We start from the raw sequence: 72,089 nt of genomic DNA on the forward strand, positions 1-72,089 counted from the left end.
TCACCAAATTGAAACTAAAGACTGCACACAACAATCATCTCTTTTCTTTTGAAATGACTCCATAGATCCAGATTCTATAGTGTGTATTTATACACAACACTAAATACAGCTTCTCCCAGGTGTCATTTGCTTGTAACATTGAGTTATCCAGCACTGCCCCCTAAATATCGATGAAATACATCCTCCATGCGGAGCAAATAAGTTTAAGTAATACGTTTATATTTACCTTTCAGGGTAAAAACATGAAACCAGACCAGTATAAGTAGTGCAGTGACACCCAGTATGACAGGAATGAAGGAAAAGCCTTGTCTCCGTGAACCATTCAGAGGAATACCATATGGCCTGCGCACTGCAATAATGGAAACAGGCATTAGTGGCATTCACAGCAGTTTGGCCTTTTGGAGGGAAAGCTTCTTTGCACTGTACAATCCTTGTTTCAGAGAAATGTTCTCTTTTATATAAAAAGCTCCTCCAAAAAACAGTCCTAGTCTCCATATCAATGTGATGCATAACAGGACATCACCAAGGTGCCAACATTGGTCTTAAGCAGGTGGAGAGTGAAACACAATTGTTCATTTGATGAATATGAATAATACATTTGTGTTACTAAATAGAAAATGTAACTTTGATTCAAAATAACACTATATAAAACATCTGTAAATGAGAGTAACAACATTCACTAGTATTGCTACTGCAGTGGATCTCAAACCTTGAAGCACTGATTCCAAAAGTCTCTGTACTCCATTAATGTTGTGGTCAGATAAAGGTGTTAACAGTTTTCAAAGTTGACAGTGCTATTTGTACAATGCAGTACGATTGGATGAAACATTGAGATCTTGTGTGTTTAGGCAACGGCACTACCATTTGTGGTAAGACTGTGTAACAAATGCAAAAGAGCTCTGCAAAAAGTGAGATCCAAACCTCTATTCTCATCAAACTACTCATTCTAATTAACATCATTACCAGCTGAGCTGAAAACAAATTGGACCTTGGTCCATAGGCAATGACGTTCATTAAATTACAAAAAATAATAATTAAAACCAATTCTCTGAAATTAAACCAAGTGTCAGGGAGTGATATCACCGCTGAAACTTCCCTGTTACCCGCTAGCCTATTGGCTTTATGCTCGACTCACAAGCTACTACTTTCTGCTCTGCAACACTAGGGAATTGATATCATGAATCACTCAGTTTTCAAGTTATGAAAAATAATTACTCTGGCATCTAGATATAACGCTGTTTTATACAAATCCCCCAATGTGCATTATTTTAATGTCTCCACAGGAACAAAGTTGCTGATGTAAATGAAACAGGGGTGTGGCCCCAGCCCTAGTCCTGCCATCCCTGCTGTGAATTTCAAAACAGACTCAGTCAACGTGCTTCTTTCCGAGAGAAAGTACTGAGTTTTGTTCTAGAAATAAAGGCATGAAACACTTACTGTGCTGTGCATCTGCCATTGGTGACTGTTGGAAAATGTAGAGACAAACTGAATATCAGGAAGCACTAAAGATTGTAACTGTATTCATAGTAATGTCAGACTACACAATAAGATGCCCCATCACAACATCCTCAATGAGAGGTCAGGTATAGAGTCGAAGGCCCACAGAGATGACAACAGTGTATTATATCCAGACAGGAGACCCATACATGTTTACAGCATAGAAGCTGTACTGACTCAGAGGAATGAGTGAATATTCAGGAAATGACTTCTATATTGGGAAAAGTACAATGAAATATAACAGATTTTCTTCATATTAACCACTGGCTTTAATGTACCTGTTAAAGGGCACAGTGGAATTGTACATATCACTGCTTGGCAGATGCTCTTATCCAACTTACATAGGCTACAATTTTAATGTTATTCATTTATACAGCAGGACATTTGCTGAGCCAGTTCTGGGTATCATCTCACACCACGGAATGTAACCGTCACCCTTTGGGTTACACCACACTGCTGCCCATTGAAGTATTGCTATATGATGAATGGATGAGCATTCAGCTTTTCTCAAAATATGCAACACACTTACTATGATTAGATGCTTAGAGTGCATCATTTCAGTTTGCATGGTTTAAAGAGAATAAAACATTAACAAACATGCACTTTACAAGTTAATATTAAGATGTTTTTAATAAAACAAGCCTAGCCATGGAGATAAATGTAAGTCTGGACATTAACATTTTGGTAATATCATCACATGTTTATCATCCATCATTTTCTCTGGACAAAGTGTGCAGCATATTCATGAACAGAAATGACTAAATTAATCTATGACAAAAAAGTAAAGTTAATCACATGTACAAATAAGTAAATGCACATTTGTAATAATTTGTTTACCAATAAAACAAATTGCAATTCCATTCTGAAGGAATGATAACTACAAAGTTTCCTCAGCTTTTTCAAGTAGCTTCAAATAACTGATTGGATATTGTGGCCTAACCATCTCATCCTCGGTGGCTACAAGCAACTTATCTGCTTTTTACTTACGCCTGCGCTACAAATCAGTGGTAATTATAACAAGACAGTTTTGAGCACTTCAGAACCTTAAGCACATATTTCCCCTTTTAATATATTTAATACAGTCAAATTGTTACTTCAAGCGTAATTTCGGAGAAGAAGGAGCAACACATTTCTAATGTGCAAGGTATATGGCAAAAGCCTCTGAAAGGATACTGTGTACTTCTCACACTTCTTTCACTCTCTGCTCTGTCTCACTAAAGATCAAAAGGTTTGTTCTGTGTTCTTGCTCTGCAGACAGAGTGGTGGTGCTGGTGACTGAGTCTCTAATGCAGGTTTTCACCCACCTCCATAGATTTTCATCTTTGCCCGGACTTATCTCTTACCTCTCTATAAGGGTGGACCACCTCCCCATTTCTGAACAGTGGTGCGAACCTCCTTCTGTCCTGTGGGTACCGCCAACTTTCTACAGGACTAAGCAGGAGATTAAGTCTGGAAAGAGAGAATCCTAATCATCAGCAAAATCAGGTCAAAGTGCCTCTGAATTCATTCAATGTGAAATCAAAAGAATTCCAGGGCATAGATTCGTTTCTAATGTTCCCCACTGCACTGGATTCTAAGCACAAAAGTGGCCACAGCTCTGCTTAAGAGTAAACTTTGAATTACATGACAAAATGGGTCTGTGGTTTAACGTGGAGCAGTATCTCACTAACAGGCTTAGCACCCACATTATTGGAATGATTAATTGCCCACCAGTGAAACCCACAAGTCACAATCCTGATTACATTCAACAGTTTAGTCACTGTTTCCGCTTCTTCTGTATTTATTTCCCCCATTTACCGAAATGATCAATAAAAGAAGCGTGTGCGCGCACACACACACACACACACACACACACACACACACACACACACACACACACAGAATATATGCACGCACGCAGTGTGCACTGACTCTCACCTCCTGTGCGCTGGGCCTCTGGCTCTGTCAGTCATGTCTGCCTCAGAGGAGGTCGTCTCTTCAGTGACTAATTTCAGAGGCAGGGAGGTCATTGATAGTACAACAGCAACATAAACATAGTACATTTCAAAATTTAATAAGAGGATATGTACAGCACATAGTGACAGACAAAACAGCATATACTGTAATAATACAGCATTATGGCATGAGGGTGTATCATGAATATTGGCATGGCAGGGGGGTGTTGTTAGGCACAAGGCAGGGGGTCCAATTAGATTAGATTTTATAAAATGGATCCATGGCTGGCTGAACAGAAGGTTAGCCATGTTGCTGCATAAGGTAGATAGAGAAACAGTATTTTGTATTTTTATCAGTTGTATTGATTACATGAAACATCATACTGCCAATTAAAATACTTACCAAACTTCTTACAATATATTCATAACATTATCTAACAGTGCTGCTGGAAGAAGTATCAAAAAAGCTGACTTTTGAGACATTTCTGCGTATTCTACGTGAATGCTAGAGAGTATCAAATGCTTGCCTACTACAAAAACTCTACTTCTCTTTATTTTGGATATTTTTTTGGATCAAATTTATTATTTTATTATTTTGGATATTTGGGTATATTGCACATTTTCATTTAAAATAAATGTTAGTGAAGTAAGAGTCCTTGAAGTCTCTTTTTTGCAACAGAACGTGATCGTTGAACGTGCCGGCACGGTTGCCTTTTAGTTGGTTATTTTCGATTTTTTTTTTTTTTGTTTTGTTTTGTCTTTGCATTTGGGTTGAGCCCCTGGAGTCGCGACCCGGGCGGATTTTGGAGACCATTTTGTGTGGTTAATTTCCTTTGCTTTTGGGTGTTCGTGGATGAGAGGTTTGTGTGTGTTTTTAGGCGGCTCCACGGAAAAGCGGCGAGTCCTTGAGGGAGAAGGGAAACGCTGAACGGTTCCGGGACGCAGCCGGGACCGAAGAGAGCCCTCACACCGCGAAAGTGCGTGTGCGGTAGATGGTTCCCCGGTTGAGAGGGAAGCGACACCGCGAACCGGCGATTGTGTGCGTGAGTCCCCGGCACGAGGAATAGAGGGAGGACGGGTCCGGGAAGGGGAGGACAGGAGGGGATATCAGGGCGGGGGAAGAAGAACAGCTGCGGGCGGGAACGAAATTGCGTTTCATGATTTTTTTTTAATTTATTTTATTTATTTATTTATTTTTTTGTAAAATAAAGCGTGGTGTTCCTGCTCGCTTTGTCCTGGTGTTGTGGCGGGCGGGTCCCTTGGAGGAAACAAACCAGTTGTGGCGGGGCTGGACATACTGTCCACTCCCGACACCCGTGTGAGTATTATAACATTCCTGTAGTTTTGGAAAACTGGGAATTCCACTAAATTGTTTGCCACCCCACTTTGTAAGCTGCTAGGAGCATAACGCAATATCATGAAACGGTATATAGAGATACATAATCGTGAAGATGGTTCATGGCTTCAGTTGGAATCTCTCCTTCACTTAATACACTAGTATCTACAGAAAACATCCAAAACGAACTTTTAATTGCCTTGTCTGAACATCGAAGAGTAGGCTAGGCTAAGCTTCAATCATGTAGGGCCATGCTTTATGATGTACAGCACGCATGTAATGTGGGCATGTTTTTAAAAGCGGTGTCTTCTTGGAAACCTTTACAAGAGGAGGTTACCACACACACACACACAGTCCTGAATTTCAGCAACCTAAAAATATCAAACCGGGACCAACAAATGCTTATGCTACTGTATTCGTCCCTCCTGAATTGTGGATGTAGGCGTGTTGTGACTCATCTTCCCCAGAACGTTCAGTAGGCTAATAGGTGTGTCTACGATCTTAATTTCTTCCTCATTTTTACCGTTGTTTCGTTTTGGGTATTGGTCTACTTGACATGCAAAAATCTTCGCGCATGGCCACAGGCCAATTCAGTCTACCAGGAGTGATGTGAATTAATGCAATGATGTTAGATTCATAAAATAAGCTCACTCTTTACTGCCTTGTATTTGTCTATTTCACGCTTTTTGTTACAAGAACACAACCTCTAAACGGATGAAGTCATAACTCTTTCTGGAGCTCTTTCTTTGTAATCAATGACCCTTCATTCACCCGACAACTAACTTCATTCTAGCAGCTAACGCCGTCCGGAATTTTCATGTAACTTTCCTTTAAGATGCGACAGGTGCAGATGCGCGCGCACGCACTTATACAGACTCCCTTTCCCCTCTGTGTGTGTAGCCTATATAGTGTCACGGTAACATTGATATTCCTGTGTTTCAACAGCTCCAAAAATCATGACCAGCCTAACATAATTCTTTCTAAACTTTCTTGTGCCTGTTGCTACATATTAAGGCAATCGTGATTTCAGTCTGCTGCTCTATATAGGTTATGTAGTCATATGTGCATCTACAAACTTTATCGTTGTTAAACGTTTTATTATCGTTGCTTCGTTTCCGGAACTAGACTACAAATATTTTTGCACATCGACACAAGTCAATGTTGTCCAGCAAGAGTTTTGTGCAATAACGCAATGGTGGTCATTTCCTAAAACACCCCTACATTTTACTGTCTTGTATTTACCCATTTGTTCACTTCTCCGTCTGTGTTCCCTGTGTATACACACTGTAACAAACACTTAATGGATAAAGTCATTACTGATTCTTTAAACCACACCTGTGGACCATCACTTGACGACCGAATTGCCATGATTCGGATCAACAAAATGATACTAAAAAGGTAATAGGTGCTGCAGAAGACCATTTTACCCGGTACCTTGATATTTAATTCAGACTTGCCTGCCTGCAAAACTTAGAGAAATGCATTTAAGCTCCTGGTTAATTAGTTAACTGCTAGTGTGACTGTAAGCAACATAGAAAAGAATGTTTTTAGCAGTATATCAGCGTCTTACTCTATACGTTGTGAACGTCTGTGTTGCTCGACATCACGGCATTAGCTTGATCAAAGTTGTCCATTGCATGAAGGCAGTCGAACTTTACAGGTAAGACGGTGAAATAAATTGTAATCTGGCTTTATAGGAGCAAAATTTCTTCATTGATCTACCAACATCTTCCTTCTAAAAAGATATAATGACGTCTGAGTATTTCAGCAAACATTCTTTTACACGTCAAAATGAGCACTCACCTGCGCACAATCACGAACGCTCACAGACCTACGTTTCCGTGTGACAGTAATATTGAATGAGTTCCTGAATTTCAGCAGCCTAAAAATGTCAACCCGAGACCAATAAACTGCTTACTGTCTTCGTCCCTTCTGAAGTATGGATGTAGCCGTGTTGTGACTCCTCTTCCCCAGAACATTCAATAACAGGTGTGTCTACAATCTTCTTATTTTCTTCCTCATTTTTACCATTGTATTTGTCCATCCCTTAAACTTTGCATGACGTTGTTGCTTTTTTGTTACACAACACACAAACTAAACGGAGGAAGTCATAACTCTCTATATATATCAGATATATATTGTGTGTGTGTGTGATTATTTTAGCTAACGTTCATTTTTTTCACGGGGACACGAACAAAATATAATGCGCGCACACACCTGCGCAGTCACATACGCACACAGACATCATACGTTTCCGTGTAACAGTAACATTAAATTTATTCTTGAATTACAGTGTTGCTTACAAGAACACAAACTAGAAACGCATAGGTCTTTCTGTAAACTAATCTTGTGGATTCTCCTTTATAAAATCATATTTCAATGACTTCAGTCAAGAAACCTGGACCAAAATACGAAAGGAAGTCGTTAGGTGTTACGGCAGACTTTTTTTTACACCTTGAAACTGAATTCGGACCTTTACGCATCTCCTTGGACCGTAATGTAGAAATACGTTTTAAGATTCTGCTTAATTAGCTACCTTTTGGAATGTGTGTAATTAACACGAAAAGGGATGTTTCAGTTTTAGCAGGATATCGTTATCTTGTTTCAAATGTACAATACGGCTATTCTGTTCGAAAACATGTCATTAGCTCTATCATCCTTGTCAATTTTAGTGTCCGTCAAACCTGTTGACGATTTACAATAAATACTTCATCGGTTTACCTTGAATCTCTTTATCATCAAAATTCCTTCAGTCACCTGACCTTATCTTCAGTCTAACAGCCAATGACGGCCAAAGTTTTCAGGTAACTTTCAACGCTACATGTATGACTCCGCTTTACACACGTTCTGATGCAGTCGTTGATTACACCAATGCGAACGTAATTCGCATTTACCGACGGCGCAAATGTGTATACGTTTCCGTGTATGATATTGTAGTGAGCTGGGTCCTTTTGGAAAGGATGACCACTGCCCCCAACATGCCACACTGCCCCTGCCGAGGTGGTTTGCTGTCCCCAGCAACCGACAACAAAGTCCCGGATGTGCTGGGGGAGCGACCGCTGACGCGGAGCCCGCTTTGAAGGTCCCTCGGTGGCCTTCGGCGACGCGACAGGAGCTGATGGCTGGCTCTTGGACCCTGATTCCCCCCCAGATGGAGGCAAGGGTTGGTAGGGTGCGAGCCGGTCACGGTGGAGCACCGCCACCCTATTCCACTGGACCAGCCGGTACACAACATCCGAAAGTCTCTCCAGCACCATGCACGGACCGACCCACTGACTCATCAGTTTGGGGGAGAGACCTTTCTTCTTCTCTGGGCTGTACACCGACACCAGCGCCCCCAAAGTCCTCCCCTGCGCAGCGCAAGTAGTACGCCCGCTTCTGTTGAATCCCGGTGCTGTAGAGTGCACCTTTGGCCAGCTTGTGCACCTCCCGGAGCCGCTCCCGGAGGTTGTGGAGGTCCAATCCAGGCGCGCCCTCCACCTCGGGCTCGGGGGGCGGGCCAAACACCAGGTCCGTGGGTGGCCGGAGCTTGCGCCCAAACATGAGGGCCGCAGGGGTGCACCGGGTGCACTGCCAGTACGCCCACAGGACCAGGGGCAGGTAGAGGTCCCAGTCCTGCTGAGAGCAGCTAGTTAGGATGGTGAGCTGGGTAGCCAGGGTGTGGTTGAAGCGCTCAACCAGCCCGTTGCTCTCAGGATGGAGTGGCGTTGTCTGGGTCTTCTTGATCCCCAGCCGCCGACAGACCTCACCGAACACCTCAGCCTCGAAGTTCTGCCCCTGGTCGCTGTGCCGCTCCCCAGGCGCGGAGCGGCACAGCGACCCGGAGCTGTGCCGCTGTATCGGAGCCCCCGCCTGGTACTGGGAGTGCGGGGTCAGCCCCTTCTGTGCCGTGCAGGAGTCACACTGATGGACGTAGAGTTCTACGTCCTGCCGACACCCCAACCAGTAGAATCAGAACCACAGTCAGTGTAGGGTCTTGGCGACCCCAAAGTAGCCCGCCCCCGCCGAGCTGTGGACGAGCTGGAGGACCTTGGTGGTGAGGCACCTGGAGCTGGAGGATGTTGGGGCAGCCCTCGGGGGACTGCCAGCGGCCATGGAGGAGGCCGTCCCAGCTGGTGAGGCTGGACCACTGAGAGTAGAGGGCCTTGGTCTCGGGATCCAGTGCCAACACTGCCGCCCACACAGAAAGAAGAGTTGTCTTTTAATTTATTTCCTTGAAGAAGTCCTGTAGGCTTGCACTATGACTTCAGACCAGCTCTGCTTGAGTCTACCCTCTATTATATTACAGTAGGAAAACAACCTCAATTCCTGTGAGGAACCACTTCCACCTGCCCTCTACTGCATTAATGAAGAGAATATGTACAGTTCTACAAATCCCATTAAATTCTTGTGTTATATTAAAACTCTCTGGGATAGTCTTCACCGTCATGTCTCTGGGGAGATGGGATATGTTAATGGCTGAGTACAAGATGCACTGGCTTTACACATAGGCTGGTTGTCTAGGGTGCCACCACCACTAGCCAAACTCTGTTATTTATGTATTTTACCATTCTGATTATTTATTAAAAGAATGAAAAGAAAAAATGTGAAAAGAAATGACAAAAATAGAATGCCACTCAGATAGAATGCCACTCTGGTGAGTAGTTGAATGAGAAAAAAAACATGACGTGTGGGGTTCAGAGATTGTGAGCCTTGGGTGAAGTTACTGATCTTCAGCCTATAATGGTTACAGTTACATTTGGGTTTGGAAATTTGCTCCTAGATCCACATCTATGGCGACTACACTCTGAACCGACCCTGGAGCCGTGTGAGTTACAGTAAGCTGTACTTAATGCATGCACACAATAGCAGCGGATGAGAGAGACAGACAGCTGTGGAAAAACAGCACATGGACATGTGATTCCACACGGAAACTGGCTATTATACTACCATATGCAAAGCAAATGGGGAAGTGCATTCACCATAGGAAAATGAGACACGCAATGACCATAGCAAAATTAACCATGTACCTTTAGGAGGTGTCATGTTGAAGGTAAACTACTTTCCTGTTCGTGTCTTGCAACCTCAGATAAGTGTGAGGTACTGCACTGTCTGTTCGAAAACAATGCCTCGTGTACTAATGCCAAGTGGCAGGCCACCAGGCTACAGTCCTACAGTGGCTTTAAATTTTATTCATATAGGGTTCTGGCCGGCCAGTCCAGGTACACCCCCATTCTGCGGGAGAAGAGGGACCCCAAAAAATTTATCTTGGTGTGTTTGTTTTTGTGCCAGGCGAAGCATTTATCAGGGGACCATACCACGCTCCAGGACTTGCTGTTGCGCCCGAGACGAGCGTCCTCAGACCCTGTTTTCCTCTCGATGCCATTGTACGCTGCCCCCACCACAGCCTTCGTCCCACTCCATTCAACCTCCCAGTAACAGCAGCTCCCAAACAGGCCCTCTCTGCACAGCACTTGTGTCAGTGCCTCGAATCTGCCAGGGTGATCTGGATGTGCCTGCTCCTTTTTCAGCGTCGCACTCCTGTTCCCCCCAGAGACAGCTCTCTGTGCGCTGTGTTAGGGTCCAGCGTGAGCTCACAGGCATCTGCATACAACAGTGAATATAGAGGAGTTCCAATAGTAATTAGATAAGCTATCCTAATCATATAAATTTAATTTCTGTGTGTAATTTCTGTGTGTGTGTGTGCGTGCGTGTGTGTGAGGGGGTGCCGGACGTATGAAAATTTGATCCTTTTGACATCTAAAGAAAAATTCAGATTAGGTTAGCTAAAAAAGTCAGACAGTAAGACGATAATATTGTCAGGTGAGTGAAGACAATGTGTTACTACAAAGCAAGATAATCGTACACCTTATTGATCCCTCATGGGGAAATTCATCCTCTGCATGCCACCCATCCCACACACCGTGAGCAGTGAGCACGTGCACGCGTGCACAGACAGGAGCCAGGAGCCAGGAGCAGTGCGGCGCCCGGGGACAAACTCCAGTTCTTTTGTCAGTGCCTTGGTCAAGCGCACTGACAGGAGTATTAACCCTAACATGCATGTCTTTTTGATGGTGGGAGGAAACCGGAGCGCCCGGCGGAAACCCACACAGACACAGGAAGAACATGCAAACTCCACACAGAAAGGACCAGGGATGGCCGGGATTCGAACCCAGGACCTTCTTGCTGTGAGACAGCAGTGCTAACCACTGAGCCACCGTGCTGCCCAGGGTGGTAAAATGTAAATTGTAAATCGATAAAATGTTTGATGGACTCCATGGAAAGCATCAATGTGCAGAATAGACATTGACAAAATATGGAAAAAGATGGCAATATTGTTTTGCATGTTAAGTACACTCACAGCAACATGCAGCTTATTATTATTATTACGACTCAAAATTTTTCGCAATGTGCACAATACAGTAAGCAGTGTGTTAAGCTGGTAATGAGATCTTTGGGGCTTCTGAATTGCAGGTATATGTTTTATATTTCTGTGATACTGGTATTTACAGAATGTGTGTGTGTGTGTGTGCGTGTGTGTGTGTGTGTGCGTGTGTGCGTGTGAGTGTGTGAGTGTGCGTACTTTCTTTGTTTTGACGTCTAAAAGAAAATGAAAGTTAGTTTGCCACGGGCAACGATTTGACTTAAGTATAACACTTCAGAAAATGAAATTATAGGAATGATAAAAATGATGAAGGAAATGTTAATCAAAGGTTGTAGATGTTTTGACAGCATTACCCTTGCGCCTTACCATCTCCTAGTGCTGCCAATTGTTTCATGTTGTTAGGAGTGGGGCTTGAACCCACATGGACATGGGCCCATTGTATCTTAACCACTTCACCACTTGGCCTGGTATACATGTTCAGTGACAATACTATATGAGTTATGTTTATATTAACCTCATTGCATTCTTTTATTCGTGATCGGTGTAAATGTAAACCTTACATTGTTTTTAATTTAATTGGTTATCTCTGATATGCATTTCAAAATTATAGGGCGTAAACATATTAGTAGAATATGATCTGCACTTTGAAATTAATTGCCAATAAGTGAAAGCGAAACAAAACTCTCCAGGATCTCCATCAGCCAGGTCATCCTCTAAAACTGAGCAGCAAGGTAAGAAAGGCATTGATCAGAGCAGCAATGACCAATGCCCTTCTTCCTTTGCTCTTTATACAACAAGGCACGTGGAAGCCTCTCAGACAATGTGGAAAATAACATTTGGTCTGGTGAAAAAAATTTAGCTGTTTGGCTTTAATATCACTCTGACAACACTATGCCCATTGCGAAGTGTGATGGTGGCAGCATTATGTTGTGGGGTTGTTTTTCATCAGCAGGGACTGGAAGGCTTCTCAGAATCAAAGGAAGAAAGGATGGAGCAAAACCTAGGCAGATCCTTCAGGAAAAACCTTCAATACAAAGTGAGTGGCTTCAAAACAAAGTGAGTCAAAGTGAGGCAAAGTCCAGAGTTAAATTGAATAGAAAAATCTTTTGCAGGACCTCAACACAGCTCTACACAACAGTCCCCATGTTGGTTTTTTCAGTTTTCCATTTTTCATTCAATTTTCTTTTTCAATGAAAGAATTTTCCTCTATTAAAGTGTTGTATGCTTTGTGTATTGAATGAAATGAAATTCAAATGCATTAAACTTTCAGATTGTGACACAACAAAATGTGGTCAGACTTGTACAATTTATGATCAGTCGGTGAGCGTGTGCTGTCAGGGCACAGGCACTGACTCAAATGCAGACCAGACGTACTCAGGTTCCAAGTGGTTTTATTGAAGTCACAGGGCAGGTTCGTAGTGCTAGAACAGGCAGGGCCAAACGCCAGAAAGGCAGTCCGAGGCAGGGCAAACGAGGAACAGAGATCAAAAACAGGAACAGGGAGGGTCAAACTGGGCAGGCAGGCAGAACAGGTAACCAAAGCAGGGCGGCAGGCAGGGACAAAGTCGGAGGTCGGGCAAAAATCAGGACAGGAACAACACGATGAATAATCAGGCGGGTATGAAACAGACAAACTGGCAACAAGACAGAGATCAGGCGGGCGGGGACAGGGCAGAGAGCGGGGCAGGGCTGGAACACATGGGAACAGTAAACAAAAGCACATGGACCACATTGACGGACAGGGAGAACACCAAAACAACAGCTAAGGGGCCGGAGTACTGACAGTGTGCAGTCATAATGCATTAACTTAATATCATTCCCCAGGGTGACATGCAAGGAAATACCTTTTGACTGGGAGGAAAGGGAGGTGACATGATTCTAAATGAAACACAATAATCTCCTTCCATACAGCTATGGACATCACACCAGTCCAACATCCCACATTTGTAATTCTGTGTCCAATGGTAACACACACAGAATTATCAAATTATCAATCAAATTTTGCCAGCTATGTAAACCAGATAAATTAACAACCAGATAGATTAACAAGTTGACGATCTTCACATTTTTGTATATTCAGACCAGTTCTGAGCGGTACTATTATGCATTGGCACAACCACTTTTAATATTGACCATCAAAAATAATTAGGGCTGCTAGCATATGCAAATTGGCTTAAAAGTAATTTGCAAAGAAAAGAAAAAAGGAGGACAGCATATGATGCACAATAATTTGCAATAATTTGCTGAATACTGGGTCTTACTGAGTCTTGACCTCATTTTACCTTTTGTATTTATCTTTCACCAGTGTATCCATATTGGTCTGAGAATCAAACAACCTGTTTCCTATTTTGTCACCAGCACACAACGTAATATGGTATTGCCTAAACAGCGAGGAATAGACTATGAATTGAGCAGGGTGCAAAGGTGTGTTCATGTGTCACAAACTGTCTGTGTTGTTTTTCAGGAGTATCTGCATACGATATTCTCAGCTTGCCTGTTGGAAGGCTGTGTAAGGTTAGCCAGCTAGTTAATGTTAGCTGGGTAGCAATTTAGCTGCCTGTTTGAATAAAAACAGTTCACATACACTAGATTAACTAGCTAGAGTAGTGGTTGGCTAGTTAGTTACTTCATAGGCTGCTACGTAAAAGAAATTAAAATCAAAACACAGTTAATCTAGCTGACAAAATGGTGGCTTGCTACGATACTAGCTAACCAGCTCTCTTTGCAGCAAACAAAATGAACATACATGTATGATGATGACAACTTCACAAACGTTCGCTAGCTATTTAAAAGAATTGCACTGAGCGGTCTGCGCTGAGCCTGTATTGGCCATTTTGAGACCACAGACAACCAACCACTAATCCAACTCAAACCAGCTGGCTCGCCACTACAGTTATATTTACATTTAGTCATTTAACAGGCACTCTTATCCAGGCAACTTCCAGTGTGCATTTAACAACACATCATGACATGTGGCACATAACAAAGACATGTACTTTATTCAACATATAAGTGAAACACAATCTCTGTTATTATGAAAATCTACAAAAAAAAATTTTGAAAAGCTAAAAAGCTAGAAAAAAAATATATATATAAAATTACATGAAAAGGAGCGCACTAGGGTAGAGGAAATGAGGTAAAGATTGAAGAAGTGACTTCACTCTGACGGAATTTGTACTTACATTCGAGTACTCTGTACCTATTAAACATTTGGATATTATGAATCCGTTCACTTGTGTTTAAGATTAAGAATACTATGTTGCTAAGATGTAACCTTTAGGGGGCAGTAAAGAATTTACCCTAAACTGTACAGTTATATTACAGTTATTGGTTGTATTGAGATTGTGATTTCAGTTTCTTATATATTGTTGTTACTGTTTTCTAGAACCACATAACATAAAATTGCTACTGGAGTGTCGGCATTGATGAATAAATCTTCTGAACCTCTGAACATCCTTGACGACTCATCTCTAACCGGATGCCTGTGGTGATTCACCCTACCCAGAACCAGAAAGCTCCCTTTAATTCATAATAGTTTACACGCACCCATGGAAACCTGTAGAACAGAACCCCCGAACCCCCCATGAAAATGGCTTTTAAACGGAGCAAGGCCAAGTGAAGAGGGATTGTTGTATATCTTTATTATATTTGATTATGTTTTATTATTGTACGATTGAGCACACGCTTATTATCCTTTGTCTAAATATAAATTAAATTTAATGATTTAAATCAAACATTCTATTATTGATGGCCGTTATCAAAGCCAAATTCAATGTACACTGTTAGAAGAACAAGATCCTTGAGGAACTTTTTGAGGTTCTTCAATTTGAAATTGTGGAGGAACCTCTTAAGGTGCTTTGAGGAACCTTATTTTACTTGATGTAAAATATCTGCCTCCCTTGCTTATTTTTCTTTTCTTAGTTTTCGTGTAGCTGCTCCGATATCCAAATACAGTAGCCTAAAGATCCTCTAGGAATCTTAATTCAAATGGGTTCTTTGAGGAACCCCAAAAGTTCTTACAGGCACCTCTAAGAGCACTGAGGAACATCTGAGTTCTTGTAGGAGCTCCTAGGTTCTTCAAGGAACTACTCTTTTTCACAGTGTAGAAAGATAGGGCTGGCAGTAGCATCGCCGCAGCAGAAACACTGGTGGTGTGGACAAACACACGCATGCAAGCCGCAGCAGTTCAGCGATGTACCCGTCACGCACACGTGACGCAGCTGGTGTGGCCTTGGCCTTAGCAGAAATACTTTTTTCCAGCGATCATTTCCTTCCAGCCCGATAGCAAGTGTATAAAGTTTGAAATTTTGTTTGAAAGCTTTCCAGTTCTCATTGATGTTACCCGTCAACTTTAACTCGTCTGGTTGATGGACGGAATTCATATTTCCTTCTGTGATAAATGTTAACTAGGCAGCTTAACCAATGCCACCACCTTCGATAACCCGGTCTGGTCCGGAGCTAGAGGCTTCGAGCAATCACAAACAAATTGTACAATAAAAATACTCTTTTTTTTGTACGTCATAATTCATGCATAGGTCGGGGCAAAACAGTTGGCCTCTTAGTAGTAGTTAGTAATAATAGTAATAATAGTAATAATTAGTCCATTGCGCGAGTAACCTGGAGGCACCCCACACCCTCTCAATATCCCTACATGCAAAAGGGCTAGATTTCAAAGACTAGTATTAGCCTATAAGCCATTATAAGGCACACCAACATGACCCCACTACACACTATCACAAGGTCCATCAGCACACCCACACTAGAGACCCAATAGACCAGTGTTTCCCTCTCCTGGAGGACCCCTTGGCCTGCATGTTTTAGATCTCTCCCTGCTCCAACACAGCTGAATCAAATGATAAGTTTGTTATTAAGCAGCTTCAGGAGTTCGTAACGAGTTGAATCAGCTGTGTTGGAGCAGGGAGAGATCTAATCCCAGGTACAAATGTTAACCAATTATCCACTCCCAAAGAGGCAGGTTAACCTGCCGCCACACTTCTTTTGCCATATTTTCTCTTGGTACCATGTATTGATGAGGCTTACACACCAGCAACTGTTGTCAGAACACTCTTTACTTCTGGGCTGCATCGTCATACCACTTCCAGTCAGTGATGCCGGCAGCCGTAATCCTGTACGCACCGTGCATACATTTTTTTAATGATTTTGTTTGTTTTTTAAAATTTTATCTTGAAAATAAAATTGTGACAACAGCAGATCATGTCTTTGGATTCTTCTTTATTGAATAATGTGCTTGAGAATGAGATGCATTTTTTGGCTGTGTCCACCTTGTCCACTCATGTTACAACGCAAATGCTGTTGTAGTGAATATCGCCATATATCAGCACAAGGCCTCAGGCCGAGTACCAAAGATAATCACAGCCATGCTGATATTCAGTATAACAGCACGACATCCAGTGTGATGTTGCTTTTATACAACAGTTTTACAAATGATGTTGTTCATCAAGTAACGATAATTTGAGACAATTTTTTTGTCATTTATTCGGCTCCGCTGACACAAATAGTTCCTTCAGGATTACATTTACACGTGCTGTCAAGTAACACATGAACAGTTGCTTGACTGCAGGTTAGTTAGCTAGCTAGCTAGCTGCCTGCTTTTTATCATACACGAAAACGCTAGCTAGTTACTTTCTTTCATACCTAACAGCAGGCTCACCAGCTGTATATCCTACACGTAAAGGCAAAGAAGCCACTTTTAATCATAGCCCATAACAGGCTAGCGAGCTACGTTTTAGCATACATGGATAGGCTAGATATATACGGTAGGCTTGCTAGCTAGCTATTGTTTATCATACCCAACTGCAGGCTATCTAGGTTCTTGTTCATCATAATCAGAAACATATTCACATTTGCGGTGTCGGTAAATGCGAATTAAGTTCGCATTGGTGTAATCAACGATTGAATCAGTAAAGCGGAATGATATATGTATATTTAAAACTGCCAGTGCTGTCATACTGAATATCTTTCTCTCAGTCTCCAGCCTCTTTCTTTGTTCTTCCTCTCTGATTTTTCCCTCAGTCTCTCTTCATCTTTCTCTCCTCCTCCTCGCTGGTCTTTCTCTCAGCCTCTTGCGTCTTTCTCTCCTCTTCTTTACTGATCTCTCTCTCAGCCTGCATCCTCTTTCTCTCCTGCTTCCTTCTCCTCTCTTCCTCTCTGATCTCTCTCTCAGTCTCCTGCCTCCTTCTCTCGTCCTCCTCTCTGATCTCTCCCAGTCTCCTCCCTCTTTCTCTCCTCTTCCTCTCTGATTTTTCCCTCAGTCTCCAGCCTCTTTCTCTCTTCTTCCTCTGTGATCTTTCTCTCAGCCTCCAGCCTCTTTCTCCTCTCAGCCTGTCTGACTCTTCTCTCATTCTCCTGCCTCTTTCTTTCTCCTTCCCCTCTGATCTTTCCCTCACTCTCCTCACTCTTTCTCTCCTCTTCCTCTCTGATCTTTCCCTCAGTCTCCTCACTCTTTCTCTCCTCTTCCCTTCTGATCTTTCCCTCAGTCTCCAGCCTCTTTCCTTCTTCTTCCTCTCTGATTTTCCCCTCAGTCTCCAGCCTCTTTCTTTCTTTTTCCTCTCTGATTTTTCCCTCAGTCTCCTCACTATTTCTCTCCTCTTTCTCTCTGATCTTTCCCTCAGTCTCCTCACTCTTTCTCTCCTCTTCCTCTCTGATCTTTCCCTCAGTCTCCTGCCTCTTTCCTTCTTCTTCCTCTCTGATTTTTCCCTCAGTCTCCAGCCTCTTTCTCTCCTCTTCCTCTCTGATCTTTCCCTCAGTCTCCTCACTCTTTCTCTCCTCTTCCTCTCTGATCTTCCCCTCAGTCTCCTCACTCTTTCTCTCCTCTTCCTCTCTGATCTTTCCCTCAGTCTCCTCACTCTTTCTCTCCTCTTCCTCTCTGATCTTTCCCTCAGTCTCCTGCCTCTTTCCTTCTTCTTCCTCTCTGATCTTTCCCTCAGTCTCCTCACTCTTTCTCTCCTCTTCCTCTCTGATCTTTCCCTCAGTCTCCAGCCTCTTTCTCTCCTCTTCCTCTCTGATCTTTCCCTCAGTCTCCTCACTCTTTCTCTCCTCTTCCTCTCTGATCTTTCCCTCAGTCTCCTGCCTCTTTCCTTCTTCTTCCTCTCTGATCTCTCTCTCAGCCTCCCGCCTCTTTCTCTCTTCTTCTCTGATCTCTCTTCCAGCCTCCTGCCTCTTTCTCCTCTCAGCCTGTCTGACTCTTCTCTCATTCTCCTGCCTCTTTCTTTCTCCTTCCCCTCTGATCTTTCCCTCACTCTCCTCACTCTTTCTCTCCTCTTCCTCTCTGATCTTTCCCTCAGTCTCCTCACTCTTTCTCTCCTCTTCCTCTCTGATCTTTCCCTCAGTCTCCTGCCTCTTTCCTTCTTCTTCCTCTCTGATTTTTCCCTCAGTCTCCAGCCTCTTTCTCTCCTCTTCCTCTCTGATCTTTCCCTCAGTCTCCTCACTCTTTCTCTCCTCTTCCTCTCTGATCTTCCCCTCAGTCTCCTCACTCTTTCTCTCCTCTTCCTCTCTGATCTTTCCCTCAGTCTCCTCACTCTTTCTCTCCTCTTCCTCTCTGATCTTTCCCTCAGTCTCCTCACTCTTTCTCTCCTCTTCCTCTCTGATCTTTCCCTCAGTCTCCTCACTCTTTCTCTCCTCTTCCTCTCTGATCTTTCTCTCAGTCTCCAGCCTCTTTCTCTCCTCTTCCTCTCTGATCTTTCCCTCAGTCTCCTGCCTCTTTCCTTCTTCTTCCTCTCTGATCTTTCCCTCAGTCTCCTCACTCTTTCTCTCCTCTTCCTCTCTGATCTTTCCCTCAGTCTCCAGCCTCTTTCTCTCCTCTTCCTCTCTGATCTTTCCCTCAGTCTCCTCACTCTTTCTCTCCTCTTCCTCTCTGATCTTTCCCTCAGTCTCCTGCCTCTTTCCTTCTTCTTCCTCTCTGATCTCTCTCTCAGCCTCCCGCCTCTTTCTCTCCTCTTCTCTGATCTCTCTTCCAGCCTCCTGCCTCTTTCTCCTCTCAGCCTGTCTGACTCTTCTCTCATTCTCCTGCCTCTTTCTTTCTCCTTCCCCTCTGATCTTTCCCTCACTCTCCTCACTCTTTCTCTCCTCTTCCTCTCTGATCTTTCCCTCAGCCTTCTTCCTCTTTCTCTCCTTTTCCTCTCTGATATTTCCCTCAGTCTCCCCCCTCTTTCTCTCCTCTTCCTCTCTGATCTTTCCTTCAGTCTCCAACCACTTCCTCTCCTCTTCTTCTCTGATTTTTCTCTCAGCCTCCTCCCTCTTTCTCTCCTCTTCGTCTCTGATTTTTCTCTCACCCTCCTGCCTCTTTCTCTCTTCTTCCTCTTTGATTTTTCTCTCAGTCTCCTGCCTCCTTCTCTCCTCCTCATCTCTGATGTCTCTCTCAGCCTTCTGCCTCCTTCTCTCCTCCTCATCTCTGATGTCTCTCTCAGACTCCAGCCTCCTTCTCTCCTCTTTCTTCTGTATCACTTTGTAAGCAGATTTTGTTACCACTGCAAATATTATTACCCCTACTACCATAACTACTATTATCCTACGGCCACATGTCTGAGCCAAGTTGCTTATCTTGTTCCGGTGTCTCTCTCCTTCACTGATATTTCTCTCAGATTCTTCACTCTGTGTCTTCTCATTTGCTGTCATGATTTTCTCAGACTTCTTCCCCTGTCCCTCCTCCTCTCGTACCCCACTCTCTCCCCTCTGTGTCTCTTCCTGTTCTGTGATCTTTGTCTCAGACTTCGCACACTTGGTCTCAGACTCCTCCCACTTTCTCTTTTCCTCTTCTCTAATTATTCTCTCAGACTCCTCCCTTTTTTTTTGCTCTTCCTCTTTCACCATTTTCTGAACTGCTTCCCTCTTTTTCTCCTCCTCCTCTCTGATCTCTCTCTCAGACTCCTTCCTCTTTCTCTCCTCCTCCTCTCTGATCTCTGTCTCGGCCTCCTTCCTCTTTCTCTCCTCCTCCTCTCTGACCTCTGTCTCGGCCTCCTTCCTCTTTCTCTCCTCCTCCTCATTGAGCTTTCTCTCAGACTCCTTCCTCTTTCTCTCTTCTTCTTCTCTAATCATTCTCTCTGACTCCTTCCTCTTTCTCTCTTCTTCTTCTCTAATCATTCTCTCTGACTCCTTCTTTCTCTCTTCTTCTTCTCTAATCATTCTCTCTAACTCCTCCCTCTTTCTCTCCTCCATTTTTCTTATATTTATCTCAAACTCCTCCCTTTTTCTCTCCTCCTCGTCTCGTATTGTTCTCTCTAACTCCTCCCTTTTTCTCTCCTCCTCCTCTCGTATTATTCTCTCTGACTCCTCCCTCTTTCTCTCTTCCTCTTCTCTTATCTCTCTCTGAATCTTCTGGTTTATCAAACTGAAATAATAAAACTCTCCAGTCTTAAACAATAGCGCCTCTATCTTATCAATTAGTTGTATGACCTGATCGTGGTTGTCCCTATCCTTGTTATTAAAGACATGATATCCACCACCTACGTTATTGATGAGCTCCTGAAGCTCATTGCTATGTCTCAGAAACTCCCTCACTGGTTTATTCAGCTTATCTCCCCCTGTAAACAGCACAATAGTGTACTGTAAAGCTTCTTCTCCAAAATTCTCCTGGATCCACTTTGGAGTGTTTCTCTCTTCCTCTGTGAATGTCCCCAGTCGGATCACTAGCAGGAATATGTGATTGCTGCTCTCTGCCATTTCCCGTTTGATTTGCTCGTTGGAGATGGATGTGTCAAAGATCCCTGGGGTGTCAATCACAGTAACATTTCTCCCTACCACTATTCCACTATGTTTCTCACACTTCACGGTTACAGGCAAAGGGGAAATTTCCTCTTTAAACACCTCTCTCCCCAGGATGGTGTTTCCTGTTGCACTCTTCCCTGCTCCAGTCTTACCCACCAGCACAATCCTCAGCTTATGAGGCATACATCTCACTTCTGACTCTGTGGAATAACACAGCAATTATAATTTAGTGTTAGGCATTATATCACCAGATTGAGATTTATGATGTCTAAAGACTGCATACAACAATCTTTTCTTTTGAAATGACTCCATAGATCCAGATTCTATAGTATGTATTTACATAGAACACTAAATACAGCTTCTCCCAGTTGTCACTTGCTTGTAACATTGAGTTATTCAGCATTGCCCCCTAAATGTTGTTGAAATACATCCTCCAAGAAAATAAATTAAGTAATAAGTTTATATTTACCTTTCAGGGTAAAAACATCAATCCAGACCAGTATAAATAGTGCAGTGACACCCAGTATGACAGGAATGAAGGAAAAGCCTTGTTTCCGTGAACCATTCAGAGGAATACCATATGGCCTGCGCACTGCAATAATGGAAACAGGTGTTAGTGGCATTCACAGCAGTTCAGCCTTTTTGAGGAGAATGCTTCTTTGCACTGTACAATCCTTGTTTCAGAGAAATGTTTTCTTTTATATAAAAAGCTCCTCCAAAAAACAGTCCTCGTCTCCATATCAATGTGATGCATAACAGGACATCACCAAGATGCCAACATTGGTCTTAAGCAGGTGGAGAGGGAAACACAATTGTTCATTTGATGAATATGAATAATACATTTGTGTTACTAAATAGAAAATGTAACTTTTTTTCAAAATAACACCATATAAAACATCTGTAAATAAGAGTAACAACATTCACTAGTATTGCTACTGCAGTGGTGTCATGACTGCGGCGTCTTAGCCGGTTGTTTTCTTTTCCCTGTCCATGTGCTTTTGTTTTCCTTGTGTTCCCATCACCTCATCAGCCTAGCCCTATATCTCCCTGCTTGTCTCTGTCTTGTTTGCCAGTTCGTCTCAGTTTGCTGTTTCGCTACTCGCCGTCTGTTCTGGTTTGTCTGTTGGTTCCTTTGCTTTTCCTGTTTATTCTTGACTTGGATTTCTGGACCTGATTTGTGGAATGTTTGCTGCGTTTTTCTGGTTTTGGACTTTGCCTGTTTTTCCTGACTTCGTTCCTCATTTTTGCCCTGTGGTTTTGGTCGCCGTGTCTGCCCGGTTTTTGACTCTGCCTGCCCTGACTTCGTTTTGTGGATTACCCGTTTGGATTATTAAACCTGTTTTTGGCATCCATCTCCTCTGTCTGCGCTTGAGTCCCTGCCTGAGTTCTGACAAGTGGATCTCAAACCTTGAAGCACTGATTCCAAAAGCCTCTGTACTCCATTACTGTTGTGGGCAGATAAAGGTTTTGACAGCTTTCAAAGTTGACAGTGCTATTTGTACACTGCTATACAACTGGATGAAACATTGAGATCTTGTGTGTTTAGGCAACGGCACTACCATTTGTGGTAAGACTACGTAACAAATGCAAAAGAGCTCTGCAACAAGTGAGATCCAAACCTCTATTCTCATCAAACTACTCATTCTAATTAACATCATTACCAGCTGAGCTGAAAACAAATTGGACCTTGGTCCATAGGCAATGACGTTAGTTAAATTACAAAAAATAATTAAAACCAATTCTCTAAAATTAAACCAAGTCTCAGGGAGTGATATCACCGCTGAAACTTCCTTGTTACCCGCTAGCCTATTGGCTTTATGCTCGACTCACAAGCTACTACTTTCTGCTCTGCAACACTAGGGAATTGATATCATGAATCACTGTTTTCAAGTTATGAAAAAAAATGACTTTGGCATCTAGACATAACGCTGTTTTATACAAATCCCCCAATGTGCATTATTTTAATGTCTCCACAGGAACAAAGTTGCTGATGTAAATGAAACAGGGGTGTGGCCCCAGGCCTAGTCCTGCCATCCCTGCTGTGAATTTCAAAACACTCAGTCAACGTGCTTCTTTCCAAGAGAAAGTACTGAGTTTTGTTCTAGAAATAAAGGCATGAAACACTTACTTGTTTTCAGTTTCAGATTATCTTGGTTCAGGGGCTGTGCAGCTGCCATTGGTGACTGTTGGAAAATGTAGAGACAAACTGAATATCAGGAAGCACTAAAGATTGTAACTGTATTCATAGTAATGTCAGACTACACAATAAGATGCCCCATCACAACATCCTCAATGAGAGGTCAGGTATAGAGTCGAAGGCCCACAGAGATGACAACAGTGTATTATATCCAGACAGGAGACCCATACATGTTTACAGCACAGAAGCTGTACTGACTTAGAGGAATGAGTGAATATTCAGGAAATGACTTCTATATTGGGATTCCATTGGAATGGGAACAGTACAATGAAATATAACAGTTTTTCTCCATATTAACCACTGGCTTTAATGTAGCCTACCTGTTAAAGGGGACAGTGGAACTGCTCGGCAGATGCTCTTATCCAGAGCAACTTACATAGGTTACAGTTTTTACGTTATTCATTTATACAGCAGGATATTTGCTCAGCCAGTTCTGAGTACCATCTCACACCACAGAATGAAACCATCAACCTTTGGGTTACACCACACTGCTGCTCATTGAAGTATTGCTATATGATGAATGGATGAGCATTCAGCTTTTCTCAAAGTATGCAACACACTTACTATGATTAGATGCTTAGAGTGCATCATTTCAGTTTGCATGGTTTAAAGAGAATAAAACATTAACAAACATGCACTTTACAAAGTTAATGTTGAGATGTTTTTAATAAAACAAGCCGAGCCATGGAGATAACTGTAAACCTGGACATTAACATTTTGGTAATATCATCACATGTTTATCATCCATCATTTTCTCTGGACACAGTGTGCAGCCTTTTCATGAATAGAAATGACTAAATTAGTCTATGACAAAAAAAGTTAATCACATGTACAAATCAGTAAATACACATCTGCAATAATTTGTTTACCAATAAAACAAATTGCAATTCCATTCTGAAGGAATGATAACTCCAAGGTTTCCTCAGCTTTTTCAAGTAGCTTCAAATAACTGATTGGATATTGTGGCCTAACCATCTCATCCACGGTGGCTACAAGCAACTTATCTGCTTTTCAATTACGCCTGCGCTACAAATCAGTGGTAATTATAACAAGACAGTTTTGAGCACTTCAGAACCTGAAGCGCACATTTCCCCTTTTAATATATTTCATGCAGTCAAATTGTTACTTCAAGCATAATTTTGGAGAAGAAGGAGCAACACATTTCTCATTAGCAAGGTATATGGCAAAAGCCTCTGAAAGGATACTGTGTACTTCTCACACTTCTTTCACTCTCTGCTCTGTCTCACTAAAGATCAAAAGGTTTGTTCTGTGTTCTTGCTCTGCAGACAGAGTGGTGGTGCTGGTGACTGAGTCTCTGATGCAGGTTTTCACCCACTTCCATAGATTTTCATCTTTGCCCGGACTTATCTCTTACCTCTCTATAAGGGTGGACCACCTCCCCATTTTTGGACAGTGGTGCGAACCTCCTTCTGTCCCGTGGGTACCGCCAACTTTCTACAGGACTAAGCAGGAGATTAAGTCTGGAAAGAGAGAATCCTAATCATCAGCAAAATCAGGTCAAAGTGCCTCTGGATTCATTCAATGTGAAATCAAAAGAATTCTAGGGCATTGTTTTAGATTCGTTTGTAATGTTCCCCACTGCACTGGATTCTGAACACACTGCACAGTTGCACACAGCATGCCAGTCACTCAGGAGAAAAAGTGGCCACAGCTCTGGTGAAGAATCAACTTTGAATTACACGACAATATGGGCCTATAGTAAACAGAAAAAGCCATGATTGCTCTTCTGAAAAGCAAATAATCCAACAAAGACAAATTTTGAGGACCCCCCCCCCAAGGATATGAGCAACATGTATTTAAGTCCCAAAGGATTAATGTACTTTACAAATAATTATTTGTCTGTTTTCATGCCACTTCTATGCTGACATTTCCTGTCTTTTCTGCCAGCTGACACACAAGTCTCTGTGCGCATCTCAGCTTGCGTGAAGGAAACGTCACAGCGGATGGTGGACCACCGGCTAAAGCTTAACCTGGTGCTTTACATCCCCTCCAGGTCATCTCTGTTTTCAAGACCTCTCCCTCAGCCTAGACTCTGCAAGATTTTTCACCAATAGCACTGCTAGTGTCAAAAGCCTTGGGGTAATGCTTGATAACCAACTGTCCTTCTCCTCTCAGGCTGCAGCAGTGAGTCAGGCATGCAGATTCTTTCTGTACAACATCTGAAGCATCTGCCCCTGTGTATTCTATGCAGCTGCTAGTTCAGTCCCTGGTAGTCTGATGCACAGACTTCTGTAAGTCCCTCTTTGCTTGTCTTCCTGCCGGTGCCATCAAACCCCTACAACTGATACAGAATGCAGCTGCACGACTGTCTACAACCTGCCTGAATGTAGTCAAGTCACACCCCTCCTCAGCTCACTTCACTAGCTTTCAATTATTGCTAGCATCAAGTTCAAAACCTTGTTGCTACCATACAGGACAGTGAACGGGACAGCCCCCTCATACTTACAGTCCGTCCTCAAAGCATATGTACCGCCCAGATCACTATGCTCTGCCACCATAGGTCAACTAACTGTCCCATCTTAATGGGGTCACTCCTTTCAGACATGACACCTGTCTGTACTGGTCCCACAGTGGTAATGGATTTAGTGACGGCAATGTATGATTGTGTGTAATGGCTTGTCTTAGTTTTTAGGCTGTCTAGTCAGGTTAGCACATGGTAACTTCTGGTAGGGCTTGAATGGTGTTCTGCTCACACTCACTGGTTTGGGAGCATTGCTAAGCTGGTCTGACATTATTGCTTATTCAGCATGGAATTCTTGTGCTGGAAGTCCCTCTAGATAAGATCATCTGCTAAATAAATGTAATATTATGTAATATCAACAAAATTGTGATAAACAAGAACCTCAGAACTAGGTCACTGAGTCTAAAAAGGCATGGTTACCAAATTAGAATGTGCACTGACTCTCACCTCATGCTCTCAGGGCTTGTGGTTCCATAAATTTTTCCTTCTCCAAAGGAAGTCCCCCCATCCTGAAGCTTAACAAAGAGACTCATTTCAGAGGCAGCACTGGAGAGGAAAATGGGAAGGACCTTGGGAGTTTGGACAGTAGACCTGTAAATGTGGGGGTAATGGACAGCACAGTGATTAAACCCTGTTTTCTTTCAACAACACACCAGCTAATAAATGCACACAAACTATAAATGTTCAAATATGTTTTAAACAAGCTTGGCTGTGTCAGGACTTTCTCCAGACAGCGGTAATTGACGCGCTGTACTCCCTGGGAGAGCGAGGGGGCTCGGGCGTTTCGGGTTTGTGACGGGATTCGCCGCCTGGTGCGTGCTCCGCACCTCTTGCCTATCTGGTTAAGGGGACGCCAGGACTATTTAGGCAGGTGAGTGGGAGCAGCACGAGAGAGACGCTGGGAGGCCGAGTGCGTGGGGTTTTACTGTGGGGATTTTCCGTTGGTCATTTTTTTCCGTTGAACGTGCCGGCACTGTTACTTTTCAGTTGGTTATTTTCTTTTTGTTTTTTTTTTTTGCATTTGGGTTGAGCCCCGGGAGTCGCGTCCCGGGCGGAATTTTGAGACCATTTTGCGTGGTTAATTTCCTTTGCTTTTGGGTGTGCGTGGATGAGAGGTTTGTCTTTGTGTGTTTTTAGGCGGCTCCAGGGAAAAGCGGCGACTAGAAGAGTGAACGCGGCGAGTCCTTGAGGGAGAAGGGAAACGCTGAACGGTTCCGGGACGCAGCCGGGACCGAAGAGAGCCCTCACACCGCGAAAGTGCGTGTGCGAGAGATGGTTCCCCGGTTCAGAGGGAAGCGACACCGCGAACCGGCGATTGTGTGCGTGAGTCCCCGGAACGAGGTGGAGAGGGAGGAGGGCAGACCGGCTGTTGAACAGTTTCCCTCAAGGCTACCCCGCGGAGCTGGCACAAGCTGCTAGCGGGAAGACTACGTGGGTCGCCGCCGGAGCCGTCAGCCCGTCCAGAGGAGCAACGCGGAGGGCTTTGTCTTTTTGCGTTTCCTTTTATTTTGGGACGTAGGTGAGGCCCGGCACGGTGGAGTTGGAATCTCCCCTTTACTTAAGACACTAGTATCCACAGAACATCTAAAACGAACGTTTGTTTTAATTGGCTTGTCTGAACATCATGAGTAAACTTGTTCAATCTTGTAGGGCCTTGCTTTGATGTGCAGCACGCATGTAGTGTGGGCATGTTTTAAAAAGCGGTGTCATATTTTTTTGGAAACCTTTTACAAGAGGTTACCACACACGGTCCTGAATTTCAGCAACCTAAAAATATCAAACCGGGACCAACAAATGCTTACTGTATTTGTCCCTTCTGAATTATGGATGTAGTCGTGTTGAGACTCCTCTTCCCCAGAACGTTCAGTAGGCTAACGGGTGTCTACAATCTTAATTTCTTCCTCATTTTTACCATTGTTTCGTTTTGGGAATTGGTCTACTTGACATACAAATCTTCGCGCATGGCCACAGGCCAGTTTAGTAAACACTTTATTATCGTTGCTTCGTTTCCGGAACTAGACTACAAATGTTTTCGCACATCGACACAAGTCAATGTTGTCCAGCAAGAGTTTTGTGCAATAACGCAATGGTGGTCATTTCCTAAAACACCCCTACATTTTACTGTCATGTATTTACCCATTTGTTCACTTCTCCGTCTGTGTTCCCTGCGTATACACACTGTAACAAACACTTAATGGATAAAGTCATTACTGATTCTTTAAACCACACCTGTGGACCATCACTTGACGACCGAATTGCCATGATTTGGATCAACAAAAAGATACTAAAAAGGTAATAGGTGCTGCAGAAGACAATTTTTACCCGGTACCTTGATATTTAATTCAGACTTGCCTACCTGCTGTTCTGGATTGTCTTTGATCAGCGGGAGTTCGGGTTTAAAGCACGACCATTCAGGCAGTCGCGAGACGGACGGCTCGGGAAAGAAACGCTTTGCGCCGCAGGTTTTACATTTATATATTTGTTTCGGTTTCGTTTCTTTTCGTTTTGTTTCGTTTCGTTTAGTTTTCGTGGTTTTTTCCGGTCTGGATCTTGGTTATCGTTTTCGGCCGGGTTTTCTTTTCGGTTGGGGAATATTTTTGGTTAAGTTTGGTTTCGTTTCTTTTGTGTGTTGGGGAGAGATCCCGGGAGGCGATCTCTTTTTAATAGGTGCGGGAGTGAGGAGTGAGTGACGGCAGAGCGCTGCAGATCCGGACCGCTTCCAGAAGTGACGCCCGGGCCAGGCAAAGCAGTGGAAGCCGGCGGGAGGAGAAAAGCGAGGCTGGAGCGGCGGCACCCCAGGCTGGGCAGGAGGCGAATCGGGGCGGTGCCCCTGTGCAGTAAGGAACGTGACTGGCGGTGTTGCCACTTGTGTGTGTGCGCGATCCTGATTGCAGTCTGCCCAGCCTAGCAGAGCCGAGAGGGGTCTCGTTTCTGCCATCGGGGCCGGCGCTGGAGGCGAGTCTGTGGAGTCACCGTGTGGAGTGTGTGTGTGTGTGTGTGTGTGTGTGTGCACGGGGTAGTGTGGAGTGCGTGAGCCGTCCCTTTCAATTCCCTTTCAATAAAGCTTTTGTACCCGTAGTCCTACGTCCTGGTCGTATGTGGCGGGCGGATCTATTGGGTTACCTGAGTTGGGTGCCGGGGGCCAACGTTGGCGGTTGTGGCTCTCGGAACCCCCTGACATTGCTCGAAATCAGGGCATTAGCTTGATCAAAGCTGTCCATTGCATGAAGGCAGTCGAACTTTACAGTTAATATTTCACCATCTTACCTTTAATCTGGCGTTATAGGAGCAAAGTTTAAAAGGTATTCTAAAAAGATATAATGACGTCTGAGTATTTCAGCAAACATTCATTGTCTTTTACATGTCAAAACGAGCAAAATGTAATACGCGGGCTCACCTGCGCACAATCACGAACGCACACAGACTTACATTTCCGTGTGACAGTAATATTAAATGTGTTTCTGAATTTCAGCAGCCTAAAAATGTCAACCCGAGACCAATAAACTGCTTACTGTCTTCGTCCCCTCTGAAGTATGGTTGTAGCCGTGTTGTGACTCCTCTTCCCCAGAACATTCAATAATAGGTGTGTCTACAATCTTCCTCAATTTTCTTCCTCATTTTTACCATTGTTTCGTTTTGGGTATTGGTCAACTTGACATGCAAAAATATTCGCGCATGGCCACAGGCCAATTAAGTCTACCAGGAGTGAAGTGAATTAATGCAATGATGTTAATTTTATATAATAAGCTCACTCTTTACTGCCTTGTATTTGGCCATCTCTTAAGCTCTGCAGGCCGTTATTGCTTTTTTGTTACACAAGAACAAAAACTCTAAACGGATGAAGTCATAACTCTATCAGATATATATTTTGTGTGTGTGTGTGTGTGTGTGTGTGTGTGTGTGTGTGTGTGTGTGTGTGTGTGTGACTATTTTAGCTAACTTTCTTTTTCACGGCAACACGAACAAAATATTATGCGCGCGTGCACCTGCGCAGTCACATACGCACACAGACATCATACGTTTCCGTGTCACAGTAATATTAAATGTATTCTTGAATTACATTGTTGCTTACAAGAACAACACAAACTAGAAACGCATAAAGTCATAACTCTTTCTGTAAATTAACCTGGTGGATTCTCCTTTTAAAAATCGTATTTCAATGACTTCAGTCAACACACCTGGACCAAAACACGAAAGGAAGTCGTTAGGTGTTACGGCAGACTTTTTTTTCCTTGAAACTGAATTCGGTCCTTTACACATCTCCTAAGACCGTAATGTAGAAATACATTTTAAGATTCCGCTTTAAGATACAATTAGCTTCCTTCTGAAATGGGTGTAACTACCACGAAAAGGGATGTTTCAGTTTTAGCAGGATATCGTTATCTTGTTTCAAATGTACAACACGACTATTCTGTTCGAAAACATGTCATTAGCTTTATCATCCTTGTCAATTTTAGAGTCCATCAAACCTGTCGACGATTTACAATAAATACTTCATCGGGTTAACTTGAATCTCTTTATCATCAAAATTCCTTCAGTCACCCGACATTCTTCATTCTAACAGCCAACGACAGCTGAAGTTTTCAGGTAACTTTAATTTCCTGTTAGACTTTTTAGATGCGCGCATTCACGCACTAACCCACACACGTTTTCTCTCTCTCTCTGCCCCTGTATCTGTGTGTCTATGTATATCTAATTAATAACATGCTTTGTGATTAATCTAAATTAATCGCATACATCAATATTTGCCGTGAGAAGCATTTTATGTTCAAACTGTGCTTTATACAACAGTTAGTTTTGACCAAGTAATTTGATTGGACAAGAGGCATTCCATGAGTGCACATATTCAGTAGGCCTATAACAGCACTGGCACTTTTAACTATACATGATTCACTCCGCTTTTCCGCGTTTCCGTGTATGATATAAAAGAACCTAGTTAGCCTGAAGTTGAGTATGATAAATGCTTAAATGCACAGTGACGTATGGGGTCAAGGGGCATCATAGAGTGCGATTAATCTGCGTTAATTTTTTTGACGCGTTATTTTTTCCATAATTAATTAGACTAATCTAAATTAAAACGTTATTTTGACAACCCAAATTATATAAATTATATATAAATAAATTATATTATACGGGTCAGGGCTGTTGTCCCACTCTACCACTTCCACACGTTTTTTCACTCGGCAGCCGGGTGGATCACAGGTTCTCTTTATTTGCTGAAACGTGGTACAGTGCAGTCAGCGTGATTAGGTGTCGGGATATACACCACTCAGCAGTCAGATTATGTGTCATGATATATATAAATCATTATATGTAAATTGGGCACGACCAAAATAACAAAAGACACATAATGTGCCCACAAGAAAGACAAAAACACTTTCGTTCATACCTGTTACCCTTGTAAAACCATGTGATCCATTTTTATTACAATAAAGTACAAAACTGAGAACATGACATAAACTCTACATGAGTATCACGAGTGTTACGAACACGTCATAATGCATCTTGCCAGTCTGATCAGACCACCACGCTCAACTGGGGTCGGCTAAACTAACTAGTAAGCAGCTCATACAACATGACTGTCGTTGTAAATAAAACCATTGGTATGGTAACGATTTAATGCTAATAGAACCCTTGGTGACGATAACAAATCCCAAAATTATTACCTGAAACGAGTGCAGTCAGCGTGATTAGGTCTCGGGATATACACTAGATAATAATATGAAATAGGCGGCAATTAGCATGCAAGTTCAATATGGCAGTGTCTCTAAAACACAATCTTAAGAGCACATAAATCGTTCAGTGAATTCAAAATAGTGAACTTAAATAATTAGAAAGACATTGCAAAACAAAACATAGCATTTCTGAACTCTTAATATAATAATAATCCCCCTTGATGAACAATAAAACAAATAATTCACAGAACAATTGACATCAATGCGTAAATAGAGTAAATGATTATGCTCGCGAAACAGCTCAGATTGTCTAGTTTGTGTGCTATTGCGAAAGCTACAGCATGAGGTTAATTAACAAGGATTTGAACAATTAAGTGTCAAGTAATCCCAAAGCTTTCTCTTAAATGATTCACATTATAGCTTTCTTGTGTTACAAAATTCAAATTACAAAACGGAGCTAAATTTAGTTAGATTTAAATTACTGAGAATAAACTTTTAGGTTAGGTTGAGTGCAATGAACAATAACGTTCAGAACACAGACCTCACAAAAGCTGTGATGTGTCATGAGCATTTAATGTAATTTAAATCGATAAATGTCATCCTTGTTAATTAAACAATCTCACGATGTAGCTTTCGCAAGCACACAAACTACAGACAATCTGCGCTGTTTCGCGAGCATAATCATTTACTCAATTTACGCGATTGGTGTCAATTATTCTGTGAATTATTTGTTTTATTGTTAATCAAGGATGATAAAGGGGAACAGATTGAAAGTAATGATAGATTTAAAGGTAATGTTTCAGCCTCCCCTGTTTCCAGCTCACCAGCCGCCACTGATATATATATATAAATTTTAGAGATGTACAGACACGTCATTATCTGTATCTGTTCAACCGACAAAATTATCTGTCTCTATCTGTATTCGGATAGTAGATCGGAGGTAAGTGTGGTTTATACCGGAAGTCACGGTAAATCGGGCAAATGTTTTTTTCGTAGTGCCCCATTCCGATTTCGATTCCGATTGTTTTTTTTTAAATGGAGGAAATCAACGTCCAGCTGCCACTGACCAGGTGGGGCGACTACAGAACAGAGCGATCACTTTTCAATAATGTGTAGTAAACGAAACGACGAGTTAGTGAAATCAAAGTCCTATGCTGTAAACAGAATGGGCAATTTTATCTTGTGGTCACACACAATGATACGAAACGATCTGAAGAAACATAATGGCTGCCGCACAGACATGTCAATCATGGCTTTTCCACCCCGAATAATAACGAGCAACTTCGGGGCGAAGAAATATGTTTCCATATATGGAATATATGTAGCCTATTCGGATTCGGCTACATCCCTAATATGCTGCTGCCCTCCATGTGCTGCCAAAACATATACAGTATGTATATGTGTATATATAGTCATATACGTTTGTAGTCATTGTATGTGTGTGTGTGTGTGTCTGTGTATGTGTGTATCAAAACGACAGAATATGATGGGCGTGCATATATACACTTTCTACATTTCCGTGTGACATTCATATGAAATACCTACATTTTAGCAGCCCTTAAATGTCATACCCAGCTCAGAAAAGTGCTTACCATATTTTCCCCTTTTGATGTGTTATGTATCTTTGTCTTAGGAGCCTATAGACTACACCAGTTAAGAATTAGTTTTAAGATTTTTTTTTCAGTATTCCAAAAGAAAACACAAGGCTATCTTGCATCTGATATTCTTGTCTTACTAGGCTTGAATGATGACAGCCTGTAATTCTGCATTAAGTTTGCCAGTACTGCACTCTGGGCCTTCATTTCTGTAAATTTCGTGTCTATTAAACTACACTAATAACTGAAATTACAGTATAAATGGAAATAATCAGCAATTGTAATAATTTTTGTCATGTGGGAATAGCATGACTGTAGTTGCATTTACTATTGTACGGTATATGTGGGCCTACAGCTTTTAACGGATTGTTTTTGAATGAAAAGTAACCTGCGTTGTACAGGTAGAAAGAGAGGTTTTTGACTTGTGGCTCTTTTCATATTGGATATACAGTACTGTGCAAAAGTCTTAGGCACATAAGATTTTTCACCAAACATTTGTCTTAAAACAGTTCTTTTCTATCTTATAACAAATATCATATTTTAGATTTCCAAACATTTCTTTTGAAAATAGTGAAATGTGCCACTAAGACTAAATAAAGAAAGTGGGAAACTAACACAAAAAACTTTCCAGACCTTCCAAACCTTTTTTGTAGGCATATACTCCAATGCATGATAAAACAACTCTACCAAACAACTAAACAAAACAGGTGGTAACTGATGTTGGACGAGAAGGCCTGGCTTGCAGTCTCCGTTCCAGTTCATCCCAAAGGTGCTCGATGGGGTTGAGGTCAGGGCTCTGTCTAGTCAGGTTCTTCCACACCAAACTCATCAAACCATGTCTTTATAGTCCTTGCTGAAGCATTAAGATTGCCCTTCACTGGAGATAAGGGGCCTAGCCCAAACCCTGAAAAACAGGTGTGGCCAAATACTTTTGTCCATATACTTTATATATATATATATATATATATATATATATATATATATATATATATAATACACTGTAAAAATGTTTAAAAAGAAGTAAGGGAGACCAAAAGGTTTTCTGAGGAACTATGAAAGAAAAAATAATCAAAAATTTTATTTCATTCAGGAGATTTTCTCTGCCTACGGGAAGATAAAGATAATTGATAAGCCTGTGAATAGCCTCCACCCATCTGGTGAGGCGGAGGAGGCCCTCATGCATATAGACGGAGGTGGGTGGAGTCTTCAGTTGTAAATATAGAATTTGTTTTTGAACAACATTTATTTGATTTGAGGTATTCCCATGCAATACACTTGGGTCCAGATCACATCCAGTTCACCTCTACGCTATGTGGATTTAACAGTGTTAATGTATCATACGTCTGGAGTGAAATCATTAGTTTCACTGAGGTACTGAATGATGATTGCTATATACTGTTTTTGGGTGCAGTGAGGCGATTTCCTCCTTCCTGCCAGACACGCCCGCATTTCTCTGACTCCTAGAAATAAAGTTCTTCTGTTTTTTTCTTCCTGCTTTCACTGACCTCTGTGTAAAATTCCTTAAAGATAAAAAAACATGCAGGAAATGCACTCAGTATTACAGCACAAAAGCACATTAAGGATCCTTAAGAAAAATCCTAGCTTGAGATCTGCACACTAAACCCATAAAACTGTAATGATCCTTTACAAACACTAGATGTCAGAATTGTGCGTAGTACAGAGAACAGTGTTTCTGCCAATAACGCAGACTCTGAATCAGCACAAAACATTTATAGACATAAAACTAAAATGATTTATGTAACAATTATGACATTCCAGTGCACATATAAACAATATGACAAAAATCAGAAACATAATATCTAAAACACATCTGGATGGTAAGCAGAGGAGATGAGCTTGGCTGTTTTTCAGATTGTCTTCAATATGCTGTTCACCGTAATAATTCACACATTTGTGTTGGATATTAGGGCCAGAAGACACCAGACCTATTTGCTGTGAAAATCTTGATCGTGAGCAATCCCTACTCCTCATTTTGTTGTGCCCAGGATAGCCTATCGGATGCCGGGAGAAATATTCACGCATATGCTCTTTGTCAGTTACACACTTTTCATATCCAGCAAATGTTTTACTGCCTACAATTCAGTGAGATGCCTGTGTGTTGGGTGTACGCCTTCACAGGGTGCTCATCTGATCTTTTCCAAGACTTCTTCAATTGTTTAGAACAGGGAGTTCACAAGAGGAGCTGAGAGGACTGCTGGTCTATCCCTCATCATGATTCCCTGTGTTATCCCCTCTCTACTACATAGCTATAAAGACTTTGTGAATTCCATTTTATGAAACTCTTGCTATCCTCCCGCTCCACAGGGCGATGTCTTTGCTGAGCTGTCGGTTCAGGCTCAGCTGCTCTACACTGCTGGAGTTTTGCTTCTGTTCCTCCAGCCCCTGGAACCACTCTTCTCCAGCTCACACAAAACGGTGCTGCTTGCCTTGTTTCTCAGTTGCTCTCCGGGCCTCACAACATTTTCACCCAATCGCTATAGCTACCACAAGCAGTCAGCATCTATGTCGTAACCCAGGTTTTGACCTGGATCTCCGTCAACAGCACAGTTCCTGTGGCAGTACAGTGTAGTGGTAAGGACCAGCAGTGTGGTGTAGCGTTAAGGAGCAGCAGTGTAGCATAGCAATAAGGAGCAGCAGTGTAGTGTAGCGATAAGGAGCAGCAGTGTAGCGTAGTGTTAAGGAGCAGCAGTGTGGTGTAGTGTTAAGGAGCAGCAGTGTAGTGTAGCGATAAGGAGCAGCATTGTGGTGTGGCGGTAAGGAGCAGCAGTGTGGTGTAGTGTTAAGGAGCAGCAGTGTAGTGTAGCGATAAGGAGCAGCATTGTGGTGTGGCGGTAAGGAGCAGCAGTGTGGTGTAGACGTAAAGAGCAGCAAATTCATTATTATATGTTATTATGATTATTGTTATAAAAACAGGAAGAGAAATATGCTATAATGGTTTGTCCCAGCAGTATGGAATAGTATTATCACCTGATTTTATCAGATATTAAACAGAATGCATTGTAACTGTAACACTGTAAGTACATTTAAACTCAAATGTCACCTGCCTCTGCCCAGGTAGCGTTTCATGAAAAAAAAAATGGAAGGAATGAATTAATCTGTTTAATTTTAGTATATGAGTATTTATATTATTTTATTATAAAGTTACTACTATACTATACCATTATAAGAGTATTAATATTGATATTGATATTAATGTCAACAGTAATATTAATATTACAACATTAGTTCACCTTTCTTTCCTTTCACTTGAAATCATGTATGAGAGAAGTGGAGAAGAGGCTAAACTGGGTTGAGGGTCCCTCCAGGGGAGGGAGGGACATGCATCCTGAAGACGTGCATAAAGCATAAAATCAAGTGGAGAGAGCTTCTGTTGCTGCCAGCGACTGAATTGCTTTGCAACTTCTCCTTCCAGAAAGAGGAAGATGCAGGCCCATTTCAAGAAGTGATTTCAAAGAGAAAGTTCCTTCTGGAGAGAGTGAGTAATATTAGATTGACTGGTGGCTAAATGCCAAACCAAATGCTACGGACCTGAATGCCATTATTATAATGTAAAAATCTCAATGCTGGGAGCTCTAACAAAAGAAGAAAAGGAAACCCCTTCTATGAAATCTCTATGCTTGATTTTGATTGCTGATTTTGATTGCCTAAACCTGCTTAAAACTACATCCCAGGTAGGAACCATGGATTTGCAGCTCTTGAGGAATATTTTTTTTAAGCGGGTCTGGTGTCAGTTACTGGTGCTGAGAATGACTAGTTTTCTGTTTTGATTTTCTGAGATACAGGAGCTTCTCATCATTTGCTTGTAGCCGGCCCTGGTGTTTTTCCTAACAAAGTGAAACCCAGTATGGGGGGATGTGGGGAATTTTGTGTCTGCCTGTACACAACATCAACCCAAGGTCAAAATACTGAAAGGTCAAGCGACGGTGAATATGTTGCCCATACAGTGAGTTGCACTGGTGAATGACCTGATTGGGGATGAGATATGTGTAACTCATATGTGTGTGAAAGCTCTTTTAATGTGGCCTAATATTAAAAGAGCTTGTGTTATGGGACTATCCCTATCTGTGTCACATGGCTAAACAGGGAAATAAAGGGGCGGTGAAACTTTTCGAGACACTGGTGTGTGGTTTGCCAAGACGTCCTTTGCCAATCTGGGTAAGGATTAAAGAAATATCTTTAATCGAACTGCTTCTTTTTTTTTTTTTTTTAACTTTTTCCCCTATATGCAACCCTATTTTCGAAATCACCAAGTGTATATATCAGGCTCGTCTCACAACTACTGCATTGTCTCAGGAGCTCTGACAAGAGACAGACACAGTCCTCCTTTTCACTCGCATGCAGCCAAATGGCTTTTTTTAAATCGCCTTACAGGACACACAGCGCACTGCAGCTCATTGGAGGAAGGCTACACTCTGGTGATGTCCTCTGAGGAATCTGTATGCACCTGATAAATCATAAAAGGTGCCTGAGAGTGGTGAGACAAGGAAACCCTGGCTGACCTGCACCCCCTGGCTGAAGCCAATTCATTCTGCCGCTGTGGGCTCCCGGTCATTGTCAGCAAAAGACACGGCTAGGATCAAACCGGGGCCATGAACACCTTAACCATTGTGCTACATGACCCATTCCACACCAGGTGGTAAAGTTACATTATATTATTAAGCAGACGCTCTTACCCAGAGTGACTTACATAGGTTACGTTTCTTTACAATGTTATCCATTTATAGAGCTGGATATTTACTGAGGCAACTGTGGGTTAAGTACCTTGCCCAAGGGTACAGCAGCAGTGTCCCAGCGGGGATCGAACCAGCAACCTTTCAGTTACAAGTCCTGCTCCTTAACCACTATGCTACACTGCCACCCCCAGTGAGCCAATGTTATGCCAATTAGGCTAAACTAGCCTAAACTGCTTCACCTGCTAATGAAACACGTGTTATTCCTAAAGCATTTGGGGGACAGTATGATCATGAAGGGGAGAGGGGAGGAGACAGAGAGCATGCCGTCCAGCCAATGGAAGTGTGACCAGACACAGAAAACCGCAATAAAGATGTACTTTCTTAACATGCTGACAAATGGGAAAAATGAATATTTTTCCTTTCATTTGCCATCAGAGCTTCTGTCTGTGACACTTCTGGTTTAAACCCCGGGTCTCTGTAGTAGGGAGTGATAAGAGTGACCTCTGCATGAATTTCCCCTTGTTTTGCTTGTTTGTCTGTTTTGTCCTTAGGCTGATGTTATCAAAGCATATACTCACATTCCTGGTTGTCTGACTCATCTTTAGTGTGACATACATATTTTGCTTAGTAGTTTATGAATGTCTGTGTGAATCTACTTAATATGCCTGTAAGATCATGTAACCCGCTGTCCATCCATGATTATGTAATCTTAATTATGTAGCCCTGACTGGGTTTTTCACCTCACCATCATGTATTTGTATTGATTTTATGTACTACTTTAAGATTTTTAACCTTGCATGTGCAGATCAACTCAAATACTAAAAATAAAGTATTATATCCCTTTAGGCACAATTTTTTAATACCTTTTTTTAATCTTCAGAAAAGCAGCAGTCGCGAAAACCCTTAAATCAGTGACAACTGTCATCACATTACGAGATTTGAAATGATAAGTTATAAGTGGTTTCGAAACACCCTCATAAAAGAGTCTCAGTATTTTTTTTCCCATGGCAACACATTTGACAAGTGTCCTGGTTTGGGGAAATGCTGATGGCTCTAGCTCTATGTGGTTTTAAATCAGAGAGACGACCACATATCGTTTTCCCAAGAAGAGCCACTGGTCCTTATTTTTAAACATCTTATACTGCATTGTCACCACAATGCAAAATGTGCTTACCCCTCAGTCCAAGTTTCAATTCTCTCCTTACTTTGCAAGGACACACAAAGTGGCAGAGTGACATACTTGTTTTCCATTTTTTCTCCCTTAATTGAAATGTTTCTCCTTTAGGTGTGTATTTTCGAAATAGCCGATTTAATAAATATCACAGTACTTAGCTTGTCCATATTCCAGTGATTGGGTATGGCATCTACCTAACCTGGTAGTTATAGGATGGCAGGTCTTTCCCCACACCTGTACAGCAGCAAGAGTTAGGCCCTTTTGGGGTGCCTTACAGATACAACCACAGTGACCCAGAAGTCTTTAACCTGAAAAGTATTTACTTCTGTTCAATTTGTTTTCATCTGAACATACAGAATTCAAGATTCAACTTTCTATGGCCACACAATCAGTGGACAACCTTGGAATATTTTGCTTTCTTCCTTCCATCAAATTTCGTGGTCTCCATCTTAATTTAGCTGCTCTGACAGGCAGACATTTTTTGCACAGTTTTGTAGTGTAGCATCAACAACATTCAATTAACCATGAAGCTGGATCAAATTGGACATGGTGTGACCACTGTAAGGGAGTTCAATTTATCCAGGTTTCAGCTACATTACAATAAATACAGCTTCTTTTTACCATCTGCATACAAACTAGAATTGTAATAGTATGCTGCTAGCCTATAAGCAATAAAACTACACTACGTTTTCATTTTAGGACACACCCATTCATCAACACACCAATCCCTGCCCATGCAGTCTCTGCCATACCTGTACAGGTAATCTTAAACAAAGAATAGTAGCCCCAGGTGATTGGACTACCAATTCACCCTCTCATTTACAATAAATACATTTTCCATGTAAAATAAATGTAAGAGTGGAGATGCTGGAACAGCTCTCTGTGAACCAGGAACAGACAAAGCTAGGAACAGCGAGTCCTAGCTTTTGTGAATATATGAAGCAAAAGGCCAATGCACACAAAGGGCAAAATGTCATCTGTAGTATTATCCGTAAACACTACTATAGTTATAGTTTTTGTAGCAAGAAAAATGGCAAGGAATTCTTCATTCTACAACATTACATTGCTCTATGTCCAATTCTGCATATTTACCCATAACTCCTTTCATGTAGTGTGTATGCACGTCTGTGTGTGTATGTGTTTCTGAAGGTCATCTGCATATCATTGTAAAACACAAAGTACATTGCAGAAAACCACCTATAACAGCATATAAATATTAATACCATGTATTACATTTATGGCAGTATAAGAGTTATGGCAGAAGTAATTACTACTTGAAGGCTGGCTTTCATGTTGAAGCCTCCATCTCTGGTGAAAATCTGCAGCACAGAATCACTAGATTCATTTTATGTAATCCCATTTGTCATGCTTACCACGCTTTTGAATCTTTTTGAATATGCCAAAGATGCAAATCTAGATTTATTTTATAGTTCTGAATATTTTAATAAAGCAGTTTCATTAAGGATAATGGGGAATTGGGAACTGCTGTGGTTAAATCCACAGGTTCCCTGCTCTCTTGCTGATGTCAGCTTCCCTACTCTCAGTTGCTGACACTAATATAAAGAATTATTACCAAAGATGGTCTGCTGTTCAAAACAGCATAAGTCTGCCCACTGCCTCCAACTTCCTCCTAAATTGCGTAATCCCTAACAGTAATGAGTGAGACTTAACACAACCGAGGTGTAATAACACAGTTACTATGTAGTAATATATCACTTACTGAAGTCAACATGCTGATGTTTGTGGTTGCAGTTCATCACTTCCCCGAAACCCCCTCAAGTTTGAGCAGTGTCACAATCTCTTAAAGTCCACTGCAGTGGGTATGTAAACCTGCAGGCAGAGAAGGGTGCAACAGACCTCACTAAGCAATTGGTAAGTGGATAATAATTATCATTTATTATTTTACTACAAAGAATAGGAATAAATAGATAAAAAAATTGCAGTTAACAGAAGTAAATATAATAAATATATTTTTAAGTGTTAAACAAATCAAAACTATCCTCTATTTTATATTCTTCAAAGTAGCCTATTTTTATTATAACTTTCACATCTTTGTTGTTACCTTTACCGTTACCTTGTTGTCTATTTCAAGTTGTCGTTCGGTCACCAGAATCTCATCTGGCTGAAAAAAAAAACGTCGGACGAATGATGACTTACGGTGCCTTGGTGCTGCTAGTACTGACATCGGCCATCGCTACGACTAAAGCAGGTACAATACGGTGTCTAATGTCAAAGTGGAACCGTTTTCAGTGCATTCAACAGAGTGTGAAATATAACTAAATATAAATGACTGTTTGCAGTGCAAGTATGATTAAGTGTTAACAGCTCTTTGAATACAGCGTTTCTTACACCTATCGCTCAAAAAATATTGCTTAGCAATCTGTGCCTTTGCTCAAAATTCTTTATGCGGAGAATAGTTTCTCAGCAGAAACCTTTGACGTGACTGCAAGTGTCTCACAATCACCTTCCAACTCATACCCAATGCTTTTGTGATAGTGATTATGGTGAACAGGATTAAGTATACGTGTTTCAGAGAAAATGTCTCCCGTCACCAACAACTGACATTTAGCCTATAAAAATTTCACCATGAATTCAGTGTGCGAGTTTTTCACTCGCCCGCGCATAAGAAAACAGCTGTCTAAAGGAAGTAATTTGCGTCTGTCTTGCTGTAGACCGTTTGCAATGATCTAATTACTGAACATTCATAGGTCGCAATAGGAATCGTTTATACTGTGTTTTATATGATTATTTTAAAAGAAATATCACACACAATGAATATATATTGTGAATATTCGACATAATCCCTTATTTTCTATGTGTAATTTTCTCGAAAATGTATTTATTGTAAACGGGGTTATAATCCTAACAATTTTGCGTTGGGAAAATTAAGATTTGGTTGGATCTGGTTACAACGAGGTTTCCAGGCACACTGTTTCATAAAAGTTGACTCTTTTGTGTCTATTTTGCTGGTAAAGAAATGAGCTAAAAGCTTTTAATGGTCCATTGGTGTGAAGAACGGACTGTTGTGCTGCGTCTCTGCCTTCAGTGCGGGTGATTTTCATGCCTGATGTTGCTTTAGCAGATGTGGTTGTCACCAGCTGTGAGGCGTGCCACGAGAATGCCACCTGCCGCACGTCTCCTGGCGTCCCTGCGACCAGAACGTGCAGCTGTGGGGACGGCTTCGTGGGCGACGGTCTCACCTGTTATTACAACAGCACAGCCTGCGATGGCGACCAGCCCTGCTGTCATCCGGGCTACCGCTGGTCTACGGAGCGCGGGTGCGAGGACGTCGACGAGTGCGCGTTGCGTGGGGTGGCGTGTGCCCAATTTATGGTTTGCGAAAACACGATCGGGTCCTACGACTGCTTGCTGCCCAGTGACTGGAAACTCTCCAAGCCCATCTCCGATTCGCGCTCTGACAAGCACCCACGACCCATCGCAGAACCACCCCCTGACTCGCACTCTCTGCTGTTCGGCTGCGGGGATGTTGTGTGCCCGGCGGGGGAGGATTGCGTAAGTATCAACGGCACACCCCGCTGCCTGGACCCGTGCCAGCACTACTCCGTACTCAACGATCCATGGCGCGCCACTGACTTCTCTGCTAATCACAGCGTGCCGGTGTGTGATAGCCGAGACGACTGGCACGGCTGGTACCGCCTGTACCTGGGAAACGCGAGCGTGCAGATGCCAGAGAAGTGCGTCGAGCGGCACAGGTGCGGGACAGACGCCCCGCTGTGGCTCAAGACCCCTCACCCAGCCGTGCAGGACGGAATCGTCAAGCGTCGCGTCTGCGGGAGCTGGGAGCAAGGCTGCTGCCAGTTTGAATCGAATCCTATCCACGTCAAAGCCTGTCCCGGAAATTACTTCGTCTACAAGTTAGTCAGCACTAGAGCCTGTCGACTGGGGTACTGTGCAGGTAGGATGGAACTTCATGTACACATACAGATGTGTTTTTTCTTGCCGATGTCATTTTCGCTGTTCCTTTCCGGACGGGCACGTGCCCGCCAAAGTAGCCTACTTGAGTAGCGATTAAAGGAGCTTGATCTTGGGGTCGCAGGATTAAACCTCCAGGCGGTTGCACTGAATAAAGAACGTAAATATGAATTTTGCAGTAAATATCCATATGTATAATGGGATGAACTACCGAATTTCCCCAAGACTAATTGTCTCCAAAGCAAATATTCCAAGTAATAATGACTGAATAGCGATGCTGCCGTTCGGTGGTAGTAGACTTCAATGTTCTGCTCTTTCAGACGTCAACACCGCTGTGTGCGGATGCCAGGAAGATGAAATCTGTGTGAGGCAGGACCAAGTCACCTGGAGGTGCGAGAGACAGTGTAAGTGCTTTCAACGTCTGAATCTTTACTGCCGCATGAAACATTAGCGATGACCATTTCGGGTTGAATTTTTTTTTTCTTGTTTCAGTGGTTTCCCAGATCAGACTGTCTGATGGAAATAATCACTGCTCGGGGAGGGTGGAGGTCTATCACAGAGGACAATGGGGAACAGTGTGTGACGACTTCTGGGATTTGCGTGACGCTGATGTTGTGTGCCGACAGCTGGGCTGTGGAAGGGTTTTGTCTTCCCTCAGCTCCGCCCACTTTGGACCAGGCAGAGGACCGATCTGGTTGGACGATGTGCAGTGCACAGGTCATGAGGACTCTCTCACACAGTGCAAACACCTCGGGTTTGGGAGGCATAACTGTGGGCACGATGAAGACATCGGTGTGGTTTGCACAGGTGAGATGTGTTCTCTCTCATATTCCTAGACGCATGAACAGAAATTAAGAAAACCTTACCTACTGGAAGGAATTTCTCCATGGTATGGAATGCATTTTTGATAGATGTGTCTGTCCCCTGAAGATGATACCACTGTTGATATATATATATATATATATATATATATATATATATATATATATATATATATATATATATATATCTTTCAGAATCAAACTTACTCTGAAAAAAGTATAGTTTCTGAAACATTTTCCTTCTGTCAAAGTGCCTTTACCACTGTATCTTTTTTTACAATGTCATCTTTATAAGAAACGTCTAACATCTATAAATCCAGAGATGCAGATAATGGGAGTAATAAGTGTTTTTTCTTATTGTAAGAAATCACCAAAGGAACTTGAGTTTTTTTGTTTGTTTGTTTTGTTTCAGTGGGTACCCGCATCAGACTGATCGATGGAGGTAATCGCTGCTCTGGGAGGGTGGAGATCTTCCACAACGGCCAGTGGGGAACGGTGTGTGATGATTCATGGGATAGGAACGACGCTGAGGTGGTGTGCAGACAGATGGGCTGTGGGAGGGCTGTGTCCGCTCACGGCTCCGCCCGCTTTGGAGAAGGCAGCGGGCCGATCTGGTTGGACGATGTGCAGTGCTTTGGCAATGAGTCCGCTCTCACACAGTGCAGGCACCCTGAGTTTGGGACACACAACTGTGGGCATGGTGAAGACGCAGGTGTGGTTTGCTCAGGTAGGATGTGCTCTCTGTGTGTGGGTGTATGGGTGGGTTGTGGTGAGGTTTGGGGGGTAGGGGAGGGGGGGATGTGCTGGGACCATTGAATCATGTGGCTTGACATAAAGCCTCCCTGCAAAACTGCTTTCAAGCTGAGTGTGCCTACATTCATAATTGCAGTAAATGAAAGTATAGTTAATAGCAAAAACATTAACATTTTTTTTAATTCAGGAGATAAATAGCTGCTTTGCAGTGTCTTATATTACCTTTAGTATTACATTTAATATAGCAGAATGTTTAACAGACAGAAAAACTGAGAACTGAAATTGCATTGCGGCAGGATGAGCTATTGACCCGTTCAAATGCATGTCCCCAGCTCATACAGAACCCAGGAGTTTCCTGCAGCATGAATTCCCTGCCGTAGCACTGATACACGGAGCACGTTCTTAAAAAAATACCCCACTTCCTTTTGTCACACAGAGCCGTCCTCCTTCCCCGCCCCGCAGCTGGTGTGTGGGAGGAGCTTCCTGCAGGCGGGGCTTCTCAGGGCTCCCCTGGAGGCGGGCGGCCTGGACGTCTCGTCCGCGCACCTGGCAGACGCCAGCTGCGGCGTGCACCGGGAACAGAGCGGCACCGTGTGGTTTCAGGCGGAGCACAGGGAGGGAAGCTGTGGGACCCGGCTGAGGGTGAGGCTCCGCCCCCGACCCAAACCTCAGGGTTTAATTTCCCCTCTGCAGTCTTTGCGTCATTATTCATTTTTTTCCCCTTATGTTTAATCTTAAAATATGGCTCATAATTATCCTTGGCTGAATGTTTGTTGAAACCTCAGTTTGCACTGTGGGAGGATGGGAATATGTTGAAATGTCAGTTTCCTGTATCTGATTATGTCAAGCTGGCAAAAGCTTCAGTGAAAACAAGTTATGACATGTGGATTGATTTTCTTTTTTCCTAATAGTGGCACTGTATTGCAACATCTTCTCTCTCCTCTGTCTGTAATTTACTGGGAAGGCACATTGCCACCATTCCACTATTCCTAATGTGTTAAAACAGAGAGCAGGTGCCACAAATATTCTCTCTGCACTGAGAATCAGTATACAGCACAGTATACATGCTGATAACAGTAGCCTCACTCTGTTATTGACATGCATTCAACAGCTGAAAATATGATTAATTTGCCTCTTCATAGGACACAATAAAGCTTTCACAAAGGTTTCATTTTCCAACATCAGCTTTCTTTGAGTTATCAGGTTTTTCTAGGAGATCCTTCTGTTTATGCATACCAAGAAAGACATGATGCTTTCACTCCAGGGGTCTTACCTGCGTGTCTCTTTTCTTGTGCCTGACAGATGAATGGAACCCATGCCATTTACTCCAATATTTTGTTTGTCTACCCCATAACTGAGGGGAGCTCTGAGACTTTTTCCAGTCCCGTGAGCTTCCCGTTTTCCTGCGTGTTCCCCCTGGATGTGAATGTCAGCCTGGGCGTGGCCATCAAGCCATTTTTAACGTGAGTTTACCTGGTCATTATCACAGCGTACTGGCGGTGCTACAGTAGAGGGCATATCCCTTTTAAAGTAAAAGAGGAATATTCACCTTAACTGACAGTGATTGGTGTTAAAAAGTGAGGAAGTGTGCCTTACAGAATAATCAGCACCTTCTGTTTTTTAATAACTAAATGACTTTCCTGTTTGTAAGAGTCTAATATAAGTATAAGTACTGCAATTGTGTTTTGTAGGGTGCCGGGCTATGTTGGTAATAACAGGCCCTTATTCCACCAACCTTGCAACACAATTTTGATCCATTTAAACCATGTCATTTTATTCAGTTTGTTTATGACATGCCATTCAGTATCAGCTGTGTGTAAGTGTGGTTACCTTTTCTGTATTCCATTGCAATACTAGCCATTTAGCACCCAAATTCACAGAAGCTCTTTTAGAATGATGTGTCCTCTGTAGTATCACTGGGAAAATCACCTGGTTTGGCAGATCCAGCCCTCTAGTGTATATGAGAGTGAGGATCCACAATGATTCATTTTCAATGGCTGCTTGGCAGTATGGAGGAGGTGGGGGTTGTGGGGGTGGGCCCCAGTCCCAGGGCCACCATGTCTCTCTACCGCAACGCCAACTACACAGACCCCTACTCTATGGGTGTGGTCGTCCTGCCTCTGGGCTCCGCCCTGCATGTGGGAGTGACTGTGGAGGCTGCAGAGATGGACGGGTTTGTGGCCATTCTGGAGGACTGCTACATCACGCCCTCCTCAGATTCAGATGACCCAGTGCAGCACTTCCTGATCAAGAAAAGGTCAGCGCCTTTCTCTCACCTCATTGTGCGCCCCCTTGTGGTCACCTTAAAAGTTTTTTTAAATTGTGTGCTGTTTCTTTTGTCTGTAAGAAGCACTACAAATAAATAGACAGTGACCTCTAACCCACTACACTGAATGTAACAGATCCCTTTTTCTTATTCCAAATATAATATACCCTGCCTTTTCCCTGACACTGATCAGTATTGTTTTCATTGTCTATAATATTAACCTTACCCTATTAATACCACCCAATGAATAAATCTACAAATCAGTCTTGATTTGTGGGGCTCTGTGAAAGGTTTGATTCAGTCTTGCTACAGGCCTGAGTGGGAGCCAGGCGCGGATTAATGCACAGGCTGGCCTAGGCTGCAGCCTAGGGGCCCCACGTGTGCGAGGGCCCCGGATTGGCCAGACTATTTTTAACCCTTTCGCAGTAACTTATTTTTATGCTGTGTAGCGCATGTTGTGTTACATAGCATCACATTCTTTTGCATCAGATCGTATCGCGTTGAATCGCATTGTGTTGAATCAAATCGTGTGGAATGGCACTACATCGCAATAGGGGTGAATCATATCGTATCGCATAAGTAGTTGCCTCATATGTATCTTTAATGTATCGGATCGTTGGCAATGCATGGAGATGTGTATCGCATCGACCTCAGCGATGGAGATGTGATGGAGATGTACATCCCTATTTTACTCATTGCACTAAATTACTTCTTTTCTGGTAAAGCATGATGAGTAAGGGGGGCCCCCCACACAAAGAGTAGCCTTGGGGCCCATGACCACCCTAATCCGCCACCGGTGGGAGCATACATTTTTGCATGCATTTCATAAACACCATGTGAATGTCTTCCCTGCCTGTCTGCTCCTTCCCCCAGGTGTCCCAGCAACCCTCGCTTGGTGACAGTGGAAGAGAGGGGGCCCCCTCTCCAGCGGCGTTTCTCCGCTCGGCTCTTCTTATTCACTGGAAACTATGACAACTTCTACCTGCACTGCAATCTGAACCTTTGCGACAGCACAGAGAACTCCTGCTCCCAAGTGAGAATTTCTCATCCAGGGTGGCCATGGCAGAATCTCCTTTTACAGTATTGGCTTTTAGCAGACACTCTTATCCAGAGCAACTTATATCAATTACTGGTTTCTACAATTTTATCCATTTATACAGCTCGATATTTACCCAGGCAATTGTTTATTTAAGTACCTTGCCCAAGGGCACAGCAGCACTGCCCCAGTGGGGAATCGAAATTTCGGTTACGAGTCCTGCTCCTTAACCACTATGCTACACTGCTGCCCACAATCAAGTAATTGCCCACAATTACTCTTTGACATTATTGTTTTCAGCTTTGTTACAAACTTATTCATTGCGCACCACCACCCAAGCGTGGTACCCCCTACCCCCAGAGGGCTGACACCGCAGGCAGAACACCGCTGGTCTTTCAGTTTGGTTCAGTCGTATTCTCTGCCACACTGCTGTTGATCACTGTTGAAGCAGCTCTGTTACTGCGACCAGCAAGGCTCGGCAATAACGGAATCGCACCCCAACAGCAAGGGTTGTCCTTCCTGGTTCTGAATGGGAGAAATTCAAGCAGCTTAATTTAAATCACTTACTCTCTCTAATTACATACATATGTACATACAAGCATACATATGTGTGTGCACATATGTAAGTGTGGCATTTCCTCAGTCTGCACCAGACTTAACTGTACTGTAGCACCAGCCTAAGGAGGAACTGTCATAGTGTGAGTAACATTCCCAAATTCAGTTACTGTTTCATTTGCTTATTGCCACAGACCTGCCACAGATCCAGGGTATCCCGATCCGTCTCCCAAAACGAGCCCCTGACCCTCGGACCCATCACCTGTAAGCGTGAGCTCAGAGTTTCACGATTCAGTTTACCAGGATTTCCATATGCATGTTATTCTTGCAGAAACTGTTGAGGGGAGTATAAACCTGCACCACTGGTTATTGCACTACTACTCTTGCTGCACATTGTATACTTGGAACTGATATTGCACATTATTAATGTATATGGAACTGACATTGCATCAACATTGCACATCCTACACTGCACTGATGTCCTTTTTGCACATGTAATGTATATATCCTTTATTTATTTTTCTTACACTCTCTGACCTTTTTATATATTTTCCTTCTTAAATTCTTGTATTTTCTTACTTAATTGTACTTCTTACTCTTAGCGGCATTCATAAGTGGAAGGCAAAGGAAGAATTTCATTGTACAGGGAACTTGTTTCTTTACTGTGCATATGACAATAAACTTTGAACTTTGAGAAAGGTCCATGTCTAGTGTTTTACTGCATGGCCAATTATAAACCCATTTCCTGATGTAGTGTAGAAGTACATCTAGCTTGACTTGAGAGTAGTATTTCTCTGATTTCAGAATATAGGGTATATAGGGTAATGAAGGGTTAGGGGCACTGTAATATGATCTTGGATCTGTCACACATGAACACACAGGTCAATTTCTGTCTTTCAGGGGAGAAGGCCCAAGAGGATTCCTAAGCATCTACAGGTGAACATATAAACACACTCTCTCTGTCCGAGTATGTAGATGCAAAGACAAAATAATCTCATGACCAGTGATATTGAGCAACAGTCATAGTACCATTAACAGCGGTGCAGTATTTGCAAAGCTGGTGGTGGTCACAGTTATGATATAAGCATTAGCTGATGTAGCAGCACTCATCTGAAAGGATTTTGGACCACCTAGACATGGGACCCCCCAATGTTTTGGTGATAGATGTTCCACTGATTAGAGGGCTACGTAAGCAAAAAATCTCAGCCATGAAAATAAATTGACATGGCATGATAGTACCTTCGCCAAAGGAAAACAACAAAAAACGTTGTCCATTTCCAACATACTGATACTAAATGTAAGTATGAATGTTGATAGACATTTACACATTTCTTTAAGATGTTGTAATTAGCGCTGTCAAAGTTAACGCGTTAACGCTCCGTCGCGATTAATCTGGAAACTTTAAACCGTTAATGTTTTAACGCAAATTAATTATGTTATCAAGTTTGACCGCAGTGGATATTTACCTGTCTGAGTTACTGAAAGGCGTGGCAAACGCAGATGTGCTGAACGGCAAATTTTGTTTTAACCCTTTCGCATGTAACTTATTTGTTATGGTATGTAGCACGCGTGTTACCTTTTATGGTTCATTATGTTTTCATTTGCGTTAAGTTTCTTATAGATTTCAGTTAGCATTTGCTATATTTTTAGAGGTAAATCGCTGTTTTCTCAAAGCTAAAATTAGCTAGAATTTCTCCAATCTAGTGTTCTGATCGCACCAGTTTTAACTTATGCGCTAAACGCATAAAGATGCTAATCACACCAATGTGACCATACGCGCGAAAGGGTTAAAGTACACATTTGTAATGTTACAAAACATGAAGGTTACATGTTTAAGAATGCGCTTCTGCAAAGATCTCAGTTTTGACCAGAAAGTACAATGGTTCTGCAACATGCACCTATGTTTGACAGAGCCAGTAGTCAACACCACAAATTGCTGGCTAAATACTGTATACAATAGAAGACCTGTAGCTGGTGCGTGAGACCGTGAGTTAGTCATAACTGAGTACTGAACAGAGCATTCCATTGCCAAATATGTTTGTGCCTCACTTTGAGAACCCTTACAGGTTGAAGTTCCAGGGTTGATGCTGCTGTTGTGTCATTGGAAACAGTGTTGTACTTTAATTGATCTAGTACCCATTCCACTCTAAAAATGAATATCCTCTTTATGTACAACTTAGCACTGCCAGTTGCCCATGTTAAGTACACAAATGATGAAATAATGTATTAACGGTAAGCCACTTGGTTAATGGCAACATTGTTTATGAAATCAAAAGGGGAATGCAAGTCATTCTGCTTATACTCCATTCTGTCCTTTCAGGATCACCTACCCCATAAGTGGGGACCTGCCTCTCGGTTTCAGGGTCTCTGGAGCTTCCAGGGCTCATGGAACTCTCCCTGCTCGCTTTGCGTAGTCACATCGGCTGCAGACTGTCCTGTCCCTGTTCTGATCTCTTTTATGTGTCCTAACCTGTCCACTCTTCCTGTGTGTTGTGCCTAACACCTGTACTTGCTTGCAGGTTGTTTTAAATCCAGGTCACAATGTCTTATCCATGTAAAAGGGGAAACAGAAAAGTTCATTTGTTCAACTTGTTTGTATGTCCTATGTCAATAGATGTAGAGTATGGTAAGAAATGTAAGGTTTTAATGTGTAATGTATGTTTATGATGTAAGGATTGTTATGAATCACTGATATGTGTACTGATTCAACTGGTATTTTATTGCATTCATTGCAATTGTGTGTATTAACTGGTGAGTGGTTTGCTGTACTGTGAGAACAGAGCATTTATAATGTAGAATCCCTGTGCCTGAAACTACGATTACCTTCTTCTTCAGCTCACTCAGTTAAATTGTCAATACACGTAGCATTATCCAGGCAGTAATGCATAGAGATGATATTACATTCCCACCTCATGACCAGTGATATTGAGCAACAGTCATAGTGCCATTAACAGCGGTGCAGTATTTGCAAAGCTGGTGGTGGTCACAGTTATGATATAAGCATTAGCTGATGTAGCAGCACTCATCTGAAAGGATTTTGGACCACCTAGACATGGGACCCCCCAATGTTTTGGTGATAGATGTTCCACTGATTAGAGGGCTACGTAAGCAAAAAATCTCAGCCATGAAAATAAATTGACATGGCATGATAGTACCTTCGCCAAAGGAAAACAACAAAAAACGTTGTCCATTTCCAACATACTGATACTAAATGTAAGTATGAATGTTGATAGACATTTACACATTTCTTTAAGATGTTGTAATTAGGGCTGTCAAAGTTAACGCGTTAACGCTCCGTCGCGATTAATCTGGAAACTTTAAACCGTTAATGTTTTAACGCAAATTAATCATGTTATCAAGTTTGACCGCAGTGGATATTTACCTGTCTGAGTTACTGAAAGGCGTGGCAAACGCAGATGTGCTGAACGGCAAATTTTGTTTTAACCCTTTCGCATGTAACTTATTTGTTATGGTATGTAGCACGCGTGTTACCTTTTATGGTTCATTATGTTTTCATTTGCGTTAAGTTTCTTATAGATTTCTGTTAGCATTTGCTATATTTTTAGAGGTAAATCGCTGTTTTCTCAAAGCTAAAATTAGCTAGAATTTCTCCAATCTAGTGTTCTGATCGCACCAGTTTTAACTTATGCGCTAAACGCATAAAGATGCTAATCACACCAATGTGACCATACGCGCGAAAGGGTTAAAGTACACATTTGTAATGTTACAAAACATGAAGGTTACATGTTTAAGAATGCGCTTCTGCAAAGACCTCAGTTTTGACCAGAAAGTACAATGGTTCTTCCGTGCAACATGCACCTATGTTTGACAGAGCCAGTAGTCAACACCACAAATTGCTGGCTAAATACTGTATACAATAGAAGACCTGTAGCTGGTGCGTGAGACCGTGAGTTAGTCATAACTGAATACTGAACAGAGCATTCCATTGCCAAATATGTTTGTGCCTCACTTTGAGAACCCTTACAGGTTGAAGTTCCAGGGTTGATGCTGCTGTTGTGTCATTGGAAACAGTGTTGTACTTTAATTAATTTAATACCCATTCCACTCTAAAAATGAATATCCTCTTTATGTACAACTTAGCACTGCCAGTTGCCCATGTTAAGTACACAAATGATGAAATAATGTATTAACGGTAAGCCACTTGGTTAATGGCAACATTGTTTATGAAATCAAAAGGGAAATGCAAGTCATTCTGCTTATACTCCATTCTGTCCTTTCAGGATCACCTACCCCATAAGTGGGGACCTGCCTCTCGGTTTCAGGGTCTCTGGAGCTTCCAGGGCTCATGGAACTCTCTCTGCTCGCTTTACGTAGTCACATCGGCTGCAGACTGTCCTGTCCCTGTTCTGATCTCTTTTATGTGTCCTAACCTGTCCACTCTTCCTGTGTGTTGTGCCTAACACCTGTACTTGCTTGCAGGTTGTTTTAAATCCAGGTCACAATGTCTTATCCATGTAAAAGGGGAAACAGAAAAGTTCATTTGTTCAACTTGTTTGTATGTCCTATGTCAATAGATGTAGAGTATGGTAAGAAATGTAAGGTTTTAATGTGTAATGTATGTTTATGATGTAAGGATTGTTATGAATCACTGATATGTGTACTGATTCAACTGGTATTTTATTGCATTCATTGCAATTGTGTGTATTAACTGGTGAGTGGTTTGCTGTACTGTGAGAACAGAGCATTTATAATGTAGAATCCCTGTGCCTGAAACTACGATTACCTTCTTCTTCAGCTCACTCAGTTAAATTGTCAATACACGTAGCATTATCCAGGCAGTAATGCATAGAGATGATATTACATTCCCACCTCATAGGTTTGGCCTCTGATTATGTTTCTTCACCTGTTTTTTGTGTTTTTATCATCTGGTTTTTAAAAATACTTTTTTTCTAATAAAACTTCATATTAAAAGTGTCTAAATGACTAAGCATATATTCCTTGGAGCCAGCGTTAATCTGTGTTCCAGACATGATGGTGACAATTACTATCACAGAAGGCTGCAAGTGTGAAAAGGTTCTTACATTGCTCTTGTGTAGCCTTACTGGTAGAGAGACACCAGACAGGAGGCCCACAAGCATCACACTTAACCAAAACTTTATCTTAACTACAGCTATATTAATAACTTCAAAAAATCAGGGTTTGCCTTTGAAATAGTTGAAATAGTTCAAGTCATACATTGGAAAAAAAACTCTGAATTGAAGCAGAATCGAAAAAGTCATATGCACAGTAGACTCCATACTAAAGGGACAGAAAAATACTTAGTTTCTGCTTTGGCTACACACCCAAGAACAGTATCCCTCTGTACCCCTCTAATGGTTTAACATGCTCGTTAGCTCTACCAGCTAGCTTGTACCTTGTCTGGCCAACCATTGAAACCTGGTCATACTGCGCTTCTATTATTGTTGACCCTTTATGGTTTTTTGCTTGTGTTGTACTCTGCCTCACTTGTAAGTGGCTTTGGATAAAATGAATGAATAAATGAATAAATATGAATGCAATGTAAATGTAGCCCTGATTTTTGTTAAAAAGTGCATCTCTGATTTCGCCTCAATGGTTTCTATTAAAAACGCTTCATTTTGTGACAGAGCTTTTTGACACAAAGCCCATATAATATGGAGATTCATCCGATAATTCATCCGTGAATCAAACGCAATCTCAGTTTTAGATCCTTATCTTGTGTTTGAGTGATTGAATTGTTTATGAGGCTGTCGGGAATAGAGGTGTGTATATTGAGGGGTGTCTGATGTTTTGGGGAAATCAAAATAAGATACAATAAGCTCATTAAACCCAGAGACATGACTGGATTTTGAAAAGCCAAACAAATCAACAAGAATGGGCTTTTAACACCAGGTTTGGCTTGGGTTAAGTGGCCTGCACGAAAACCTCACAATAATGACTGCAATAATCCTTTTTAGCCACTAGAGTGCAGAGTTGTTGTGTATAGTACAGAATACAGTGTCCAGGCCAGTAAGACAGAATTGAATTGGGACAAAATATGGTAAGTACCCATTCTCTGTAAGTCAGTAGAAACAGTTAAAATGGGCCTGCTAATAAAATGAATAATACGAAGATGATGCCAGGTTACAAAGGATTATGTGGACAACATGCCTCACCCAAACAAGATAAGCAGACATCTGCTTTTAGCTTTGGTTTCAGCATGGAGGGTTGGTAACCTGGCTATCAATATATGGTTGAATATCTTGGCAAATCTCTAGGCCATGACCTGCATTAGAGATAAAAAGACAAACAAGTGCAAGTCTTCTCTGGAAACAGGTGTGGTAAGTGAGAAATATGCTGAGACAGGAGATTACAGTTATCGTATGTGATGAGACTTGACCAGAACAGAGGACTGTCAACTTGGATAGTGGGTGGCAGTGTAACATAGTGGTAAAGAGCAGGGCTCATAACCAAGCGGTTGCTGGTTCGATTCCCTGCTGTGGCACTGCTGCTGTACCCATGGGCAAGGTACTTAACCTTGAGTTGCCTCAGTTAATATTCAGCTGTATAAATGGATAGCATGTATGAATTGTAACCTGTGTAAATTGCCCTGAATAAGAGAATCTGCTAAATGACAATAACGTAATGTAATATGTTCACAGAATATAGGAATGTATGAATCTGTCGAAATACATAATACTCCTTTGTATCATTTACCTCATGCAGACTTGACCATGTATTTTGTATGTAGAATAGACATTATCTGGCTAGATGGCTCTTATCTATAAAGATAATAGCAGATAATAACACCAGACTCCGACTTAGGTCCAGTTTTTAAATCACAGTTCAAAATGCACGTGTTTAAAAAGGCATTCCAGTAAGCTTCCTTTATTTTACGTGTACTTTATTATTGTTCATTGTTCATTTATCCTTGATTTACCAATATTCTTAATATTTTATGGTGGAGGCATTGGTTTATTTAGTTACTGCTGATTCTGGGCACCCCTTTGGTTTCTGTTCTTTCATATAAATATTCAGTTTTAACTTCATGAACTGTCTTTACTCTGATTGTTCTTTTAAAATTCCCGTTCTGTATATTCATTGTTATTAAGCCCATGGAACACTTTACGGTTTGAAAGCAGCTATAGAATATGTGAAACTGAACATTTCTGTCACGGCTCAGGCAAGGACTCAGTCGCAGACCACGGGAGCTTCGGGTTCCAGATAGATTTATTAAAGGCAAGGCAAGGCAAGATCGTCAACACTAACAGGCAGGGTCGAAACCAGAAAAGCAGTCCGGGGCAGATCCAGGATCAGGAACAGGAGCAGGCAGGGTCGAGAACCGGGCAAGCAGAATTTTCGAGCGATCAAGGCAGAGCGGCAGGCAGGAATCAGGTCAAGAACTGGCAAGGTCGGGAATACGGCACACAGACGGAGAAACGGCGGGGCCGAGACAGGTGAGACCACACTGCTACGAATTAGCAACAAGACAGAGACACGCAGGGAAGATATAGGGCAGGGCTGACGACGGGATGGGAAGCAGGTGTGCAGGCAATCAGGCGGGTGGAGACCGGGCGGGGAGCGGGGCAGGGCTAGAACACAAGGAAAACAGAAGCACATGGACAAGAAAAACAAAAACATCACAGGTAGGGCGGCGGAGGACTGACAGTTTCATTTAAACAACTCACAAACAAGAGGTGTCCATAATTTAAATCATTTAATTTTATAAACTTATTTAGGTCCGAATTAGTAAGCTATTTTACAAAGCTTATACTGGAGAAAAATTATATTTATTTTTAAACACTCACAACACTCCACAAAGAACGTTTCAACGATCTAAGGTCAGACCTGACACAAAGAGCCTTCTTTGACATCATACAATTTCATGGTTTACGTCACAATGACCTGACCTTAGGTTGGTGTTTAAATTGACTGCTCTTATACTAGAGATCACCATTCATCGCCTGGCTTTATGAAGATTGCGCATTTTATTCTAAATTTCGAGTGTTTGTTTGTTGTGACCATACGCGTAGAATAGCTACCAGCAACAGAGACTGCCATGATGGCAGCGATTTGGCGCTGGTCGCTGTTTATTTTATTATTTAATATAGGCATGCCGAAATACGACGTGCACGACAAGTTCTTTATTTGTGACCCATCTGATGACGGGCTATGTAACGGTAAGTATTTCGCTAAAATTAGGAATAAATTAACGTATGATGGCAAAAGCCTAACCTAATGGACAATTACAAAAACATGTTGGCTAAATAACTGCCCAAACCTTCCTTAGCTAGGCGGCTACTAAACTAAGTTTGTAAAACTAGTAGTCAAATTAGAAATAGAGTCACAAGTGAACAAACAGTGAACCTGATCTAAATCAGCGTGGAGTGACATGCCCACCTGGAGAGAAACCGAGTTGGAAACCACCTGCAGTTACGAGCGCTGCTGAGTATACACTATCCAATACATGACAAATCATGAAGCAAAATAACCCCAGCAACGAAAACTATTACAAACTGTTTTCCGTATTATTTATTATTCTTAAACAACACCACCCTGTATGCCAACTCGATATATAACAAGGTTACGTGTAATCTCTGAATGGAACGATAATCATAAATACTTCGAGAACAAACAGTTTGAAAATTACATTTGCCAGCCAGCTCTGTGGGGTATTTTAATTGTTAGCTTGTAATCTTGGTGATCCTTTGCTAACAAACTTACTGTCATTCTAATGCCATTTATTATTATTTAGCAGCTATATTTGTATCAATAGCTTTAGAAACAAAAATACTACTTATAAACAAATGGGAGTCATGTTTGTGTATGAACTTATGTATAGATATGATGTGACTTCACTAGCTTTGCTTAGCAAAATGTCTCTCTTTTCCACAGTCCTGAAGTTCAGATGGGAGGACATACAGCTCTCCCCCACTGAATCTGTAAGTACATTCAAGTAGATACTGATTGTCAAACGGAGGTGAATGTGTGTCTTTGGTGATAAGACTTCTGGGAATATAATACTTCTCCATGGCCAGTACACCACTAGTTGATTTGTGAGTTTCTGTGAGCTCGTCAGTCTCCAGCAATGGCAAAAAAAACATAGTTCATTGTATGTTACAAACTTGCTTTGCATATAAAGTACCCTTTAATCCGTCATTTTAATTAGAGTGTATGTTTAAGGAGGTGGCACTGTGCAATTAAAAATGCTATCTCTTTTTTCAATTCAGGAAAAGGCTGTTGCCGAAACTAAGAAAGCTGCTGATTTGCACAGTGACATTTGCCTCCCAGAAGATAAGCGTAAGGTGGAAGTTTGCTTGGAGGCAGAACGTCCACTTGCAGGTGTTTGGATTGCAGTGTTCCTTTTAATATGAACATTTCTCAATGGTAGGGTGCACATTTTGTCATGTTTTAATATCTAAAACTGTATGTCTGGTTTCTCTTGTTTCAGATAATTCCTCTTACAAACAGGAAGAGGATCAGTTCTTGCCCGGAGCTTTAAAAAGTATTTTCCATCTGGCTCAAGAAATTGTAAGTTTTGACAGCCTGTTTTTTGTTTATCTAATGGTTAGAATTACTTAAACTGGTTTTTGTAACAAGTAATTCACTCTGCATTGCTGGTGATCATGGAAATCCCATTTAGTATTTAACATTTCACTGTTCCACCGTTTTCAGGAATTCATCATGTAAACTGTTCATAAAAACAAAAAATCTCAGTGAATGAGAGAGTGTGTGCCTTTCAAACAAAGGGGACGAGCCCTTTTATTGTTTTCCTGAATTCTAAATTTTCAGATTTACACTGCAGAGTTTGACAAACATGGATTTATGGGGGTTATGTTTACTGATTAAGGTGGGTGCTATTGACCCAATATAGCTCTAGTGAGCAGCTGTTTTAACCCAGACAATTCTTGCTGATTTTTGTTCAGCTGACCAACAGCCTGCTGGAGAAATGGCAGCCACTGCTCTCCTTCAGCTCCAATATCCTCATTATGGCAGCGGAAGTGCTAACAATGTTGATATTCGTCTGGCAGACGGTGCTCACTGTAAGCCATGATGAGTATTTTTCTGTTTCCTAGTCCTCTCTTCCTATCTTCCTCTCTTCTACCATAAAGCCTCTGTCATACCTAATCTGCACAACATTTGTCTGCATGTTTCAATATTTGGTATTGATGTGTTTTTCTTGTCTTTTATCTTAAGGTTAAATGCAGAAAATGCCTGAGTAAGTTTTGAATATCTACTTGTATTTTGCCATTCATATTAATGATTTCTCCTTCATGTCTTACCAACTTTCCTGAAATTTCTATTTTAAAAAAATTAAATTTCCATTTGAAATTTCTGTTATTAGTTATGGAAAAGGAAAAGAAGAGGACTGGTCAGCAGAAAAGGGAGGCAAAAGCAGCCAGTAATATCAAGGCCCAGAAAAAGCACATTAAGATTCTGCAGGAAGAGCTTAAAGCAAATCAACATTCCCACAAGGCACAGGTGAAGAAGTGCAGCTGATACTAATTCAGAACTTCTCTGTCACAATAAACAATTGTCAACTGTCAAGGGATTTTTGTGTAGGTAGAGAACACGTTTCATCATCATTCAGCTCGTGTTTTTCCATTTCAGATCAAGGAAAAGGATCTAAAAATCCAGGGAACAGAGAACCACCTGCTGTCAGCCACCAAGGAGAATGGAGAGCTGAAGGTGAGAAACTGAAACTGACATTGTGACATTTGTCAGTATTGTTGGTGTCAGTAATGGCTACCACTGCATCTTGGTGTCTCCAGTACATTGAGAATTGTGGTTTTCTTTGAAAACCCTGGCTGAAATCATCAATGCACCTCCTTGGTACAATTTATATTAACATTGATTCATATTTCTAAAAGCATTCAATCAAGGAACTCCATGGCCAAAATGTAGAAGTGGCAGAACAGATGGATAAACTCCACGAATCCATCAGAAATGAGAGGGAGAACTTTAATAACCAACTCCTGGCCACGGAAGAAAAGCTGGCCACGGTTAGCAAGCTGTTTGAGGAAAAAGACCATGCTTTACAGCAGTAAGTATGAAGTAGAATTCAGGCAAAGACAGGTTTTGTACGCTCATATCACTGTATACGAGGCAACAGGCACATGGATTTAAGATCCTGATGTTACTCCAATTTTAGCTGCAACTTCATCTCTGCATGAGGTTCATACTAATTGTGCTTAGGCAGAAAATACTTTACTTAATTCTGCTGTGAAAGACCCTGTGCTCTCTGTGTTGCAGGAGTCGGGCTCAGGTTGAGGCACATCAGCTTGAGCAGGAAAAGCTCAAAAACAGCTATGAGCAGAGGATCAAGGAGCTCCTGGAGATGAGAAAGGAAACAGAGGACTCCCTCAATGCCAAAGTGATTACATTTGCCTAATACTACCAATATAGGGCTCTTGCCTCATGAAAGTCATGTTTGTTACTGGTCATAAGGATTTATTACATGAATGTAGGTCTTGGGAAGACATTTCATCATTTATTGCCTGTGTTTGCCATTTTAGATGCGGGAAAAGGACCTCAGGATCAAGGAAGCTGACAGTCAGCTGCTGTCAGCAATGAGTGAGAATGGGGAGCTGAAGGTGAGAAGCTGAAATTGACGTGTGTGTCTTATTTGTCAATATTGTCAGTGTCAATTACGCCAACCACGGGGATAGAATTATATCTTGGTGTTTTTGGCACATTCAAATTTGTGATTTGCATCAAAAATCCTGGCTAAAATAGCCCACGGACCTCTATGGACCAATGTACATTTACATTCTTTCATATTTACAAAAGAGTACAATCAGGGAGCTGCGGAAACTAAATGCAGACATTGCCGAAGAAATGTACGGACTCCATACATCCATCAAGTATGAGAGGGACATCTTTAACAACCAGCTCCTGGCCAGTGAGGAAAAGCTTGAGACCATCACCAAGCTGTGTGAAGAGAAAGATAATGCTCTACAGCAGTAAGTATGAATTAAAACACTAATCAGGGACAGACAGGCTTTTGCACTCATGACATTGTAAATGAGGTAACAGAAACATGGTTTTAGGATCTTGTTATTTTATTTTCTATCTGTATGTAATGTTAGTGCTAATTTGACCGTAAGAATGAAGATAATAATCATTTGTGCTGTAAAAGGCCCTGTACTCTCTTTTTTGCAGGAGTCTGGCTCAAGAGGAGAAACAGCAGCTTGAGTCGGCCAAACTGAAAGACATCTACGAGCTGAGGATCCAGGAGCTCATGGAAGTGAATAAAGAGAAGGAGGATTTCCTCAAAGCCCAAGTGAGCACTTTCACCCAGCACTACTAATAATCACAGGGCAGTCATCTTCAAGATTTACATTGGTTCACATTCTATGAGTGATTTTACATTTCAGATATTCTGTTTACTGTTTCTCCCCATATCAAATTTCATCAGAAAAGGGCGCAGGAAAATCTGGTAAGAAAAATAAAATCACAACTGAAAGAAAGTGTTCTGATGTATTTAGAAAACGCAGAATAGTTATTCCTTTTTGCTTCTGCCCAGATGGCTGCATGCGAGTCCCAAAGAGCCCTTGAGGAAGAGAGGGAGGAGATGGCCAGTTTTCACAAGCAGTGAGTTCAGTAGCCAGTGGATTTAATTTAAATGGGTTACTTATGAGCATTGGGATGGGTCATGGCTAAGAACTGATGATCAAGTGGTAAAAAGGTGTCGGCTTAAAAGCTCAAAGCTGTCATTTGAGGTGTTGAGTGTATTCAAGGGACTTGAATACCAACTTCTATTACATCCTCCTGACTGAGATATATGGTAGATATATTTATGTTAGGTATAAGGTTTCTTAAAATTTGAGCTTTTATCATAATGATAAATCATCACTTAATTTAATTTAATCTTTATTGTTATGAAGATTTCTCTAAAGCAGTGAGCATCAAATAAGATTTTGTAAGGAGAAAATAACCCTATGTTCTCCGTTTTGCAGGAAGCTGCATCGGGAGGATTTTGAAAGGTGCAAGAGGGTGGACTCATCATTTTGGAGGGAGCAGCATGAAACCCAGGGCTCCAAGCAGAACCATGTGAGAAAGTTCAGCCAGGATTTAACACTGAGCACTCTATATGCAAGACTGTAGCTGTTGTGTGTTATATGATTCTATAGAATTGTATTCCTGTATTATAAGCTTTTAATAAGGATTTTCAATGGATTTCCCACAAGCAAGACAAAATATTAATTTTCCCCTCTTTCCTTCCAATTAAAATGGTGTGCAGCAGAAGGAGCCTGAGAGGAAGGGAGGAGAGGGCCAGCCAGCTTTTAGGAGGAGCAGACAGAGAAGACCTCGCAAAACCCCAGATTATTACCAGCACTGTGACAGATAGATGGATTAATTATTAATTGAATAAAAGTAAAATCAATAGTTGAAATAAAAAAACAGAAATATTGTGTCTTTGTAATGACATTTCAGTAAGTGTTGTTCCAGTAATAAAAAACACAGTCTGGTGACATAGCTTTTTCACACATAAATCCCTATACCATAGAGCAGCGTTTCCCAAACCTCTCCTGGAGGACCCCTTGTCCTGCATGTTTTAGATCTCTCCCTGCTCCAACACAGCTGATTTAAATGATCAACTCCTTATGAACTCCTGAAGCTGCTGAATAACAAACTGATCATTTAAATCAGCTGTGTTGGAGCAGGGAGAGATCTAAAACATGCAGGACAAGTGGTCCTCCAGGAGAGGTTTGGGAAATGCTGCCATAGAGTTTTAGGTCTTTACCTTGTGTCTTATAGTCTTATAAAAGGAGAGCAGTCTATGGCTTTGTTCTGTGCACACATCTTTCCTTTCTTTCCACTCATTTTTGTTGGTGGGCCCTGTTTTTTTTTAGCAGGTTTCTGCTCTAGAAGGCCTAGGGCAGTCATGGATCATCTTCATGTTCAGACTTCCTAACCTCTTACACTCAGCCCTTTTCATTTGCTGCCATAGTTCATCAGTGCTGAGGCTGCAAAGTGTCACACATCTCCATTACATGCTGCATACACATTGCCTGGGCTTCAACTGTATTTGCTCTCCCTCCCTCTTTCTGTCTTTCTCTCTTTGTCCCTATGCTGATCAGCATATACCTGGCTGCTAAGATGCTGGGACCATAAACAGGTCGGTAAACCCATGACATCCTTTCCCTTGCTGCTGTTTGGTGGAAGGCCGACTACAGCCGTCCCTCCAGTCACTTGACAGTCTCTGGACTTAAATAAATAACTTTTAAGTCCAGAGACTGTCAGGTAGAATTGAACCGCTGCCAGGAATTGATGCCTTTAATGTTGCTTCAGAGTATGAGAAGTTACCAGTCACCATTGTGGGTCCTTGTGAAGGCCTGCTGGTGGGAAAGGTGCATAGAGGCCTTGTGGAGGCTGGGGTCAAAGCTTATGGGGTGCACTCTTAGCCAGATGATGGGTGTTCCACCTATGATGTTTTGCATGTACTGTGGAGTGAAAGAATGCTTAGGTTTAGAGTGTACTTTGGAGCCGGGGAGAGATCTCAGACTGATAGTTGGTTGAGGATGGGGAGAGTTGGGGGGGGGGGGGGGGGGTAGAACTGCAGAGCATGAAATTATGTCAATGTCATGTTTTTGTTTCAATAAAGTAACCTTGAATTTTGTTTCTCTGTGGGGATGGGCAGATGTACCTGCAACTGAGGAGACGTGCTCATGGGACATCACTTGACAATGACTGACAGATTTTTAGACTGTCCTCCAGATTGTGGATTGGAAAGGGAGCCGAACAGCTGGTCAAGGAAGACTGTGGTTAGGTGAAGAGCCAGCAGCTGAACAAAGCCAATTCATTACTGGCCCTGTGGGGTCCCTGTCAGTGCCAGTAGATTATTAATATAATTGTTGCATTTGATTATGAAAATGTTAAAAGAACTTATTGTAATGTAATATTTCTGTACTGCTGTGAGAATTAACAAATACAATGCCAGTCCTCTCAGCCTCACATCTGAATGACATCTCGACAGGAATATGGCATACAAAGGAATGAGATTGTTTTGAACAGTGAGGTTCCGGCGAAATGTCATGCCAGAGTAAAGATATGTGTGAGGCTGGTGGCTTTTTTGGATTTGTGCCTTACACTTTTTGCAGGTCACTCTGGATAAGAGCTTCTGACCAATGAATAAATGTAAATGCTCTGTGTTCTTTTGGTTTTGGTTTCTGCATGGAGGGTTAGTAACCTGGCTAGCAATATATGGTTGAATATCTTGGCAAATCTCTAGGCCATGACCTGCATTAGAGATAAAAAGACAAACAAGTGCAAGTCTTCTCTGGAAACAGGTGTGGTAAGTGAGAAATATGCTGAGACAGGAGATTACAGTTATCGTATGTGATGAGACTTGACCAGAACAGAGGACTGTCAACTTGGATAGTGGGTGGCAGTGTAACATAGTGGTAAAGAGCAGGGCTCATAACCAAGCGGTTGCTGGTTCGATTCCCTGCTGTGGCACTGCTGCTGTACCCATGGGCAAGGTACTTAACCTCGAGTTGCCTCAGTTAATATTCAGCTGTATAAATGGATAGCATGTATGAATTGTAACCTGTGTAAATTGCCCTGAATAAGAGAATCTGCTAAATGACAATAACGTAATATAATATGTTCACAGAATATAGGAATGTATGAATCTGTCGAAATACATAATATTCCTTTGTATCATTTACCTCATGCAGACTTGACCATGTATTTTGTATGTAGAATAGACATTATCTGGCTAGATGGCTCTTATCTATAAAGATAATAGCAGTTACCTGCCTTGAACTTGTTAGGGTGTGTTTGTGTGGTTTTGATCCAACAAGATTGTGTAATACTTTTTAGATATGGAAATATGGTGTAACGATAAACAATAAATTCCTATCAATATTTGAAAGTACCGTTTCATGTTCAGTCCTTTACCGTAACGTAATGTTGGTCTATGATGTCAATATATATTTTTCATCAAATTACTTTCATATTTCTATTTTTAGTTATTTCCAAAGAATATACGTGGCACAGGTTAGCCAGCTAAATCTAAGCTTCACTGCCCAATATTGAACATTTGTCTAAAATCACAAGTTGCTGAAAGGGCGCTGGATTGTATTCCCCTCAGTGTCCAAAACAGCAATGAGTGTTGGTAAGTGTTCCATATTCATCTCAGAAGGAAAGCCACAGTCACAGACTGGGGAAGCTCCTAATTGCAAGGGCATGCCTACCTGTATCACTAGGGAAAGGAAATACTTGGACAAGAGCACCCTACCCTACTCACTATACGCTATATCTACCCCTACCATGGCAGGAAGATGCCAGAATAAATTTTTTTGCCACTGTTGACAGGTAATTCCATAAATTAATATAAAAAAATCAATCAATTTATGTAACAACTCATATCTGGAATAGGGAGGCTCATACTGGAGTAAAATGTGACCTCTGGATTGTTCAGGTTAAAAGTCTAACAGCATTTTGCACCAGCTGTAGACAGGATAATGTAGGCAGGCCTGTCAGTAGTCTAGCCTTTAGTTGAGCATGTGGGTATTTTTTATGTTTCTTCAGAGGAGAAGAATCTAATGGTAGACATATGTCTTTTCTGAAAGAAGGATGCCCAGGAAATTTTTTGCCAATGCCAAATTTGTATCAAAGATATAACAAAGGTCCTTTACTTCAAGTTTTATACTGGGAGCTACGGTGCACATACTGGAGTCAAGTCAATCTGACTATTACATAGAGTCCTTTGAATTGACCTCTGAGGAGTTAAATATGTAATTCTACAAGCCCGCCTAATCCAGAACAAATGATGTCATTTTACTGTAAATTATGACCATTGATATAATGAGGTGCCATCAAGAATGGCTCGTCCTCTCTGTTCTTCCAGAGTGTGGAATAATGTGCGGTATTTGCAAGACTTTTTAGATAAGACGAGAAGCCTGTGTATCATTCATGTTTTTATGTCTTTGTATAATCCGGTAATAAGAAAACTTTAACACCAACAAGGTGCGATAACACATCTGATATGCGTTTATTTAAAACTTATGGAGGTCAATGACAGGCTGTTTATGATGGCAGTGCATCACTTCCTAGAAACACCCTTAAACCTGATCAATGTCCCACTGTCTATAAAATCACTTCAGTGGATATATAAACCCCTGAACACAGAGGAGAACGACAGATCACTTCAGTAATTAATTGGTAAGGGTATGATAATTATTGTTTATTCCTTTGGTATAATTGATTGGAGTAATTAACAGCAATTGCTGCAGAATGTGAATATCAGTTGAATATATTGGGATTCAGGTAAAAAATGTAATATACATTTCTTACTAAGTTCTTTGTTGTTACCTTAATGTTATTGTCTTTCTCAATTTTTGTGCAGTCACCAGTCACCAAAGGAAAGAAAAGACTGAAGAACGATGACTTACAGCGCCTTGGTACTTTTACTGTCGATACCGGTCATCACTACTGCTAACGCAGGTACAATACAGTGTCTAATGACATTAGCACAAAAGCAATACAGTGCTGTGGAACTGGAGCTGCTGTCAGTGCCAGTGTAATAACAGCGTGTCACTGTTTGCTGCACAAATATGATAGTGTCAAGCTGCTGTCTCTACATGTAAAGTTTCTCACACAACACTCAAAAGAAATAGTGTTTTCCAATGTGTGACTGTACAAAGCTTTGTGGAGGAGATTTAAAATGTTGGGCTTGATGGTTTGTTCATGAGACCTTGGTTTATATTCTGAGAGGGAAAAGGCACAATAACCCTTGAAAAGAACAAAGGAAAACAGTGAAAGAAGACAAAAAATCCTCTGAAAGCTGTTCAAACAGAATCATTATATCTGAATGCATGTATTGTAGTACAATGACCCCTTTTAATTGTGAATATGAACCATTGAATGCGTTTTATTAATGATTCTGTTGGATATGCTTAGCATAACAGTGTCTAAGAAAAAGTATCCACAGTCCTGATTTTATAACAATCCACCTTCACGTTGTTTATCAGAAATGTCACCAGCATCAACTGTTATATGACACTAAATCCAGATTCATGATGAGAGAAAAACCGGACTGAGAACATGAGAGGCAAAAAAAACAAAAAACAATCCTTATTGCCCCATCAGAGGTTATGCTTTATTCAGTGAACTTCTGAAGGGAGGTTGAAGAATATTAAATTATTTAAGCCTTTTAGTGTGTGGATACTGTCTGTTTATTTGCGCTGTGTTTTACATGAGTATATCAAATATATTTAAATATAAAAAATGACTACAGGTTTCATATAATATAAATGCTGAGCATAATCCCATTCTTATTCAGTTTATTTTCATGAAAACAAAGTATTTCTTGTCCATGCTCAGGAACTTAACCATCGCTTAATATTGCATCTATAGGAAAATATAGAGTCAATTCTCAATGATCTGGCCAACAAAAAAGGTCCCAGGGAATGCAGTGTGTCATAAATGCAGGGGCTGTTTGTAATAAACAGGTCACACTGACTGATAACACACAGATGAGATAACAGCTTAAAATGGTCCATTCAGAGTTGCAGTGCATGTCTGCCTTCAGTGCGGGTGATTTTCATGCCTGACGTTGCTTTAGCAGATGTGGTTGTCACCAGCTGTGAGGCGTGCCACAAGGACGCCACCTGCCGCACGTCTCCTGGCGTCCCTGCGACCAGAACGTGCAGCTGCGGGGACGGCTTCGTGGGCGACGGTCTTACCTGCTACAACCGCACGGCGTGTAGCGGCGACCCGCTCTGCTGTCGCTCGGGCTACCGCTGGTCTACGGAGCGCGGGTGCACGGACGTCGATGAGTGCGCCTTACCCGGAGGGGCGTGTGCCCCCTCTCTGGTCTGCGAAAACACGCCCGGGTCCTACGACTGCTTGCTGCCACATGATGGGTCACAGTCCAATCAGCAGTCAGGAGCCAGCTCAGAACCACGCCCTGACTCGCACTCTCTGCTGTTCGGCTGCGGGGATGTTGTGTGCCCGGCGGGGGAGGACTGCGTGAGTGTCGATGGCACACCCCGCTGCCTGGACCCCTGCCAGCACTACTCCATACTCAATCATCCATGGCGCGCCACTGACTTTACTGCTAACCACAGCGTGCCGGTGTGTGATAGCCGAGACGACTGGCACGGCTGGTACCGCCTGTACCTGGGCGAATCGAGCGTGCAGATGCCAGATAGGTGCATCGAGCGGCACAGGTGCGGGACAGACGCCCCGCTGTGGCTCAAGACCCCTCACCCAGCCGTGCAGGACGGAATCGTCAAGCGTCGCGTCTGCGGGAGCTGGGAGCAAGGCTGCTGCCAGTTTGAATCAAATCCTATCCACGTCAAAGCCTGTCCCGGAAATTACTTCGTCTACAAGTTAGTCAGCACTAGCGCCTGTCGACTGGGCTACTGTGCAGGTAAAGTGTGTCATTCATGTACATACACAGACGTTTTTTTCTTACAGTTTCCGTTTCTTTCAAGAGAGACATGTGTTTGCTTAAGTTCCTTTGGGTAGTGATTAAGGGAATTTCACTTGCAACCTCAAAGTTAAAGGACGAAACCCAGGGTGGGACACAGACATTTTTTGTACCGGTCAGCAAGGTGCTTTAAATGCAGTTTCATCAGTAAATGTTCAAACAAAGTGACATATTCAAAGAGGGAAGTACATAAGCTGACCAGGACAACTAAGCAAACGCATCCAAGTAATAGTGACTAAATAGCGCTGCTGCCGGTTTGTGGTACTGGACTTCCTCAGTCAGTGCTCTGCTCTTTCAGACGTCAACACCGCTGTGTGCGGGACCTGCAGGGAAGACGAAACCTGCGTGAGGCAGGACAAAATCACTTGGAGGTGTGAGAGGCAAGGTGAGTGCTCGCAGCCTCTGAATCAACTCCACCCTTGCATGAGGTGTAAAAATATGTCTTGGTTGTGGCCATTTTTGCCTCTCTCAGAAAGAGGTGGCAGGGAATTACTTAGCCCTGCCGTGGCCCACACTGTAATGAGGTATACTCATTTTATTTAGCTTACTAACCTGGTTTCATTTTTATCTGAGTAGCCTGATAGCTGACTAGCTAGCTACCTTACATTTACCTGGGGTCAGCTCTTACTTATTTTTGAGAAAAAAAAACTGGGCATATTGATGAGGTTATTTACAGTCAATTAATGTTTCAGAGAGGGAATGCACCAAAGATACCAGTTTCCCATCTTCCACTTATGTACGCTAATAGCTAAGAAATAGCCTAAATGTCCAATATACACTTGTTAATGTTGCCGCGATTACCACCTTGTGACCCTGAGATGTATGATAGAAGAAATTTGACCTTGAGGAGGGAAATCTACAAGCCTGCAATTTTCTTCACCCTAGTACAGTCTCGAGATGGTTGGATATTACAATTCATACCATTCAAAGGGTTATTAGCCCAAAGAGAAGAATCCAAAATTTGGATGCACTTACTGTATACTGCATTAAAAAGTCAACAGAACCTGACCATCTAGCTGAAACTAATTCAGGTGAACATTCTCTTATCAAGAATTTACTGTCACAGGAGATTGGGGGTGGGTATAAATATATAGTGATAAAACATGGCCACCATATGGTCCATTCAGGAAACCTAAACCTAATGATTTGGACATTTCAAAGTAAGAATCAGGCCCTGCATTATTTAACTTGCTTGGGATGAGTGTCTCCAAAGGAAATTAATCCAAGGTATGTAATAGTGATGTAATTACTGACGCTGCCAGTTTGGAATAGCAGAGTTTCAGGCAGTGCTCTGTTCTTTCAGATGCCAACACCGGGATGTGCGGGACCTGCGGGGAACACGAATCCTGTGTGAACCGGAGGTGTGAGAGAATGGGTGGGTGAGTGCTCACAGCTTCTGAATCTTCTTTACCATTATACAAAATGTAAAAATAGCTATAATAGCTATATTATAGCTATAGCTATATAGCATAAATAGTAGCTATATCGATTTCTAATATCTTTTTTGTTTGCTTGTTTCAGTGGACGGCCAGATTAGACTGTCTAATGGAAATAATTACTGCTCTGGGAGGGTGGAGATCTTCCACAACGGCCAGTGGGGAACGGTGTGTGATGATATATGGGACATGAATAACGCTGCGGTGGTGTGCAGACAGATGGGCTGTGGGAGGGCTGTGTCCGCTCACAGCTCCGCCCACTTTGGACCAGGCAGCGGGCCGATCTGGTTGGACAATGTGCAGTGCACAGGCAGCGAATCCGCTCTCACACAGTGCACACACCTTGGGTTTGGGACACACAACTGTGGGCACGGTGAAGACGCAGGAGTGATTTGCTCAGGTAGGATGAAGTCTCTCATGTCTTCCTTAAATGCATTAAATTGACAAAAAATAATGAGAAGAATTCTTTCTCTGCTGGAAAGAAGTTCTAAAATCCATGATTGAATCCAGCTTTGATAGTCATGAACTGCCTGTCTCGCCAAGGTGATACTGTTTCACTACATCACATTATATGCATTTACAGTTGAAACATTAAATTACATTAAATGCATGTAATATAATGTAATGTTTCAACTGTAGTTCCTGAAAGAAAACTTTGAGCAAATCATTCTTGAAAGGGGAGGAATTACTTAGGCAACAAATGCAATATATGTCAAGATAATAGCTTACAATTCAAATAAAGAGTAATTAATTTGCATCAACTTTTTTCCCATACATCATGAAATGTTTAACATCCGTGTAAGTAAGACCAGGGTGACACTGTCAAATTAAAATACACTTCCACCAAGGATGAGGGAAGTCAGTAACACAGGATTAATAGATAAATTAATATATAAATGAATATATTGTACTTTTCATGCACTGCAATCAGAGAAGCTGATAAGCACTCGAAGAGTTTACAACCCGAGGACAGTGCATGTGAAACGTCAAAAAGAAAATGTTTTTGAATGATTCCCACAATTTTTACACAACACAGGAGAGTGGAAAGTTCTGCATGCCGCAGTGTCATTAGTTTCATCCATCACCCATGAAAAAATCAGCAATAACTTTGCTCTCTCTAACATCATGGCAAAATGGAGGCGATCAGATCAGTCTGGGGTATTTCTGACATACCAGAAAACAAAGCTGAAGATTCAAATGCCCTCCCAGAACTTTATCATAACTGCCAATTAGTTTGGCAGTTATGATAAAGTAGTTGCCCTTATTGTAAGAATCTATGCCCTTACGGTTATTACCCTTATTCTCTAGAAGCCAATTCCTGTCTCCTCAGCAAGGAGGATGCACTGATCAAACAAATTCAGATTGGCTCATTTTTACCTAATTTCATGACGCTTTGCTGCTTGGAGATGAGTGCCTTTGTCTGTATGTTCATCCTGTACTCTGCACAGTAAATTTAATCCAACACTTCCACTGACTTGCCTTTACAAAAATTCATGCCTTTTGCAAGTTCTGTCAAAATTATGGGCATCAAATCCTGTCCTTGACCATGTCACCAGACTGGGCCAGCAGTACATCAGCTCAATTTTTATCAAAGAGTTCAATATCAAAGCCGGGGTTCTAGGGAAGGAAATTGTCTTCATAGTATTGTTGTTATCCGGTCATAGCCAGACAAAGCATCTCATTGACTTAAAATTAAAAATTTCCCAGTAGATTTCATCTAGGAGCACAGCTTCCATGGGTCAGCTTACCTTGGCAAGAGGGAATTTTAAGATGTTCAACAGTTAGCACTATTACACAAAATACTTAAAGTCAAGATGAAATCCCTAAGCACACGCAATGCCGCTTTATATTTATGCACTTTTAATTATGTGACATACAGAGCCGTCCCCCGTCCCCACCCTGCAGCTGGTGTGCGGGAGGAGCTTCCTGCAGGCGGGGCTTCTCCGGAATCCCCTGGGAGTTTTGGGCCTGAACGCATCATCTGCTCACCTGGCCGACTTCAGATGCAGCGCACAGGAGAACAGCAGCGCCGTGTGGTTTCAGGTGGAACGCAGGGAGGGCAGCTGTGGGACCCAGCTGAGGGTGAGGCTCCGCCCCTGAACCAGCCTCCGCAGTCTTCGCATTGTTTCAGTTTTTTCTCCTTATATTTATTTAAAAAATACGGCTCACCTTTACCCACGGCTGAACGTTTGTTAAAAACCTCAGTAAAAGCTTCGGCGGGATGTGGATGTAATTGCCTGAACTGATTATCTCAAGCTGGGAAATGCTAAGCCTAAATCGGGTTGTGACATCTGGTTTGATTCTCTTTTTCCTGAGAGTGGTGCAGTGCCCCAACACTCTTGCATGAATTACAGGGAAAACACGTTTCCGCTATTAATGTCACACTAATTTGCTAAAAGAGAGAGCAACTGCCACAAACCACTCTGTAGTGAAAATTCTTGGCAATTTCGTGCATACAAAGTTCTGTGTTTGACCAGAGCTGATAATATATTTATATATTCACATTAAATTGATTTGAGGGGAGTTCTCATGGAGGGAAAAGGTCTATAATTCACATTTTCAGAAATGGTTTTCACTGTTTTTTCAGCATAGGGGCACAGTATACAGTACATGCTGACAACAGAGCTCTCACTCTGTTACTGACAGGCGTTCAGCAGAGCTGAAAATATGATTATCGTGCCTCTTCATAGGATTCAGTAAACAAAGGTTTCATTTTACAACACCAACTTTTTTTGAGTTATTTCTTTATTTCTGAGAGATCCATCAATTTGTGCATAATCAAAAAATCAAGACCTCCTATATTATGCTTCAGCCCCAGGGGTCTTACCTGCGTGTCTCTTTTCTTGTGCCTGACAGACGAATGGAACCCACGCCGTTTACTCCAACAGTTTGTTTGTCTACCCCGTCACCGAAGAGTTTTCCCACCCTGTGAGCTTTCCGTTTTCCTGCGTGTACCCCCTGGATGTGAACGCCAGCCTGGGCGTGGCCATCAAGCCATTTTTAAAGTGAGTTTACCTGGTCATTATCACAGCGTACTGGTGGTGCTACAGGAGAGGACATGTCCCTTTGAAAGTTAAACTATGCCTTAACCTTAACTACCTGTGAGTCGTGTTAAAGAAAATGAGGGAGAGTGTCTTACAGATTAAGTAGCAGCTTCCCTTTTGTGATAACTACATGGCTGTCTTTTTGCTATTGTCTCTTACATTGTACTATCAA

At 42.0% G+C, this 72,089-nt stretch overlaps 4 protein-coding genes and 1 long non-coding RNA gene across 5 annotated transcripts in view; 2 read left to right on the top strand and 3 right to left on the bottom strand.

Annotated features, from left to right (window-relative positions):
• Nucleotides 1–238, bottom strand: part of LOC118784183 (GTPase IMAP family member 4-like) — a gene marked incomplete at its 3' end in the record, with an annotated part of 2,945 nt that extends 2,707 nt beyond the window's left edge. The window contains exon 1 of the mRNA XM_036538257.1: nucleotides 227–238. The remainder of the gene's footprint in view (nucleotides 1–226) is intronic.
• A 17,580-nt stretch (nucleotides 239–17,818) lies between these two features.
• On the bottom strand, nucleotides 17,819–21,372 carry LOC118784175 (trichohyalin-like; the record flags this gene model as incomplete). Its single annotated transcript, XM_036538245.1, has 4 exons — nucleotides 21,324–21,372; nucleotides 19,890–21,054; nucleotides 19,344–19,481; nucleotides 17,819–19,124 (listed from the first exon to the last, which is right to left on the bottom strand). Coding segments are annotated over exons 2-4 (2,592 nt in total), but the record flags the coding sequence as incomplete, so codon positions are not given.
• Nucleotides 21,373–24,414: 3,042 nt separating this feature from the next.
• On the bottom strand, nucleotides 24,415–28,001 carry LOC118773655. Its single transcript, XR_005004738.1, has 3 exons — nucleotides 27,890–28,001; nucleotides 25,981–26,124; nucleotides 24,415–24,532 (listed from the first exon to the last, which is right to left on the bottom strand). It is a non-coding gene; the product is annotated as an uncharacterized LOC118773655 (long non-coding RNA).
• Nucleotides 28,002–40,463: 12,462 nt separating this feature from the next.
• Nucleotides 40,464–50,502, top strand: LOC118786254 (uromodulin-like). The gene is made up of 14 exons (XM_036541374.1): nucleotides 40,464–40,543; nucleotides 40,782–40,880; nucleotides 41,754–42,047; nucleotides 42,114–42,587; nucleotides 42,925–43,008; nucleotides 43,097–43,411; nucleotides 43,838–44,152; nucleotides 44,615–44,820; nucleotides 45,481–45,641; nucleotides 46,187–46,435; nucleotides 47,318–47,477; nucleotides 48,230–48,299; nucleotides 48,936–48,971; nucleotides 50,356–50,502. Exons 2-13 carry the CDS (start codon nucleotides 40,817–40,819, stop codon nucleotides 48,959–48,961), a joined length of 2,418 nt encoding a protein of 805 aa, XP_036397267.1. The 5' UTR covers nucleotides 40,464–40,543; nucleotides 40,782–40,816; the 3' UTR covers nucleotides 48,962–48,971; nucleotides 50,356–50,502.
• Nucleotides 50,503–59,831: 9,329 nt separating this feature from the next.
• LOC118787146 (uromodulin-like) overlaps nucleotides 59,832–72,089 on the top strand; it is a 22,522-nt gene continuing 10,264 nt past the window's right edge. Inside the window, exons 1-8 of the mRNA XM_036542603.1 lie at nucleotides 59,832–59,956; nucleotides 60,156–60,276; nucleotides 65,350–65,404; nucleotides 66,571–67,377; nucleotides 67,736–67,822; nucleotides 68,950–69,273; nucleotides 70,753–70,955; nucleotides 71,730–71,878. Coding sequence (XP_036398496.1) covers nucleotides 59,832–59,956; nucleotides 60,156–60,276; nucleotides 65,350–65,404; nucleotides 66,571–67,377; nucleotides 67,736–67,822; nucleotides 68,950–69,273; nucleotides 70,753–70,955; nucleotides 71,730–71,878 — 1,871 coding nt within the window. The remainder of the gene's footprint in view (nucleotides 59,957–60,155; nucleotides 60,277–65,349; nucleotides 65,405–66,570; nucleotides 67,378–67,735; nucleotides 67,823–68,949; nucleotides 69,274–70,752; nucleotides 70,956–71,729; nucleotides 71,879–72,089) is intronic.

The sequence above is a fragment of the Megalops cyprinoides genome, chromosome 1 (genome assembly GCF_013368585.1).
Source record: "Megalops cyprinoides isolate fMegCyp1 chromosome 1, fMegCyp1.pri, whole genome shotgun sequence".
In the NCBI taxonomy this organism is placed as follows: Eukaryota; Metazoa; Chordata; class Actinopteri; order Elopiformes; family Megalopidae; genus Megalops; species Megalops cyprinoides.

Excerpts from the sequence above, each read along its gene's own strand:
- LOC118786254 (XM_036541374.1), top strand. The coding sequence starts at position 40,817 with ATGATGACTTACGGTGCCTTGGTGCTGCTAGTACTGACATCGGCCATC. Across the intron at positions 43,009-43,096 it reads CTGGAGGTGCGAGAGACAGT|TGGTTTCCCAGATCAGACTG; the intron begins GTAAGTGCTTTC and ends TTCTTGTTTCAG. Across the intron at positions 44,153-44,614 it reads CGCAGGTGTGGTTTGCTCAG|AGCCGTCCTCCTTCCCCGCC; the intron begins GTAGGATGTGCT and ends TTTGTCACACAG.